The sequence below is a fragment of the Pieris napi genome, chromosome 19, assembly GCF_905475465.1.
Source record: "Pieris napi chromosome 19, ilPieNapi1.2, whole genome shotgun sequence".
Taxonomy (NCBI): domain Eukaryota; kingdom Metazoa; phylum Arthropoda; class Insecta; order Lepidoptera; family Pieridae; genus Pieris; species Pieris napi.
Window position 1 is genome coordinate 6339893 of NC_062252.1, and position 72089 is coordinate 6411981.

General features: G+C 39.0%; 1 protein-coding gene and 1 long non-coding RNA gene across 2 annotated transcripts; one reads left to right on the forward strand and one right to left on the reverse strand.

Annotated features, from left to right (window-relative positions):
• Positions 1-774: 774 nt before the first annotated feature.
• LOC125059040 (eukaryotic translation initiation factor 5B) lies at positions 775-28555 on the reverse strand. The gene is made up of 18 exons (XM_047663211.1): positions 28337-28555; positions 28193-28255; positions 27873-28045; positions 26667-27802; positions 26124-26279; positions 23500-23625; positions 22607-22825; positions 21891-22004; positions 21419-21646; positions 20097-20279; positions 19286-19447; positions 18314-18444; positions 16869-17001; positions 16094-16201; positions 15266-15430; positions 14330-14437; positions 13632-13793; positions 775-2171 (listed from the first exon to the last, which is right to left on the reverse strand). The coding sequence occupies exons 1-18, from the start codon at positions 28381-28383 to the stop codon at positions 2064-2066; spliced, it is 3522 nt and encodes a 1173-aa protein (XP_047519167.1). The 5' UTR covers positions 28384-28555; the 3' UTR covers positions 775-2063.
• A 1791-nt stretch (positions 28556-30346) lies between these two features.
• Positions 30347-31033, forward strand: LOC125059191. Its single transcript, XR_007118611.1, has 3 exons — positions 30347-30368; positions 30445-30679; positions 30781-31033. It is a non-coding gene; the product is annotated as an uncharacterized LOC125059191 (long non-coding RNA).
• The last annotated feature ends 41056 nt before the right edge of the window (positions 31034-72089 follow it).

Consider the following 72089-nt stretch of genomic DNA (forward strand, 5'->3'; position numbering starts at 1 on the left):
GAGAAAATCGCCTTGTCTCCATAAATAAAAGATAAAGAAATGATGGCTTCCTTCTACATCTGCCAACGTCTGAAGACACTTTCTATACAGGCAAAACGTCAGGGCAGTGTGAATTTCGTCAAAAAGAATATAATATACAATTGAAAATATTAGGGACACCTCAAAATCCCAGAAGCTCTTTTATCTCTGCCTTTTAATAAATTTAAGAAATGTATTAAAGAAAAGCTGTGTAAAAAGGCTTACTATAAAGTTAACGATTATCTAGTTGATAAAAGGGTCTGGGATTAGTACTAGACAGGCTACTTCTAATTAATTTGCGATATTTGTTTTAAAATAATTGTTGTTTGATGATTTGCTATTTTAAAAGAGTACCGAGAGTTTTTTCCGCCGGCTTTTTCTCTCGGCCTACACCCTATGTCTTCTTTGCCGATGAGTAGGGATGCCTACAAATTCAAATTTAATGAAGTGGAATAAGTTATACCTGTATCTTATGTTCCGTAATAAACATATTTTTTATTTTTTTATTTGATGACTTTCAATAATCACACTAATAGAAATTCAAGGCAATTAAAGAGAAAGAAGAAGAAAGAGATGATAACTTTAATTTTTTATAAGTAGATATTATTAATCATCCAACCAAACAGCTTATCCTCATTGAGAATCAAATTCCTTGTAAAAAGTTAAATACTACTAAAAATTTAAGAAAAATGTTTATATGATCTGGCCTCGGATTACTATATAGAAAAAGGATTAAATGAAATAAAAACCCCAGAGTAAGTTTCTTAATTTAATAAAATTTCATCAATATAAGAATATGTCCGATTCCATCTATATAATACAAAGCCTTTAAAATGGTGAAAGATAAACAATAACCTTTTGTATCTTCATCGGACTACGAAAGATTTCGACCATACAACATTTAAAGTTTATTTACATAAAAATCATCTCAAAGAAAAATAATCTACCAAATTATAATTTCACTCATTAAGACTCAACTTTCCAATGTTATTGTTAGAATGATTTTATTATTCCGGTTTCGAAGGACCATTTCCTTTCTATTTAACAAAAGTTTAAACTCGCAATACAACCGAAAGTATAGGAAGTCATAAAAGCATTTTAGATTTCTGTATATCTTTATTTACAAATTATAAAATTATATACATGGTGTTGCCGTGGGTCTTCGTACATTTAAGATACACAAGGTTACGCCACAATAAATACTAATGGAGTATTTACAATGATGTACACGGCCTAACTAGATTCGAACAATTAATTTCAAAAATATCATCCGTTCCGATAGTGACAAAAATTATTAAAATTTTACTAGAATCTTCTGAAGTTAAACAAATAACAGATGACTCATTAGGCCTATATTCGGCAGTGAAATCAGTGGGTAGGAAGGTGAAAAACTGGTTTACTATGAGATTCTATTTTAGGGGCTAAGATGGAACAGACAAGGCCTACAAGTGATTTATTACAATTTTCGCACCAATAACATTGCTTATATGAGAGCTAAGAAAGACGAATCATCAGTTACACTCTACCGGCATAGCAACCGTAAGTTTCTTCTTAAACAACAAAAAATTAAGGGTTTAAGTTTGACTTGTGGTTTGACTGTGGCTAAACAAATGGGCCGATAATGATGTTAGAAGTTGACGTGATCGAGATGGTTATTAGCTACAAATAAGAACGCAAGTTACAGCCTTATTAGCTTTTGGTTAGCCACGGAAGAATCATCACATTTGGTACACACCAAGAGCTACTCTGATGATAGACCACGAAATAGTCGAGGGCAAATTTTTAATTATTTAAAGTGTATTACTCTAGCAACGGAATCATACATTATAAAAATTAAGTAAGAGACCACTGAACGCCTATTAAAATTCTGAACATTGACTGACATACTATCCTGAATATTATGTAACACAACATGAATCACTACTATTTCGACGAGTTTCGGTTGTTTCATTTCGTAATCACTCTACGTGGTTAATATTATAATCAATTCTTTATGCATACTAAGCCGGTAGGCGAACTTATGAATTCTTAATCTCATAAAGGATTTATAGGATCGCGAACAGTTTTTTCAATTCTACCATCAGCTGCCAATCAGTTTTGATAAGGTCATCACGGAAATAGTCTTTACATGCGTCAATACTGGCTCGGGATATCTGAAACAAAAAAAATAATTAATTACTACTTTGTTCTTCAAGCGTCAACTTTATGTAACGACATAACCATCATTATTTCAAAGGGCCATTTTAGTTATTTTGTCGTATATTTTGTCTCAAAAGGCAAAATCTGAAATAATTTTTTTTTATAATACTGGTACACGGGAATGAATTACAAAGAACTGTACAAGCTTTATCCAAACAGCACTTCAATTTTATATAATAACAATGAAAACCAATCAAAAACCTAAAACTTAAGAAATCCCCCGTATCATAAAACCCCTGTGCCTTTAAGAAACTTCACTATGAATGCATTATAAGGGGATCTTCTAGTATTGCTAAATAGTCAAAGTCAAAAATCATTTATACATATAGCTAACACAATGTATACTTGTGAACTTCAAAAAAGAAATATACTTAATGCTTCTAATTTTACATTTACTGCCAGTTCTCAAATCAAGGGCTTAGAACGGAAGAGAAGAAATGGCAATAAACTCTAGTATATTTAAATAGAACAATATTATTTCAAACATTTTTATTTAATAAATTTATGTTCTATCGCGTGTTTCCCCTGTGTCTTTAAAAAACTTCACTATGAAAGCATTATAAGGGGATCTGTCAAGGTGATAATAATTTGATGGTGTAGCCATTCGTAGCATTATCAAAGTAATTCATCCTCTACCAAACAAGTCCTATCCAGAACTAAGTTTCTCGACCTAACAAAGTATTCTAGAATGTTACTTCAATAATAATAATAATCTTTATTTCTTCTCTCAATGAAACTGTCTCAGTATAAAAGTAACAATTCAGTACAAATCTTACATCCATTGTCATAATAGAAAAACCTTTACATCTAAAAATGGAAACGATGAATGTGCACTGTTTCATTCAGGTTGACCCAGTTTCGGCGCATTGATTCAACTTTCTGGGGCTGAATGGTATGACGTCATAGAGAAAATAGATCAGGTTGTGCAAGCAGAGAATTAGGTCATGACCCTCGCCTCACCCTCTGCAGCTTGGCAACGGGGAGTTGCCATTGAAGACCCAGCAACGCTAATACCGGTTGACGTCATTGACGGAAATGTATATTTGAACAATTACCAAAAATATAATTATAACAACGATATGCCAAAAGGACGCATCTTACAAAATAATTATTTTCATAATTAAATCAAAATGCGACATTGCTTGAAACAGATAGTCTTAATTATAATTGTAATATGAATTATCGCCTTAGAAACTATCAAACGTAAACAACTGCTGCTTTTAAGTAGCTTTTTTGAAAGAAAAGAAAGAAAAGCTCACTTAAACAGACTAGCCGTGTGAATGCTGAGGCAATCAATGCTTGTCACAACAGCAATAAGACGCCTAAAGATGACTAAACCGTTTGAGTTAATAAACCTGGTGTACCTAATTGAATAAAAGTGCAGTATCTCGGACACACGAACATAGTAACAAAACATTATAAAACACTAAGATGGTTAATGAAGATTATCTTAGTTTAAGGCTTAAGCTATTATTTAGTATTGTAGAAAATGAAGTCTCTGCGTTGATGAATCAATTAGTACTGACTACGGACGAAAATATATATTAAATTAAATTATTGTTTATATTAAAAAGCTTAAGAAGAGCCCAGACTACAGTATTGTACTTAATACCGATAAATAAGATAAGTAACGTGAGACTAACACACGAATACAAGCTTTATTGCAATAATATAAAAGCTAAAATGGCTAAGCTAAATGTTTTGACGTAGAATGACCTAATAAGTTCATCGTTAGCTGTTCACCTTTAACATGGACTTTTAGGGCGCAGGACGAAACCGTTGAACGAATCATTAAGGAGTGGTGAATAATGTTTTTGTTTATTTTTTTATTTATAGAGACACTAAAATCTACGCTATATGAATTTGGGTATATTTAAATAGAATAATATTATTTCAAACATTGTCATTTAATCAATTTATGTTCTATCGCGTGTTTCAATATCAAAATTACATTATGTAGTCGTGAAATCAATAATTTGTGTTCAAGTAATGTTGCTATTTCTAAAAATAAAGGGTGCGTGTACTTATGTACGCGCGTAAGAAGTTATACTTCTTTGGCATTATTAAAAATAGTTTTTGATTGCATGCAAATAATTAATTACAATTAAATAATCAAAGACTGGAAAATGAGTCATTATAGTCAATGTTCAGTTTACATTTGAAAAATTAAATAAATAAATATTTGTTATTATTCTTTTATATTAACATAAATTATATTATTATTCGAATGTTGTTTTTAAATTATGTCCAATGCCGTAGCATCTTCCGTGGGCAACTTCATTCTGTTAATTTTGTGTCACGGTGCGCGCGCATGGTAAAATTTCACTCGCATTAATTTTTCATAACGCGCCTAAAGAAGTATAACTTCAAAAAATGTAATTCGATACCAACATTTAAAGCTGTATTTCATTTATTCAGGAATATTCTAAAGTATAAAACAGCTTCATCATACATCTCTCTATAGGTTAGTAACATCCGTGCATCGGTCCCCTCGACCTAGTGACCTGTGAATCCTGCGATCAATGGAGCCGGGGGTCATTCAGACCGAGATACTGCTTATTCATTCATTCCTATATATTATCAACAGCAACAATATTTGAATATGCGTGTCTGAGTAAATGTTTTAATGCTAATGACTTGTCTCACTTCGCATTAGAAATATTATCTATAAATTAGTACTAGACTTGTATAAAGGCAATTAAGTGTTATAATATATATTGAATGATTTGCTATTTTAAAAGAGTACCGAGAGGAGAGTACACCCTCCGTCTTCTTTGCCAATGAGTAGGGACAAATTCAAATTTAATGACGTGGAATTTTTTTTTATTTTTTTTATATACATGTGTCTTTACTAAGACATCATGGCACATTACAATCTAGCCTAACTTAAGACTAATAAGTAATTTAAGTCTAACCTAATTTACTAATAAGGATTTTTTCATAAGAAAGTGTCCAATAACACTACTTACAGTCTCTATTAAAGGGAAGACACTCTGTTCTTGTGTTCTATTTTTTTTTCTTTCACTCACTGTGTATTTAGTACTGACGTGCACTAACACTAATTCACTAGTTCAAATGGTTTTGTCCTTTTAAGTCTTCTCACTAGGCCAGTGGTGTCAAGGAGTTGAAGAGCCTCGACATTCACGTGATGGTGGAGCCTTTTTTCGTGGGCTCCAGCAGTCTTTTTTATTATTGTGGCGACGTCCTCTATATTAAGGTCCCGATGGAGGTCGTTATTGCGAATATACCAGGGAGCATTGACTATTCCCCTGTGCACTTTGTTTTGGAATCTTTGGATTACTTGGATGTTACTATTACTGGTGCAGCCCCACAGCTGGCAACCATAAATAAGTCCATACAGGTGTCAGGACTTGTTTGTAAATCAATAATTTATTTTGAACTGATAACGCGGAATGCCTTCCGAGCAACCAGTACAATTTAGTGTAACGGAGATCCAGCTCTTCACGCTTCTTTTTAACATGGACCTAAGTGATACCTGTATCTTATGTTCCATAATAAACATATTTTATTTTATTTTTTGAAAACATCTCGCGATTGAACTGTTTTGACTTTGTAGTTGAATAAACAACATTTACTTTTACACGTTAGTCAAAATTACTATAGAAAAACAAAATGTTTAGTCAAAATATACGCTCATTGATATTTGCTCCACTACATTTCCGGTTATTTATGAAAATATCCTAGGTACCTGACAGTCAAAGCAAGATGTAAAATACACTAGAAAATATTGATTAAAACTTACGTAAATTTAAAAATGGACAGCGTATAAGCATAAAAACATATCATGGTACATCAAAAATAAAATAGTACACAAGATCAGTATCTTCCCCTTAATAGAGACTGGAAGTAGTGTTATTGGACACTTTCTTATTTTAAATATCCTTAATAGTATATAGGTTAGTTAGGCTAGATCGTAATGTTAAATTATGTCTTTGTGCAGAGACAATCTATATATATATATATATAAAATTCTCGTGTCACAATGTTCGTTCCCATACTCCTCCGAAACGACTCGGCCGATTCTTATGAATTTTTTTATGCATATTCAGTAAGTCTGGCAATCGGCTACTATCAAACTTTCAAACCCCTAAGTGATAAGGGGTGTCCACCCCAAATACATATACAACCCCTAATTTTCACCCCTCTACATACAACCCCTATTTTTTATTATTGTAGATAGTTATTTTTATTGAACTAAAAAAATGTTTCCTAGAAATAATATACATCGCAAAATAACGTTTGCCAGGTCAGCTAGTTTATATATAATATTAAATGCTACATTAAACTGGTAAATTAATTCCAAATTCAAATAATACTTAGTTCCGTTAATTTTTTAAGAGGAAAATGCCTAGCGGTATAATTAATTCTAAGAACGGCTGTCAGCCCTTTAGGATAACGTAATAGGATGCATCGACCTATCTTCCACGAACGATGTGACGGCAACTACGACGTCATACGTTAGACTACGTACGAAAATTTAACTTGATAACGCTTAATTTAGATTTGTAGACTAAATATACTAGCATTTATGAGCTTTTTAGATAAAAGCTTGTTTAACTGGACTTTATGCTATTTATATATGAATCTTTATTGTTGAATATAATTATAGTACCTAGTATAAAGCATCTGTTCATTTTTAGCCAAATAAATTTCGATATAATATCTTATCTTAATATATATAAATTACAAGTCACGTTGTTTGTCCGCTATAGACTCTTAAACTACCGAACCGATTTCAATCAAATTTGCACACCGTGTGCAGTTTGATCTAACTTAAAAGATAGGATAGCTTATATCTCAATTTAAACCCGCAATATTATTTTATTGCAAAATATTTGTTTATTATTTGATAGTCACAATTCTAACAGATGTGCTGTGTTGAAAGTACCAACGTTTCAAATAAGCTACAATTTAAGGCATTACCACTAAAAAAGCATGGTGGTCCCCATGACTGGTGTTCTCCTACCGTTTCCCTTGAATAGGTTACTACTATGTAATATAACTAAAACCTTAGCCACAGCAACGCTTGGCCGGTCTGCTAGTTAGTAATAAATTTCATGATTTTTGTATACGTTTTAGAAACATATATCCTATATAATAAAGTAAATCTTAAGCGTAAAAAGCCGTATTTTTATATAAAACGCTTCTTCGGTTACGGTCGACCGATTTTAATAAAAAAATTAGTTGCCCCCACGAACTTCGTTTCTCCTTAGCCTATTTAGTACCTACCAATATGGAACATTTTGCTATGCTACCCCGGAGACTGTTCGATTTTCCGAATTGAAAACTTTTAGGTTATTCTGTGAATTTTTTGTATATAAACCTCTGAGAAAGAAATAAAAATAAGGGTTGATCGTAGAGGGGTTAAAATTAGGGGTTGTATGTATTTTTACAACATAAAAAAAAACAGTTTTACAAATCATCAGCTTTCTATTAGAGATATATATATATAATACTAGCTGACCTGGCTAACTTCGTTCCGCCCTACAACCTTATAATATCGTTGTTACTTTAATTTAACTTATTTTAGGATTTCATTTATGTTAAGTATCACATTAATACAACTTTTTTGCAAATACAGAAATGTTTTATTGCTTGCCATTGCGAAAGAAGAATGGCAGTTTTACACATTAGGCATCTTCTCTCTAGCGTCAATATGGCGATACTGCATGTTAAGCACTTTCTGATATCCAACATCTTTTGATCAGGATCAAAGCATGGTTATGCATCTCCTCATTCACCTCAAGATCGGAATTTCTTGAACTGACACGAATTCGACGTAAAATGATGCGTAGTTTTGTCAACAGATGGCACCATATGGTTTTTGCATTCGTAAAACTAATTAATTAATTTATTGTTATTCGATAACTTATCCGATATTTTATTTTATTGCTTATTCTGCTATTCGGGACGGAAACAAATCCAACAAATCAAAAACCATGGCAATCGGTCCAGCCGTTCTCGAGTTATAAGTGTTGTAACAAACACGACTTTCTTTTATATATATAGATATTTTTGCTTACGGCCTAACCAAGAAACATATGATACCATTAAATGAAGTTACACGTTCCCATAATACGAATGTTTGAAACATCAAATACACAAGTCAAACAGTATACAATAACGACGCCCGTTTCCGTTCTATTCTCGTTCGCTAATATTTGCTAACACTAGTGATGGGGTCATGTAAATTGTGAACGCACGTGTAATGCCCATATACAGTCTAGATACATACTGTCTTCGTATGTATTAATGTTATCGTTATATTAGAAATAAAATAGTATCAGTACTTAAAGGAATTTTACATTACGAATATTTAATATGCGGCTGTCTAATTATGGCAGCTTTGGTGTCAATCATCATCGTTTGACATTATTATCTCGTAATAAACTTGATGAGGTGACTTTTTTTTTATAGAACAGGGTCAACGGGGGTCAAACGGGCCGCCCATGGACACTCTCAATGCCAGAGGGCTCGCGAGTGCGTTGCGGGCCTTTTAAGAATTGGTACGCTCTTTTCTTGAAGGACCCTAAGTCGAATTGGTTCGGAAATACTTCAGTGGGCAGCTGGTTCCACAAAGTGTTGGTGCGCGGCAAAAACTGCCTTGAAAAACGCTCAGTTGTGGAACGGCGGACGTCGAGGTGATAGGGGTGGAATTTCGTATTCTGCCTCGACGTCCGATGATGAGGACTATGTTTCTATACAAATTTATCTGGAGATAGTACGACACGGCAGGAGTAAAACTTTCTTATTTATGAACCAGCGCTTATAAGATATTGAGGATACTATAATTATAGATAATATTTTGTGTATGCGATCTGTTTTAGCTTTATATATTGTTTAAGTGTTTTCTTTTATTATACTTTAATATCAGCCTTGCTATTCTGTAACTCACTTTTCAAACTCACACAGCGGTTTCGAAAAGTGAGTTAAAGAATCGCAAGGCTGGGCGTTATTATTAGTCATTTGTTTTTATTCCTGTGCCTGACCCACGCGGCACGCAGTGTCTTTTTTAGGGTTTATGGCATGCCGGTTTCCTTACGATGTTTTCTTTCAATGTTTGAACGAGTTTAAATACTAGGGCTTAGCTAGGGTTCGAAGGTACGACCTCAGATACAAGAGTCTCACAATGAAGCCACTAGGCCAACACTGCTACTTAACTTAAATTTAATAAGATATATATAAAAATAGTTTCTCGTTTTCGTGAACTTTAAAAAATTCAAAAACATCAAAGGAGCATTAAATTTGCCGACACCAAATTGAAATTATCATAATTTACAAATATTGTGAGTCACAAACACACGCCAGTCACATTTCTTTCGTCGATCTTTGATGACGTCCATAGTTTTAATCAAGAGTTATTTATTTTATTGTAGCGAGCCCAAACCGCTTCAGTTGTTTTGATGAAAGATGTTACAACTGAAATCGATATGGTTACGTAAAATATACTTATGTATTTTAAACGGTGCGCAAGTTAGCGATTGGCGTAATGAGTAAATTAATTTTGTCTCGTGTATAAAAAATTTAATATTTTTTTTCATTAATCAGCACGTTTTTACTTTATTAAATTAAATATCTCTGAATTTGATAGAGTCTGAATTTGATTAAGGCATCCCATAATAGGTTGCAGTGGCTAGTGGCTTAAGCGTGCGACTCTCATACCTGAGGTCGTAGGTTCGATCCCCGGCTGTGCACAAATGGACTTTCTTTCCATGTGCGCATTTAACATTTGCTCGAACGGTGAAGGAAAACATCGTGAGGAAACCGACATGTCTAAGACCCAAAAGTCGACGGCGTGTGTCAGGCACTGGAGGCTGATCACCTACTTGCCTATTAGATTTAAAAGTGATCATGAAACAGATTCAGAAATCTGAGGCCAAGACCTAAAGAGGTTGTAGCGCCACTGATTTATTTTTTAAATTAAATATCTAAACAAAGGTGCAATACATGAATGTAATGCTTTACTAATCGACAATTTATATATTTGAGTAGCTACGGATTACATTTATTGTAAACTATTTAATGTTTACTAAATGTTTTAGACATTTAAATACGTCCAAAGCTTAAGCGAAAAATACGGGTTTTCATTATTAATATCGCCCAGTTGCATTTTCAATACATCACAGCGCAGCGTCTAAATTTAGAATATGGGCGTGATCGCTATTAAACTATCGATTCGAGTCTGGGAAACATTGATGATATAAGTGTAGAGAACAGGTGTGAGAAGTAACCTTTACAACGATATTTTATTTCAATAAAGTATGAAAAATAGATAGTAGCCGATTCTCAGACCTACTGAATATGCATATAAAAAGTAATGTATTATCAATAAATGTTATATGAACATTTTGCCTTATGCGAGAAATGCTATGTCAGCAGGGTCCTAAGTCTTAAATGGTGTTTAGAAGCTTTGAAACCTACATTGAAAAACAATAAGAGAGAAATCAAATAACATCAATTACGGAAATATCAACCATTTTAGACATTCCTTTGTATTGCACACATTTATGCTCAACATAAGTCATACTGGAAATAACAAGATTTTTCTTACAACAAATCCTCGGATAGAACCGACAAGGTTATATCCGCCAGGTTTTAAGGATAAAAACATTAGAGTCCTTTTTTATTATACATTATAGGCCTTTTCAATCACGCGTTAATCGTAGTGCCGTATACTTAAAAAATATTGTGTTTGAGATTCTAACGCCCAGTTGGTATAACATATTTATTTAACTAGCAGACTCGGCCAAGCTTTGCTGTGGCTAAAGTTTTTGTTATATTACATAGTAGTAAAACTATGCAAGGGAAACAAACGGTAGGAGAACACCAGTCATGGGGACCACCATGCTTTTTTGGTGGTTATGCCATTAAATTGTAGCTTATGTGAAACGTTGGTACTTTCAACACAGCGCCATCTGTTAGAATTTTGACTGTCAAATAATAAACAATTAATTTGCAATAAACTGCGGGTATAAATTAAGATGTAAGCTATCCTATCTTTTAAGTTAGATCAAACTGAATACGGTGTGCAAATTCGATGGAAACCGGTTTATAGTTTAAGAGTCCATAGTGGACAAACAACGTGACGCGTAATCTATATCTATATATATATATAATGAAAATGGTCTTCGTTTGAGGCTCAATCACGCCTAAACCACTGATCGTATCGACATGAAACTATTTTCCTAGATGGTTTATGGCTATTTATTTATTAAATTCCAACGTTCCTTCATTTTTTTATTGCTGTTTTACTTTTATGAAAATTTATCCATACGGACTTCACCGCGGAAACATTCGGGGAGGCTTCCTAGAACCTCTAAACGTCAACATCTGTTAAAAACTCGATTTTCGAAATATTTCAATTTTCTTAGCGTGAAGTTAAAAAGAAGAATAATAAAAATATGAAAAAAAATAAAATAATGAAACATAAAATTTATTTTAATTCGTCCAGCAAAGCGGGCGCGAAACGGCTAGTTTATATATATAAGACTAGATGGCGCTGGCTGTACTCGAAATCGCGCTATTAGAGTATTGGATTGAAGCCTACATTTGTAGCAAGGGTGCTGGCCCAGGTGCGATGCGAAGGTCTTTAACGTCCAAAAGACTGAACCACAATCGAGTTTGAATTTTTGACGACTCACCTCGGAGTACTTCAGTACTCCCGTGCAGTCATTCTATAAATAAATATACATGATGTACTCGTCTAACTTAAATTTTTATTAACTTGATGGCTTATTTATATAATTGACAAATATTTTGGATTCTACACGACTGTAATAGTGTTTTTATCATTGAACGTCATGTACACTGTGGTCAAATGTTGATGCAAAGTAAACAAAATAATGGTCACTGCATGTGGATATGTTTACTGCAGAAAGATATTTAATGACATGATGACTTGGCATGGGAAAATGTTTAGTATAGAAACGTAGTATATCTTTTAAGTTAATTCAAACTGCACACGGTATGCAAATTTGATTGAAATCGGTTCGGTAGTTTAGAGGTCTATAGCGGACAAACAACGTGACACGTAATATATATTAAGATTACTTTTTTAGACACGACGATTTATTGTCCCTGACATTGGTCGATATTTGTGTAACATGCTAGTTTTGCATATGTTAATTGCGCATAGAAAAAATATATCGTTACTCAGCCGGGATTGAACGCACGATATCTGTTTAGAGTCACACGCTTCGACCAGTAAGTAGTAGGATAAACACAAGGTGTTTATTAGAAACTAAATTTTTATTATATTCTATTGATGTAGAGTCTATTGACCCTTGAAAGAGCCTGCCTCTCTAGGAAAGATTGAAGGGGCCAAGCAGTAAGTTTCATTCGACGACTCATTGGTCTAGTGGTTAGTACCCCTGACTGCGAATCCATGGGTCCCGGGTTCGATCCCCGGCTGAGGCGAACATCGATGTGATGAGCATTTGGTGTTGTTCTTAGGTCTTGGGTGTTTAAATATGTATTTATATGTATATCTATCTATAATATGTATGTATATCCGTTGCCTAGTACCCATAACACAAGCTTCACCAGCTTAGCATGGGACAAGGTCAATTGGTGTGAATTGTCTTTTAAAAAAAAAAATATTGGTTGTTTGTAAAGTAGGTTTACGATCGAGATGTTTACGTGATAACGTCTTATTGGTGATATAAGTTTTTGGGAAGTAAGGAATTAATGAAGATAACAATTTTTCAAATTTTAAATGACATCTATCGTTTTATTCACACTTTTGATGATAAATTTCGGGTGTAAAATGACAAGTTTACTTATTCGACTATGATATACATTTTTCTTCATACATTCACGGAATGACTGGCAGCGCTCGAGATGAGACGGGAGATCGGTCCGTCTCTCTCTCGTTATACCTGCGATCGCGCTCGTGAGGTTTTGGTGTGACACAAGTTTCTGAACATGTCACCCGACTAAAACGATTTTAAAGACGTTATCACGTCAAAAAAAAAAAAAAAAAAGAGAGAACTTGATGTCACCAACAAAAGCTGAAACTTTAACGAGCTTCTAGTATATGAGTACTCCTTTATATGAACGTGACTTAAATTTGTCGTATTTATAATATTGTGTATAGACTGGAGTAATTACCGCCCTATTAGGGAGCTTCAAGTATTACGTAACGTATTTTTTGGTCCTTTTGTAAAACGTTACGCTGCGGGGCGCGCGTTAAATTACGCGTTATTGTTAAAAAAAAATCGACTTACACCACATAATAGTAACTAAAGAGTCACTAGGTGGTCACGCAAAATTTTACTATACTTGGGTACTGAAAAACGTTACGGCGAGTTACTTGGGGGGGGGGGGGGGGTGTTTCAATAATCTTTACGTAATACTTGAACGCTCCCTTATATAAAAATAAAAATTAATGTTACCTTGCTAACAAGCATGTCAGTTTCGTCAAAATGTCTGCCGAACATTTTGGGGGATTCCCCGGGTATCGGCTCAATCTTGATGCAAACTTCTTGGCCCTTTCGCGCCGTTTCCACTTGTTTATGATTCACTTCGATAGATGTCACAAATCCAAGTTCCACGAACTGTAAGAAAGTAGTAGTTTAATATTTAAAATTTTACTTATAAGTAGAACCGTAAAGGCTACTTAAACATTAAATTTTTTAGTATAGAAACACAGGAAATCATTAAACAAAACGAGTCTCAATATGTACGAAATATCAATGTATGGAGTCAAAAAATGAACTTTTAATCTTTTTTTTACGGAATTCAGAAGATATTTATTATTCATTTATAATTAATTTTATAATACAGTATTTACAATTTTCTTAATCTACAAAGTAATAGTAAAAATAATTATTAATCTTTTAGAATTATATCTGTGTTAATAGAAATGTATAAGCACAATTTTTATTACATTTATTACAATTTATCGAAGTTGCGTAAACTACTTCGCGTCAATAAAACCTCGGCAATTTGTTTTCCAGGAATCACAGTGTGACAATAAATTAATATATTTTTTTATCCTTTTATTATCCAATCAACTATGGCAACCCAATGCCATAATTCAGCAATTGTACTTAAAACTATCTATATAATTTCATAAATAATATTTTAATACCTCTTTACTGGGCACACAAATCGGTGTTCCCTCCTTCAAAATTCCAGCTTCCACCATTATTCCAGCAACGATCGGGTCACGGGAATTGAACACAAATTGTGGTAATACCTACGAAAATTAGAATTATCATAAATATTTATGTGACTTGTCAAACATTATTTTGCTATAGAAATTATTTCTAATTAAGATTACAGTAATATTTGATGTTAAAAATGGGGTTTAGTGGTAGATGGGAAAAAATTAAGGGTTATTTACATTTTAAATCCCAAAAAAAATTGGGCCATCCTTATCATTTAGGAATATAAAACGTAGTTCATTTTATTTTCAATGCTACCAATATGTACACACAATCGGTCTGTTTCCTTACAAACACTTTGATATGAGAATTTTATATACATATATCATTATAAATAAAAGTCTAAATGATTAAAAACATTACTAAAATAATACTTGTTTGTTTTATACATAAATTCAACATTCATGGTTATATTTTTTATTTTTAACCAATATATATTATGTGATTGTACTTTAAGATACAGACTTTTGATTAAGAACAAGGTTACCCCCGCGAACTTCGTTTCGCCTTAATATAATGTTTTTACTTAGCTAACACTTTGCTATGCTTACCAATACAGACTTTTAGTTTTTCCGGAATAAAAAGCTAAGTACTAAATAAAACTATTTTTTTTATTTTTTCAAATATTTTTAAAAATTTTCTCTGAAAATAAACTTTTCTCAGACTTAAAAAAATAAACAAAAAAAAAACTCGAATTGGTCCAGCCGTCTTTGAGTTTTGCGTTTCACAACACATTTTGAGATTAATTTTTATTTTACATGCAAATATTGTAAAGAAGTTTTAAATCAATCGCACCCAGGGCCAACTAGGACTTGAGACAAAACTCAACCATAAAAATGAAATATATATGTGGTTCTCACCTTCAGTTTGCACGGGAAGACAGCTATATGCTTAAATTCCTCCCGTTTCCTCTGCTTAAGTTCTTCTCTATATGCGGTGAATTTGTCAAACAAATGGTAAATAATATCAGCTGCGAATATCTTCACGCCGAGCTGATCTGCCAACTCTTGCGCATCCCTTTCGATCTGAGTAAAAAAATCGCTTATTAAATTACCGCATTAATGACTATAACCCTATCTCGAGATTTAAATCTCGAAATAGCGTTTTGTATAAATATTTTTTGTGTGTGAGTAGAAACACAGTTGCTACTCAGAATATTACTCTTTGAACCATAAATTTAACTGGTTAAATTAACCGTTACTTTAATCGTAAACCTACCTACTTAACCAATATCTATACAAAGGTGTGATTGTGTGTTTGGCGACCGACTCAAGTCGCAATATCTGCTGATTTAAAGGAATTTGTCATCGAAATCGGCGTTACATTCACAATCGCTATAGCCAAATAAATTTTCTATTAATGTAATTTAATTCAAGGAACTAATTTAAAATAAAATAAAATATGTTTATTATGGAACATAAGCTGTATCACTTATTCCACGTCATTAAATTTGAATTTGTAGGCATCCCTACTCATCGGCAAAGAAGACAGAGGGTGTAGGCCGAGAGAAAAAGCCGGCGTAAAAAACTCTCGGTACTCTTTTAACATTACCAAGGTCGTAAATGAAACCTGTAATCCATAGCAATATAAACATTCAAAAACATCACAGTCGATGCAGCAGTTTTAAAATTATTATTATATATATATTATTATTATAATAATAAATTTAATTGACATAATAAACACACCTTAACATCAAAAGCCAATATAGTAGCAAACTGCGAGTCGTGTTCCAACATGGCGGACGCTTTCATTACGTCTCGTTTCACCACCGGACCTATCCTAATAGCGGAGTACTGAAACAAATTAATATAATTATTACTTTTTATAAACAAAATGTAATGTACTATTGAAAATAATGAACGTTATCACGTTCAAAGGTTCGATCCCCGGCTTGCACCAATGGACTTTCTTTCTATGTGCGCATTTAACATTCGCTCGAACGGGGAATGAAAACATCGTGAGCAAACCGGCTTGCCTTAGACCCAAAAATTCTGGCGTGTCAGGCACAGGAGGCTGATTACTTGCCTATTAGATTGACATATGATCATGAAACATATACAGAAATCTGAGTTTACCACATCATACATAGTACTAAATCTACAGCATATGCTAGTAACTCTTTTATCTAAAATGTATAGCAATTTAAGTAAACGTAAATGTTAAAAAAAAATACTACAAAGTCCAATTAAAATATAAAGATAAAAAAAAATATAAGCGAAACAGGCTTAAAAAGGTTGTAGTGCCACTGGTTTATTTATTTATTTCATTTAAATTTAAAACCTTCATATTTTTCTAAGACAACTAGAAATAAATAAAAATCATCGCGCAATAACCTTCGGTCAGGTTTCGTGATATTTTTTTTTGTAATAGGCAAGTAGGCTTTCAGTCTTCTACGCAGTTACCTAACGATGTTTTCCTTCACCGTATGAGCAAATGTAAAAAAATATTAAAAATACTTACGGGAATCTTGCTAGTCCTAAGGAACTCTAGCAACGCTTCGAGGGATCCCAGAGTAGACGCTTGCACGTACACACCGCGCTCTGATAGTTTAATGGACGATAGAGCTGTCTTCAACTCCTTCGCCACTTCTTCCCTATTATCATTATAACATTAAGGATAGGAAACGAGACGTAGTCGCTAAGTCGACTCCTGATGTCATAAATGTATTGGATTTTGTCATTATATCGGCGGTTTATTCAGATTGATAAATTATTAAAACACCGCACAATCAGCCATATTACAATAGGCATAAAAATGTCATATTTAAAAGAACATTTATATTTTTTTTAGGGAAAATGCTAGTTTGTGTGTTACAGGTCATCAGGCCTCCACCACTTCGGATCGACAGAAGGTCTTAAAAAGTAGAGAAAAATTTAGTGAGAATAAACAATCATTATTACATAGGCATTATTACAACGTTAACAAAAATATAATATTTATAAGGATACACATATAAGGAAACCACATGGGGTATGTGTGTGCATGTGTGTGTGGGGGTATGTGTGTGTGTATGCGTGTTGGGGTGTGTGTGGGTGTTTGTCTGTGTGTTAATAAGTGTATGTGTGTGGGTGTGTGTGTGTGGGGGGGTATGTGTGTGTGGGTGTTTGTCTGTGTGTTAATAAGTGTATATGTGTGGGGTGTGTGTGTGTTAGTGTGTGTACGTGAGTGTGTGTCTGTGTATGTATTATTACTTAATTGTTAATCTAATAAACCTGAAACTATTACTATTATCCAAATTTAGGATTTTAAAAACTCTCCCACATAATAAAGGCACTTTGCCATTAAAAATCTAATCACCTTCTCCTTGAAAGCACTACACACTAGTGACTGTAATTTCTAGGTAATTAAATATTTCGCTTCTGAATCTGTCCAAAGCATCTACACACGGCCCTAACTAAAATCAGTGGCGATATCAGAACAATAGTGGTGGGGATGAAATTGACTCGTAGTTCGAATCGGCAGTAGCATACGAATTGCCTACACACGTGGAGAACTATGGTGCTGTCCACGATTTACCCGATATTGCCTCTGCTTTTAGCCGTGTGTAGACGTTTTAAGGCTACAAGCACTTTCGTATTTAGTACAAAAACTATCTAATACTCATTGTATAATAATAAGAATTCAATAGAAATTTTATATAGTAAATTCGACAAGGTGTTTCATTTAATTTATCAAGTGGAAACCCTGCTTATATCGAACAAGTAAAACAATATAAATACAAATTAAATCAAATTAAAATTGTAATTTTTATTATATGTTGGGTTAAATGTAAGGGTTGAGATTGAAACTTAAAAAATTTAACAGGAATTTTCCACAAAATTATTTCAATCCTTCAGGTATGTTAAGCTAATGCAAAAAGAAGCACTATTATACAAATGTAATGACAAAAGTAAAGTTTAACTTACTTTAAAATGTCTACTTCATCTGGTTTCTGAGCTACAAGTAGGTTCAAACCAGCAATTGCTTTTTCCAATTCTTTTGCTGCTATCTTCACTCCTTGGGCCCCCGTTACTTCTTTGTGCTCAATGTAAGCATTCTGTAATAATTCATAATGCGTTATAATAGGAGTTAGAAAAGTATTTTAGACTAAGACATAGATAGAAAGAATGGATAGCACATAGTAAGTATGTATGTAGTGTGGACTGTTTCCGCAGTTAGACGCCCATTTGGTCCGTTGTACCTAAAGTCGTGTTTAAGCTAGCCTAGCTCCTTCCGGAAGCTCAAAAGTTTCCTGGATAAATTTAGCGACCTCATTGGAGAGCAACTTTCGCTTGATTTTGATTAGGATCCTGTTGTGATGACAGACAAATCTACCCCTGACAAATTAGTCAAGTAACACTTTTGTTTCGTCTATTGTTATTGTACCATTTCGTCTATCGTTATTGTATCGTTATTGTATCGTTTCGTGTATCGTTATTGTATCGTTTCGTCTATCGTTATAGTATCGTTTCGATCATCGTTATTATATTGTTTCGTCTATCGTTATTGTATCGTTTCGTCTATCGTCATAGTATCGTTTCGTCTATCGTTATTGTATTGTTTTGTCTATGTTTATTGTATCGTTTCGTCTATCATTATTGTATCGATTCGTCTATCGTTATAGTATCGTTTCGTCTATCGTTTTAGTATTGTTTCGTCTATCGTTATTGTATCGTTTCGTCTATCGTTATTGTATCGTTTCGTCTATCGTTATTATATTGTTTCGTCTTTCGTTAATGTATCGCTTCGTCTACCAGTTTTTAACCTAACATTTCTAACAGAGAACGGAAGTATTGGTTGCGAAAAGTTTTACTATGTCTGATTTCAAAGAAACATTTTCTCCTGTTTTTTTAAAGTTTATACATTTATGTATTTTATAAAACCTGGATAAATCTTACCTTGACACGCAACTCCTTCATAGGCTGAGGCATCAAAAGCGACCTTATTTGCGTGACTATGGGTCCTTCTGTTCCCGCCAAAATCGCCGTATCTCCCTCACGAAGCGTTCCATTGATTAGAATTGTATCTATCGTAGTACCCAATCCGGGAATAGCTTTTACCTTGAATATAAAATACTCAAATTTAAAATACATTCAAAAACTTATTTAAGGGGAAAAAGGGAAAACTGAAAAATTTAATCACGTTTTTGTCAGCTATTTAAATATTTATTTATTTGTTAGATATTTAAATTTAAAATAAAAAGTCTTTAGTAAATTACTATTTAGTCCTAATGTAAGCCAGATAGAATATCAAACGATTCCTCCCACTATAGTCTAGTCGACAAGTTGAAAATGGTACAAAATAGAGATACTGCTCTTAAAATTATGTGCGATAGCTCATTGGATAAGGAATGACGTCTAGAAAAATGTGCCAAAATCGTGTATTAGCACATAAATTGCTAAAGTTTTAGTTTTAGTCTTAAAATTATAGCAGTATCTCTATTTTGTACCATTTTCAACTTGTCGACTAGACTACTAGACTATTTTACTTTAAAATATATTAGACTGTAATATAATAATTAGAGCCTTCCCACGTATATTTTATAATTAAATAAAAATATTAATTCAATATGATCGCAAAAATTCCACGTTCAATAAAACCATGAGCCAATTGCCTATCACTATATTTCTGGAACAATAGAACTTAGGGTCCTTTAAGAAAAGGTTGTACCTTCATAAAAGGCTGTTGTATAAACTATTAAGCACTCACCTCTAAGACAATAGCAAGCAACTGCTGAGAGAAGACCAGCCTCTTATGTAAGGGTCCCTCGCAGGCCTGAACTATCATCGCTAGAAGGTTACCCATGCCTTCACCAGTCACCGCTGATGTGGGCACCAAGGAGACGTAAGTACGAGGGTCTGGGTTCTCGTAAAATAATGCTGCGTTAAGACCCTGAAATATAATTATTTTATCATCGACAAAAATTTATTAGCTACTATTGAGTGTATATGAAGATGCCAATCAGTGGCTGATTTAATGTAAAAAAATATGGTCTAGATATATGTTATAATAATAAAATTCCAATGCTAGAAATATTTAATCTCTTAATCATTTTGACAAGTATTTAGACAAAGCGTTGGGTGGGTGAAACCTTGAACCTAATTCGCTGTTATGCTGATGGTTTTTTTTCTGCATTATCAAAAATTCTGGTAACTAACTTTATTGTATACTTTATCTTGTATATATTTTAATTGTATTTTTTTGTAACACTTTTGTATACTTCAATTGTCATACATTTTAGATGGAAGATTTTGTAAAATTTGCCGTAGAATTAGTACTATGATGTGGTAAACTAAAATAAATAAATAAAAGTATTTATTACAATTATTTAATTTTTGATTGGGGTTTAAGACTACGCATTAGCAAGTATTAGTACGGGTTAGTACTCACACATATATTGAAAAATCCTTTAATACATTTTTGTATCCGGGGTTTGAACGCACATATAGATCGTGCTAATCAATATTCCAACTCATCATCTTACTTATTTTAAACGTGTATCTTATGTATTAAATGTAATTTTTTTTTGGATTTCTATTATCGTATTGGTTTAGTACTGTAACATTCGCTCGAACAGTGAAGAAAAACATCGTGAGGAAACCGGCTTGCCAGATAGTCGAAGGTGTATCAGGCAGAGGTGGCTGATCACCTACTTGCCTATTAGATTGGTAAAAAAATGATCATGAAATAGATACAGGAATCTGAGGCCCAGACCTAAAAAAGTTGTAGCGCAACTGATTTTTTTGTACTGTAATGATAGTGTATGTATTTTTTGTGAATAAATAAATAAATAAAAACATAGTACTGTCTTTTATTGACATAACTTTTACACATTAAAAGAAAACACTTCTTTTAGTCATCAAAGCACGCGAAACGTCGGAAAAATTTAAAATTATGTAAAATAATTGTAGATTTATAATAATACATAACTTCAAACCGGTAAAAAAGTGTTTTCTTTAAATAAAAAAACATAAAAAAGGCAACGTAGGCACCGCACGAGTGCCGCAAGCGTAAAGCATTCTATAATTTACCTGTTCAGCAAACTGGAGTATAACATCTTTCGTTCGCTTCTCAAACTCTAGTTGGGTGTTCGGTTGCTGCATCTTCAGAATGTCACGAATATCTTTACGTTGAGAACTCTGCCAATCGTACAATCTATCTATCTTATTTAAGGCGACTAAAAATGGCGTCTTCTTCTGTTTTAGAAGATTTATCGATTCTATCGTCTGTGGTTCCAAGCCGTGCATAATGTCTACTACCTGTAAAGACAAATTAGTATATTGTATATTAAAAAATATGGCTGATCTACGTGAAACCTTTTTTACCGAATTCATAAAAGCACACTGTATGTGTGTGATATTGAGTCGTCGTCGAGTGATTTATCATATTTTATAAGATAAATTAAAAAAGGTTATTATAGTTAATTATTGAACGTTGGGACTTACACTAATTAAACAATATAGTGAATAAATACATTAAAAAATTTTATGTACTAAATCTTACCAGAATGGCGATATCACAGAGTGAGGAACCTCTGTTTCTTAAATTACTGAAGGATTCGTGACCAGGTGTGTCAATAATGAGGAGACCTGGCAACTTGAATGCTATATCATTCACCTGTAAAGAGAGGAATTTATTTAAGTAACAATAATATTGTTCTGTACAAACATGAAAAATATAAACTACTTATAGTCTTTGTTATTTATTTTTGATGTTGGAACCTAACTTGTACTTACCAACTTAAAAAACATCTAAATGGATCTGGGTTATCTTAATGAAATAAATAATTATGTTTAACTTTTTATTGCCTGTCTCTAACTAGCTCTTAGTATAGATCCGACTTTTCAAGTTTAGAATTACAGGTTGATAAAATTCCAGTTTCGAGATAAAATTTTTATTTTCTCAGGTATGAAACAGTATATGCCGAAGAATTTCAAAAATTTATTTCCTCTCCTAAAATTTATTATCAATTCATATTGATTTTTCCAAAAACATCTTAACGACCAATTTTTTACGGTTTTATTTAGCTTGACCCGTTTAGGTCAAACCTAGTAATTGAAATTTGACTCCCGTCCTCTTGTTGTCTAATCAATACCCTAGAGCAAGGAGAAGACTGGTATCTAGGACCTAACAAATAATTTTTAAGCTTTTAGTACACTCTATTAATTTTATTCTGTATTTTCAAACAATTACATGGCTATTGGGTATATTATACTCACCGCTTTCACATGCCTAGTCTGCTCTTTAATATTCTCGATGGGCACATTAGTAGCACCAATCTGCTGCGTAATTCCACCAGCTTCACCGTCTTGTACGTTAGTTCGCCGTAACTTGTCCAAAATTTTAGTTTTTCCCGTATCTACGTGTCCGAGGACGCAAACGACGGCAGCACGTAGGGGATTGTTAGCTTTGTTCTTTTCATTATCTTCGCGACGTTTCTGGAAAAAAAATATTTGCCATATTGTCTTATTTTTTTTTATTTTTTTTTTATATAATAGGGCGGCAAACGAGCTTGCGGGACGACCAAAAAGGGCAGTCCACGCAGCCCATTGACACCCATTTTTAGTGGGTGCGTTGCCGGCCTTTGAGGGAGGAGTAGGCTCGTTAAATGGTTTGTATAAAAAGTCTGTCGTTACTTTATTATCCTGTTTCAATTACTACAAAGGACAGTGCTGTGTAAAAACTTCAAATCAAATATATATTTATTATGTCAAAACTTAGCTATCGGGTTACCAGATTACTTAAAATATGTATATTAAATGTCAAATATCAAAGTCCCTGATGAAAAATTGTCTGCATAGAATACTTGAAGTTGTCTATATATATATACTATATGCCCAATTTGTATAATTACATTTTTTTTAATTTATATACATATATTTCTAAATATAAAATATTAATAATAAATGCTTTGCTTTTTTAGTAGTTTTGCTTTGTTCACTGTAGATTTGAAAGTTATGTTTATAATTTCTTTTAGATTTATTTAACTAAATATTATAATAAGAGGAACCAATTTTTAGCAGCAAACAATTACAAGTACAATTACATCTCATATTACAATTACAGATAATTTTTATTTTCAAAAATTAACAAAAATTAGTAATAAAATTACCTCCAATCTCTTCAAAACAATCTCTCTCTTTTTCTCGGCATCTGTCATTTGTTCATCTTCAGACTCCTCTTCAGAGCTGGAGTCATCGTCCGAACTGCCTTCCTCTTCAGAACTATCCTCTTCTTGCTAAACATTTTAGGACACATCTTTTAAGAATATTGCATTTGTTAGTATAAAAAAAATTGTGTTTTGTATTTCCTCATGATATAATTTCTTGTAATAGATAACAACAAACAAGGAACTTTGTTATAATATTTAGTCTGTTTCATAATTTGTTGCATGGTTTGGTATTGCAATGCACTGCAATGGCATTGACGTGAAATTTTACACGGAATAAGTGATACCTGTATCTTATATACCAAAATAAACATATACATATTTGAAGTGAAACTTCTTTATCAACGTATGGGAGAAATGTTGTAGCAAATCGTCACGTTTTTCGGTTACGTGCCATGTTGCTTTTTGAAGTCAAACTTCTTTATTTATTTATTATTCGACACTTAATATTTTAATGACAATTAAATTCCTAACATATCTTCCTTTTCCGTCCCTCTAAGTATCGGAAATCTAAACTTTTAGATTTGTATAAATATGAACAACACTTAGAGATTAGTTTGCCACAGAAGTTTCACTTCTGACATGTGTACTTTGTACACACACACTTTTTTTTATTGGTTGCACCACAATGCTTAATCTAAAATTCAATTAAATTATTTTTTGCACAATTCATATAATCCATTATCTCCTCAAAAAACTATATATATAATACTAACATAAACTTTTAACAACTATTCAATTATTTCTCCGTATCACTTTGAAACTAAATAGACCAGTGCCGATAATTTTTGAAACCAAAAAAAATTACAGTAGGATGAAACCCATTAGAAAAGCAGGGGAATATGATCAAAATGAAAGGAAAAATAAATTACGGTCGATCTGAGGTCGGGAAGGGGTAGGGGGGGGAGGTTTAAGGGTAAAAAACGGTTTATCTCGATTTCCGGCAAAACTAAAAGTCCTATCGAAGAAAGTTAAATGGCAAAGTTGTAGGTAATAAAAAGATCTAAAACTTTTGTATTCACACATTTTTCACATAACCTCAAAATTGGTGTGAAAAATTCAAAAAACCAAGTTTTTGGTTTTTTATTTTTATCTTTTACAAAAGTTTATTTTTTTAAACGAAATTTGGTGAAAACTTACCTTATTATGTCCCAAATATACTGTAATTTATTTGATTAAAAATATTTATTTTTTCACCTTATTTTGAATTAATATCGAAAAAACACCCTAATTTTCAATCGAAAATTCTGACGTCAAAATTTCAGCTTTTTTCAAAAAGTTGGTGTGCTTTCAGTTCGTTGAAATCTCTACTTTCCTATGGTAAAAAAATATATATATATTACCATAGTAAATCTTCTCAGAAAATGCAAAAAATCGTATGCAGTAACGCCCAGACCCGTCATACCCTTCCCTACTTCTCTATGAAATACGAAAATTTTAGCTCATCTAAAGGCTAAAAAATTTTTTTAGGTCACTCAGGTATATATAAGTTATCTTAAAATAGTAATAAATAGGCATCTAATTATAATTTAAAGAAGATTCATAGAGAAGTAGGGAAGGGTATGACGGGTCTGGGCGTTACTGCATACGATGTTTTGCATTTTCTGAGAAGATTTACTATGGTAATATATATATATTTTTTTACCATAGGAAAGTAGAGATTTCAACGAACTGAAAGCATACCAACTTTTTGAAAAAAGCTGAAATTTTGACGTCAGAATTTTCGATTGAAAATTAGGGTGTTTTTTCGATATTAATTCAAAATAAGGTGAAAAAATAAATATTTTTAATCAAATAAATTACAGTATATTTGGGACATAATAAGGTAAGTTTTCACCAAATTTCGTTAAAAAAAATAAACTTTTGTAAAAGATAAAAATAAAAAACCAAAAACTTGGTTTTTTGAATTTTTCACACCAATTTTGAGGTTATGTGAAAAATGTGTGAATACAAAAGTTTTAGATCTTTTTATTACCTACAACTTTGCCATTTAACTTTCTTCGATAGGACTTTTAGTTTTGCCGGAAATCGAGATAAACCGTTTTTTACCCTTAAACCTCCCCCCCCTACCCCTTCCCGACCTCAGATCGACCGTAATTTATTTTTCCTTTCATTTTGATCATATTCCCCTGCTTTTCTAATGAATTTCATCCTACTGTAATTTTTTTCGCTTTTTATTTATTTTGAAGGCTATCTGCACTGGTCTATAAAGGAATTTTATAAAATATAATTTAATTAATTGGGGCTCGATATTTATGAATCCTATTTGTTTAATAAGATACTGAAATATAAGTTATTACTAATTATTATCTACATATTAATGTAAGCACATTAATTTGTAATTATTTTAATGGATAGTAAAAGTCATTTGGTAAATACACAGAACAACACTCTAATGTCTGTATTCTAGAATGTCAAGCATACTTAAATTAATTTCTAAAAGCTTATGCTTTACCTTGTATAGTATGAAGCTATGTAATTGTATGAAGTTTGACAAGATACAAATACGAATATGGACTACAATCTGTTAAAATATATATATGTATATATAAATGTGCGATACATACCTCTTTAGGTTTTTCTTCAGATGGTGGCTTTTTGTTGTCAAGAACAGGTGCTGGCTCAGGCTTTGTAGACTCCTCATCTTCAGAAGACTCGGCATCCCAAGCATCTTTGACAGACTCAGTGTCCGACTCCTTTTTCTCCTCGGGCTTGGTGGGTTCCTATAAAACATTATATAAAATAAATTAAAACTCATCCTCCAGAGACTCGCTATTTTTCGGTGTTGAAAAATAATCTGTATTTGTTACTAAACTTTTCTAAAGAATATTTAACACACACATACATTACATGATTGATCTATACTTTAGGGTATTCTATTGTTTTAGTATTGAATTTTAATCTTTTATACAGACAAGAAAATTACTAAAAACAAGTGTACAATATAAAGCATAGCACATAGCAAACACACATTTTCATAAGAATTATTATTATTAAGGGGAATTAATCTCAATACCTAAAAATTACTTTATTAATACAACAGGAGGAGGACAATCATATATTACAAACTCTATACCATATAATTATCTATTAATAATATGTAATGTTACCTGCTTATCAGTAATTTCAATTTCCACTTTCTTTTCTTCTACAGGTGCTGATGCTGTTTCTTGTGACATTTGAGTTTTTAATTTATTTGGCTTTGCCCTAGTACCAGGTCTCAGTGGTTTTTTCTCAGTCCCAATTTCTATTCCTTGAGCTTTTAAAGATTCTAACATTGCTTGAGCTCTTGCCTTTTCAGCTTTTTGTTTAGGTGTTAATAATTTACCTTCAGCTTTAAGTCTTTCTTTTCTCTCCTTTTCTTTTTGCTTTTTCCTTTCTTTTTTTTCTTTTTCTAATCTAATAGCTTCAAGTCTCTGTTTCTCTCTCTCTTCCTCTTGCCTAATTCTTTCTTCCTCTTCTCGTTCTAATCTTTCTTCCTCCTCTTTAACCTTTTTCAAAGCTTCCTGCATGGCAGCAATAGTTTTCTTGGTAGGACCTTTTTTACCTTTGTCGTCTTTGTCCCCTTTGTCACCTTTTTTCTTCTTCTTTCCTTCAACAGGAACATCACCTTCAGCATCCTTTTCTTCCGATGGAGCTTTAGTATCCTTTTCATCTTGATCTTTAAGCTCAACATTTTCAGGTTTACTTTGTGGCTTTAATTCTGTTAGTTCCTTTTTACCTTCTTGTGGTTGTTCCTTCTTTTTAGCTTCCTGTTTTTTAAGTTTCTCTCTTTCTTTCTTCTCTTTTTTCTTTTGAGCTGCTGTTTTAATAGTTATATCATTTTCATTGTCACTTCCCTTTTCTTCAACATTGTTTTCTACTTCAGGTTCTACCTCTTTCTTGGTTTTTTTCTTTGCTTTTGGTTTTTCTTCTGGTTGTTCTTGAGGCTTTGTTGGTTCTGGCTCAGCAGCAGGTTCTTTTTTGACTCCCGCATATTCCATTTCAAGTTCCGCTAGAACCTTTTCTAAATCTTCATCACTGTCATCCTTTTTCCTTCTAGCTTTTTTGCCTTTCTTTCCTGCTGGTTCCTTTTTATCTTGTGTAGGTTTTTTGGCAGATTTTTGTGCAGGTTTTTCATCATCTGAGGAAGGTTGTGCCTCAGGTGCAGATTCTCCAGAATCTTCAATTTCTAATAAAGAGAAAGCACTCTTTTCCTGTTTTGTTTTATTTTTTTTCGTCTTGACATTCTCATCTTCAGATTCATCTGAAAGATGTAATACAAAGGTTATTATATTAATGGTTACCAAAAAAATAGGAAAGTTCATAATACTTACCATCACTACTGGCATCAACTTTTTTCTTTTGAGACTTATTTGATATTGATACATTTTTAATATTTTTTGTGACTTCCTTTACATCAGAATCAACTGACTTCTTTAGTTTAGTTTTTGATTTGGGTTTCTCATCTTCACTTTCATCTGATGCTACAGCTGTGATAGCAGGAACTCTAAAGAATTTTTTTATTATAAATAAGACATTAAAGCTGATAACTGATATATACAATAACTATATAATAAAAAGTCATTTAGTGATAGTGAAATGTATGAAAATAGACAAGTTATCTTTAGTTACAAATATAACCTCTAAGACTTACTTTTTGCCCTTGGTTTGTGCTGGTTTTGTGTTCTCAATCGTAGTGGTTTCTATGTCGCTATCTCTGTAAACAAAAGTTTTTTCAGTAAAATGAGCAGAATTTGTCAACTTTCTACAACAACATATGTGATAGACCGAATATTACCCATCCTCGGCTGTCTGACTCTTCTTGCCTTTTTTAGCTTTACCCATCGTAGCAGAAGGAACTTTTAAGTAATGATCACTGGTAAATAATATTTAATTTCAGGATAATTAGCAATTTTTATCATGTGAATTGAAATCACTTTGCAAATTGGGCTAAGCCGAAATAGTTCGTCGACGTCGTAGTCGTGTCTTGTCCTTACTTAATACTTATGCTGATGTCAAAACTCAAATCTGAAGCCTGAACGTTATTGCCAGTCAGAATATTCGACAGTTGAAATATCAATGTAACTGTCAAATTTGAAATCTCGGAAAAAGTATGTAATAAACCACAGTATAGTGTCACATACAATATCAAGTTATTAGAATAGAATTCTATATGGCAGACCTCAAGCTAGGGATGTGACATTCTGCATAAAAAATCGATTTTTTATTAATCGATTATTTTTTTAGCATGAATAATCGATTAATAAATAATCGATTTTTCATAAAAAAAATAATCGTTTTTTTTTATTAATCGATTTTTTCCTAATTTTTGTATTAATTTCAAAATAAACACCCTAAATATTTTATTTTTCATGGTTTTTTAAATTAAAAATAAACAATAGAAATTATAAACACAAATTAACGTTTAAGAATAATCAAAATCGAAATTAACTTAATCTCGTTTTGATAGATTTTTGATAAATGCTAAGTATATTCCTTTTCAGTAGTACATTGCAGTATTTTTGTTGTCTTTTTAATTGTATGTAGTCTTGTGCTGCTGAATAAATTTAATTTACTTTTAAATTATGGTGTTCCATTCAAACTTGAGTTTATGTAAAATTAACTGCTTTTATCGTCCTTTTGATGTTTTGCAAAAAAACATCAATGTATCGAGTATATCAATACATGTTCAAATAATCGGATTCAATGTATCGCATAGTAAACATCGTTGTGTATCGAATATCCCTAATAGTTCAAGGTCCGGGTTATAAAAGACCAGACATAATGTCGGGAGGTGGCAGATAAAAAATCGATTATGATTGATTTTCAATTATAAAAATAATCGATTATTAATCGATTATTTTAAATATAAAAATCGCGTAAAAAAATCGATTTTTACTTTTAAAAAAATCGATTAAAATCGATTTTTTTAATAGTAAAAATCGATTAAAATCGATTTTTTTAATATTCGATTATTTTTCACATCCCTACCTCAAGCTATTGATGTATAAAAAATGTTGGTTTTTCGTATATTCACTATTGGTAAATTTAACTTTTTGTGGCAGAACCTAAATAAAGATTTGCTTCCAGTTTAAGATGATATTTTGATAGTTTTTCTTTAATGCAATTCATGATTATGATTCATAATAATAATTATATTTGAACTAACGAGTGCAAATATAATTATTAATTTATCGTAAAATAATAATTTTCAATTAACTCCTTATTTGTATTATACAAAATAATAATAATAATTTAGTGATAATAATTCAATTCAAGTAGCAATTTTTTATGCGAAAGGAAAAAGGAATATAAGAGTTGAAGAAAGGGAACGAAAGTTTGTATCGAAGTTACGTCAAAGCTAGAATCGTCAATGTTATTTTGTTATACTCTGATTTTTAATTCCGTAGGATTCTGACAGCTATCACTTATGATTTTTTGAAGTTGTACTTCTTTAGGCGCGTTATGAAAAATTGATGAGAGTGAAATTTTATGATGCGCGCGCACCTGTGACACAAAATTGGGAGTGTGATTATAGCGTGCGCGAGCGAGATAGGAATAAGACAATCTACAAGTAAAAAGAAATAGAATATGCGTGAAGTTTTGAATGACAATAATGATTAATGACATTTGTCATTTACCTTTTTAACCAATAAAGGAGTTTTAATTACTTTTTCAAAGAAATTTAGCAATGCTTTTTAATTATATTCAGAAGTGATTTGTGAAATTGAATATTTTAATCAATACTAATGAATATTAGAAAATATTTGTGAAAAACTGACATTAACCCTCCTAAGTGCTTCAATACAATTGAGGTTAACTATCCGTAGGTATGTATTATTATTATCGAGTAATGTTTTGATTAAAAAATTAACCACATTGTTTAATCAAAACGTAATTTTTCAGATTTAATCTAGCAAATATAAGGACAAGAGACAAAAACAATTGATGAATCAGTGAAAGTGCACTAAATTGAATATAAAAAAAAAGATGTCTTCTCTGAGATCTTATCGCTGTGAAACATCAAAAACTGGAAGTGGAACAAAGTCACCATCACCTTCTCCAGACACAATGGACGTGGCAGAGATGTACGCAACAGTTTGAAGTCGATTTCAATGAATTTGATTGTGAAGGTGCCGAGGTAGGAATGTTAATTATAAATATGATGTATGGTGATGTTCAAGGTTCAACCTCTCAAGCATAAGCATAATATGCTCACAACAGTACTTTATTCTCCTACAGGGTAGTCAGAGATATTCTAATACTTCAAAACATCCATGTTGCACTTGTAGTACCAAAACTCTGTCCAGCCAGAAGTGAGCCCATTCCCACTTATAATGGATAGTGGGTATAATACACCTTAACACCTGAATGCGAACCACTCAACATGATGAACTTAAATTAATAGATGTTATTTATATATTTTGGGATATTACAAATAAAATCATTTTGGAAACAATTGATATCCCAAAAGCAAATAAAGCGAACAATGATAAGGTAATAAATCAGTTTTGACATAACTTGAATACTAGAAAAGCCAGACAAAGGTGTGCACAACAGTGACAACATAACTTAACAATTTCATTATTTTGTAGGATTATAATCGAAAGGGTAAAGAAAATCATGTCAATCTGAATAACAAGAATCCCCAAACAACTCCAAAGAAACCTACAAGGAAGACACCGGTATTATTTTTAAATTATCTCTATCTCTAAATAGATAAAAGAAAGATGCTATCCAGGTCTGTAGCATGTGCAATTAGTTGTTTTCTAAACTACACAACGGGTTTTGATCTGACTAACATATAGACTGTTCTTCCAGGAAGGATTTTTATAATATGAATTATAAATTTTTTAAGTTTTGCATGGACAGAACTTATATTAATATTCTCTTGTTTGTTGCAGAAAGCAAGTAGTAGTTTTAGTTTTGGAGAAGCCTCGTATCAAGATATGCATAGCTTTCGGGCTCTGGAAAATGAGCGGCTTCAAATAGAACATAAACATAGAGTTAAGAATATGGCAGAGATGCACAACCAAGTAATGATTAATTTAAAATTACAAACCGAAATTCTGATGCAGACATTAGAGTCACTTAAAAATAAATAGTATAATGAAATAAAAATGTTTTAAAGATAAATAGTGTTTTATTTGTTTAAATAACTTAATTGTTAAAACAACCTAAATTAAGAACTACAGTCAAAACCGGTTATAACGACATTGAAGGGACCGTATAGTTGCCGACGTTATATCCGATAGTCGTTATAAGCAATGTCATATATTATATATACACAAGTATAGTTCATATGTATGTACAATACATACAAGTTATATTATCATAGTTATCTATCTAGAATAGGTAGGTATGGGTTATAATATGGTATGTTAATATTATAATATGTAAACGAGTCAAAAAGAAACAAAAATATTTATTACGAAATAATTAGGTACAAAAGTAATCAGTCATTTTGGTCTGTTTTTTTTAGCCCAGTCTCAAATATTTTTTGCATTTTACGTTTCATACGCCTCAAGGTATTTGGCCGTGTTGTGCCGGCTTATAGAATAGCACCTCCCCATCTCTACCCGTGGGTGTCGTAAAAGGCGACTAAGGGATTTTTAAGGCGTAGGGCAGTGACGACCCCATCGCCCGCTGGTGGGATATTTGAACAATAACTATTTCCACCAGCGCAGTCAGTTAGTCCAAGTAGTGGGAGTGTCATGCTGCGTAAGCAGCCGAATGAGCCGACACGACCGGGGTAATACCACTCTCCCATTGAAAAAAAGCGTGAAGTGGCCCACGCAGGACGTGTGTCGCGTTTCGTTTTATATTGTGGGATTCCCGGAAGCTCATTTCCTTCCTCTCCGAATCATCATGGCAGCGTTATTAAATAGAACTTTTTTACCCCAGGAGGGTACCTGCACTTCTAGTACAGGAGAATCCGTCCCTGGGTGTACTCACTCAGGCTGTCCCGCGTATTCTGGGGGGGACAAAATACCGCTCAACTGCAGAGGCAAATCTAGAAATAAACTCACGGTAACACAATTTAACACAGACTTTACTAACATTAGGGGGCTTCAATCTAATTTAAATCCCGTCCACTTTCACCTCGAGACGGCTAAGCCGGCCTTATTGTTTCTAACGGAGACCAAGATAGTTCCCTCGTCTGTTGAACATTTGCACTATCCAGGCTATTGTCTTGAGCATAATTTTAGGCCACAAGCCGGTGTATGCGTTTACATTCGTGAGGATATAAATTTCCGTCGCCTCTTACATTTGGAAGAATCCGATCTTTCTACCTTGTGGGTACGCGTAGAATGTGCTGACCATCCCCGCATATACTGCTGCCTTTACAGGTCACACAGCGGCAACACCGAGGTCGATCGACTTATAGAACATGTCCAAACTGCACTCGATTCCCTTCTGTCTCTATCGCCTGCTGAAGTCGTTATACTGGGTGATTTCAATGCCCATCATTCTGAGTGGTTAAATTCTCGTACGACCGACTATTCGGGAAGAGGCTTCCATGATTTCGCTCTTGCATATGCTTTAACTCAACTGGTCACAACGCCTACGCGAATACCAGACCGAGCTGACCATCAGCCTTCGTTATTAGATCTTATGCTGACTTCTCACCCAGACTTCTATGAGGTTACTGTGGATGCCCCACTTGGGTCCTCCGACCACTGCTTGGTGCGAACCGTTGTGCCAATTAGGCGTCGAACCCGCCCGCAGTTTTCGGAATGCCGTCGTGTCTGGCATTACAAATCGGCCAATTGGGATGACATGCGTCATTTCTTTGCAGCATACCCATGGTTGCAAGTCTGCTTCAAGGGTAGTGATCCTGACGCCAGCGCTGAATCTGTCGCCGATGTGGTGCTACAAGCAATGGAACTCTATATCCCTTACTCTATGGTCCCCATTCGTGGTAAATCTCGGCCATGGTTTGGCCACTCTTGCAAAGAGGCTTCCCGTCTTAAGCTAGAGTACTATAAAATCTGGGCTCACGCAATGGCCATAAAGGATCCCGATGTAGCTCTCCATAAAAAGAAATTTAACGCAGCTACCCGAACCCTTAAACGAGAAATTTTTAAAGCAAAATCGGAACATATTGGCAGAATTGGTGAAAAGCTCGCGAAATTGCCCTCTGGAACTCGAGCCTTTTGGTCATTGGCGAAGGCAACTCAGGGAAACTTTTGTCAGCCCTCTTTACCATCCTTGCGAAAGGAGGATGACTCGATGGCTCACTCGGCGAAAGAGAAAGCAGAGCTCCTTTGCTCTCTCTTTGCTTCTAACTCCACGCTCAATGACTCAGGGACCTTACCGCCCACTATTCCGCATTGCGGGTTTTCTATGCCTGAAGTTCGATTCGAACAGATTGGTGTGCGGAGGGCCTTAATCTCCCTTGATACCCACAAGTCAAGTGGTCCTGACGGCCTTCCCTCGATCGTTCTTAAGACCTGTGCTTCTGAGCTGACTCCGGTGCTTACACGGCTCTTTCGACTCTCGTACTCCTCGGGCGTAGTTCCAAGCTCATGGAAGACTGCGCATGTTCATCCCATTCCCAAAAAAGGTGACCGCTCTGAACCATCCAGCTACAGACCTATCGCAATCACTTCTTTATTTTCAAAGGTAATGGAGTCTATCATCAATAGGCAGCTCTTGCGATATCTGGAGGAGCACCAGCTAATTAGTGATCGTCAGTATGGCTTTCGCCGTGGCCGCTCGGTTGGTGATCTTCTTGCCTATCTAACTCATAGATGGGCCGAAGTTGTGGAAAGTAAGGGAGAGGCATTGGCCGCTAGCTTGGATATAGCTAAGGCCTTTGATAGGGTTTGGCATAGGGCGCTTCTTTCGAAACTACCGTCATACGGTTTGCCCGATGGCTGGCAAATTTTCTTGTAGGACGTAGCATTAAAGTCCTAGTTGACGGAGCGTGTTCCAATCCTAGACCCATCAATGCAGGCGTTCCGCAAGGTTGTGTCCTTTCGCCGACCCTGTTCGTTCTGCATATCAATGACCTGTTGAATATCGACAACATCCATTGCTATGCAGACGACAGTACCATCGACACATTATATTCCGGCCATCCGAACATGTCTCGATCTGAAGTCGATGAGAGTCGCAACATACTTGTTCTCGAAATTGAGTCGATTCTGGAGAAGGTTTCTGTGTGGGGTAGTAACAACCTTGTTAAGTTTAATCCTACAAAGACTCAGGTTTGTTCGTTTTCTGCCAAGAAAGATCCTTTTGTCGTATCTCCCCAATTTGAAGGCGCTCTCCTTAGTTCGTCACACAGCCTCAGTATCCTTGGGGTTGGCATTTCGAAAGAAGTCCAATTTCGCAGTCATCTGGAAGAAAAAGCCAAACTGGCTTCCAAAAAGCTGGGTGTTTTGGGTAGGGCTAAGCAGTATTTCACTGAGGTGCAACGTATGCAGCTCTACAAAGCTCAAGTACGACCTCATATGGAATACTGCTCGCATCTCTGGGCCGGTGCTCCCAAATACCAGCTTCTTCCTTTTGACCAAATTCAGCGAAGGGCTTGTCGAATTGTCAATCTCCAATGTCTTACTGATCGGCTTGATTCTCTATCGCTACGCAGAGACATTGCGTCTCTTTGCGTTTTTTACAAAATTTATTACGGAGAGTGTTCTGAAGAATTGTTTGGGTTGATCCCTCCTGCCTCTTTTCAACACCGTACGAGCCGAACGACCTCTAAATTTCACCAGCATCATCTTGATGGTTGGAGGTCTTCCACGGTCCGCTTCACTAGGCATTTTCTTTTGCGAACTAGCGAACTGTGGAATCGGCTCCCGGGGGGGGTCTTCCCTCAGAGATACGACTCCAAATTTTTAAAAAACGAGCCTACTCCTCCCTCAAAGGCCGGCAACGCACCCACTAAAATGGGTGTCTATGGGCTGCGTGGACTACCCTTTTTGGTCGTCCCGCAAGCTCGTTTGCCCCCCTATTATATAAAAAAAAAAAAAAAAATAAGGTATGAGTATCACCAGTATCAAACTGTTCGTTAAAGGCAACAAATTTTTTTAAGAGCCTCGGAAATCGTTGTTGGCTGAAAGTGTTCGTTGGGATAAAGTGCGTAGGTTATAATATGCCTAAATATTCATTCAACGCCTCTAAATAAGATTTAAAATCGTTTGGATTGTTTTGTTTTGCTGAGACAAGAAGCGGTTGGTCGTTATAGCCGATTAATATCGATAAAATTTCGTCGTTGTAAGCGATATGTCGCTGTATCCGATGTTGTTATAAGCGGTTTGTTTACTGAATAGTTTACTAGGGATTCGGACGGGACCGTACAATCTGGTTGTAATAACCGATAGGTCGTTGTAAACGATGTCGTTATAAACGGTTTTGACTGTATCAACCTATCAATTTTGATTTTGAAATATGGCTATATTGTGCAATACTGCCAAAGCTACAATATACATCTTAGTGTTTGGTGGAGATGTTCTAAATATATAATACTATATACTTTTAACTTAATAGAATTTATGTTACACTTAATGTAAGAGAATAATAATAAATATTTATTTATTAAATTTTTCAAATGTAAACTGAACTTTATTGACTATAATGACTCCTTTTCCAGTCTTTATTTAATTGTAATTAATTATTTGCATGCAATCAAAAACTATTTTTAATAATGCCAAAGAAGTATAACTTCTTACGCGCGTACATAAGTACACGCACCCTTTTTTTAAAATTAATTTATTAGCCGGATACAAAGTCCATTGGCATTTGGCACTATCACTTACGGTGCGTTTTCCAATTACAGCACTAGAGCGCATTTTGCGGCATAATGCTCAACGTTGAGTGTTCCAACTACAGCAACGCTTCGCACAATAATTGAGCACTCTCAAAACGAATGCTCTCGCCTGCTTCTCGCAAACAATACCAACACAGTGACAGAAAATTGATCAGTATTTTTCTTTAAGTTGGCATTTATCGAAATTTTCGTTAGTAAATACTATAATTATTGTTGAAAAATTTGTAAGGCTTTCGTTTCGTCGTAGATTTTGAAAATAATTAAAGTTATTTCAAACTGCTAAAAAAAATAAATATTAGTATGGATGAAGGTATAAACAGTTACTTTTTTTATATTCCACATTTAAAATATGAATACAATTTTATTTTAAAATTCGGATTCGGTAAACAAATTTACTTTACTATTTATTATTAAAATAAGCGTAAAAAGTTTTCAACCAATTATTATTGTTAACCACATTATTTATACATTAATGAGGTTGCTAACTCTATTCAGAACATTTTTTTCTCAACACTGACTTAGCGCACTCTGCTGATGCATTTGAAAACTAATTCACGTTCCAATTAAGCTTCAGCATTATGCGGCATTGTCGCATTATGCTCTGTAATTGGAAAACGCACTGTGTGATACATGCAAATATATAAATTTATCCAATAATCAAGGATAATTTTTGAAAATTTTACTGTGGCGAATTTGGGGTTTGAAATTTAGATGAAAACTTTAATTATTCTGTTCATGAGTTTATTAATTAATTATAGGCTATTAGAACTTGAAAATGGTTCCAAATACTGCATATCCATAAAAAAGTATTTATATGAAGAGGAAGACGCAGTATTCAATATAAACCTATCCTCCTGCATCTCAATTAACTGATCTTGTTCTATGAACTGATTTTCAATTTTTATTAGTCGTTCACAAGATTTTCGCCATTCATCGATCCCTACTTGAGAGTAAGCTTCTTAAATCTCTTCCCTGTTAAAAATGTTATGTTACTTGCAGGTATATTAACGTTTTTACCCGCATGTTTTTGTTCCATTATTCCCCAGATTAATTCTATGGGGTTTAACGTACAATGATATGGTAGGAGCCTCAAGACTTCGTGGCCGTGTGATTTAAAAATCTCATCTATCTGATATTTAGGTTTTTTTTCAATTCTAAATCAAAACCACCTTTCCTCTTTTTACCGGGCGTACTAAATACGCCTCTGTTAGATCTACCCTCGGCAACAATTCGTCTTATGGTAGTATTAGAAACCCCTGAAATAAACCAAAGTTTATATAATTACATAATATAATACACACGAAAATCCAATAAACCAAAGTATCAAGACGTATCATTCCTACTAACCAGTCAACACTTGCACATGGCTCAATATCGATGATTGTGCATGTTCTGCACCTTGTTGATCAAGTATTCTTTGATAAACATTGAAAACAATACTTCTTGCTTGCGATCGAAGAGGTTTCTTCGACATTTTCACCACTTTTTAAAGGAAATTTGAAGCCAAAACAAAAACAATTCCGCGAATGTTGACAACTGAAATTTTTTTTTTGTTGCCATATGAAAATCGCTGATTTTTAATTTTTTTTTGCCATCAGATTCTGGTAGGGAGTTTGTAAATTGTAAGGCAAATTAAATTACCAAAGAAATTTTTAAATTTTTACTTAAAACTGGCATAAAGTTATTGCCATAATATTAAAAAAAAATATATATAATATTAATTTCTCATTGTACCTTTTAACTTTAATTTAAAATAAGAGTTAAGTTTAATAGTTCAATTGTAATAATATTCTTCCTATCAAAAGATGTATTATTCGGTTCTTAAATAAACTATAATATGTATATATCAAAAAGTTGTTTTGATATCACATTAACGTGTACTGAAGTGAAACTTCTTAAGGCGCATGAGGGTAAATTTTTTACTTATTAATTACAATAATAAAAATATTAGCGCCACGAAGATGTTTTTGTGGAAGAATTGAGAGATTGAGAGAGAGTGAGAAAAGGCGAACGTAGTATGAAGCAAATAGCCATGGAGTGAGAGGTGGGAGAGAGCTATAGTGAGAAAGATTGAGAGAGAGTAAGGGAGATCAAGAAAAATTACACGTTATGGTTGATGTATTCGTCTAGTAGTTACATATTAGAACTTTAGATGACAATTCTGTCGCATAACGTCATGTGCATTAAACGCAGAATATTTTATTTATTTATATTATTATCATAAACAAAAAAAAAAGATAAATTTAAGTATGTTGTCCTAAAGACGAAGTTGTTCAGAGTAAGTAATATATCTGTTATCTTTTGTTAATTTACAATTTTTATGCTAATTCGTTTGTAGGTTAGGAAGCTTTAATATAAATTACAATATTGGCCAAGATAGTCGGAAAGTACGTTGTGAAGTCAAGCAGTATAAAACAAATTTTAAAAATCATAACAGTATTTTTTTCAAGCTTTAAAGCGAAATGCGGATAATATTCAAAGACAAGTTTTATGCGAACTCCTCTATCTTTTTTGACTTGGGAAATAATGGAAGAATTATTTATAACAAGCGGACCCGACAGACGTTGTCCTGTCCTAACTATGAATATTGATTACAAATTGGTATAATTAATTAAAAAATATTGCAGAAACAAAGTGTTTATTATTCTAATGCTTTATGTTATACAACATTCTTTGTTTGTTTTTCTGGCTCGCATATTATTATATTATTTATTTTAAGCGATATTCATTTTTCTTACATCCTCTTTGACGATATTTGCAGCACGCATTCTGTCAATGTTATGTCAAACGCCATAAGGTTATATCAAAAAGTTCGAATTGTATGGTGGTTAAGTATTCTTAAATTTTCTAATTTTCCGCGCAATTTTTTTTATTTTTTTCTTTTTTAAGAACCTTCTCCTGACAATTACAAACACAACAAAAAAAAAATCAGACAAATCGGTCAAGCCGTTTTCATGTTATGTCGTGACAACGGAAAACGGGTTTCATTTTTATATATATAGATTATTATAAATAAGGCTTTTATTGATCATATGAATATAAATCTTATCTGCCCTGTCCTGTGAGATATGGTTTTAAGTCATTCCTTTTCTAAAATTAATAAAACGTGGTTTATGGTTTTGACAGATAAGGGACCCTTAACTTGACTATGGATGCTTGGGTTTAATCCATGTTTTTTTATATGAATATCCTATACTACACTGGTAGTGTTGTGCGTCATTATTAAAAATAATATCACAATAAATGGTATTGAAATTTATATAAAGTGTAAAAAAACGATGATATTCAAAGTAAAAGCATATAAATGTAAATAAACGCAATAAATGAAAATACTGGTATTACTGCATTGCAAAACACCATAGCATTAAAACCAGTTTAAGAACTAGATACTAACTCTCATTTTTATTTCTTTACCCCTATTATCCAAACCACTGTTATCCACCATTACCAAAACTTTGACATGCCCACACAGCCATCGAAACAATTTATATTAAAAAAATCCCAAAACAAGCAATTATAGTACCATGATTTAATTGTCAAAGCCAAATCCTCTACTATTTACTGATCCACTGTAATACCGTCGTTGAATCCGTCCATAGCACGATCTTGTTTGGTTCAATTCTGTGACCTTCTGTAATGGCCACAGCTAATCTCGCTCCGATAAGGGCTGCCTGTAGTTCTAGCCGCGGTATACTCTGTGACTTAATAGGTGCCACCCGTGCTTTTGCTGTGATGAGTCTGACATCAATTACATCGGTTCCAATTCGCCAATATGCCACGCTCGCATGTGCTTGTTCAGATGCGTCACAGAATACATGCAATTGTAGCTCAGCTCCCCTCGTGTAATTATACCATCTAGGTATCTTCAGTGTTTTTACATTTTCTAACTGACACAACCACTGTTTAAACTCCGAAGCTTGGTCAGTAGGAATTTCTTCATCCCATCCTGTCTTCAATCTCCATAAGTGTTGTAGAATTATTTTCGCCGTTACGGTATAATAACTTATTAACCCTAATGGATCAAAAACTGACATAACGGCTCCTAAAGCTTCTCTTTTAGTCGGCTGCCTAATTCCCTGCTTCACTTCTTGAGGAACTCTGTGGAGGCTTGTGTTAAAGGAAAGTACGTCTTCTGCGGCCTCCCAAATTATTCCTAATGTCTTCTCATAATACAAGGGTGTGGTTCCCAACTCTTTGGGGCTTGTAGAGCGAAGCTCAGGAGGCGTAGCTTCCACTATCCTTTGTGAGTTTGAATTCCATCCAGCCAATGTAAACCCAGCATAGCTATGAACTTCAATCACTTCTTGCATTGTTTTTATGGCTTCGTCTTCGGTATCAAAGCTATCTACGTAGTCATCCATATAATGATTTTTTGTTATAGCATTATAAGCGTTCGGATGTGTAGTACGGTAGCACGAAGCGTTGTAATCCCTTACGCTGTGTGCTAGGAATGGCGAGCTCTTAGCGCCAAATATCAATGAAGTCATTACGTATTCTTTTGGGGGCTTATCTCGATTTTCACCCCGCCATAGAAACTTTTGAGCAACTTGATCGTCTTCGTTCACTTTAATCTGCAGGAACATTTCTCTAATGTCGGCTGTTGTCGCGTATTTTCTCTCGCGAAACATAAATAATATACCAGGCAATGATTGCAATAAGTCTGGCCCATCTAGTAGCTCATCGTTCAAGCATACTTCATTTGATCTTGCCGCTGCATCAAATACTAGACGAACTTTTCCCGGTTTATTAGGGTTGGTTACAGCAAAATGAGGTAAGTACCACTCTTTTGATGTCAATATTCTGATTCTTTCAACAGGGTGGGCGTAATTCTTCTCCAACAGGTTATTTATTTGTTTTGTATATGACTGTTTAAACTCGTCCGACTGATCCATTTTCCGTTCAATGCTTTTAAGCCGCTTAAATGCCATATTATAGCTTTCTGGGAATTTCGTGTTATCAGTCTTCCACGGCAATCCCAGGTAGTAACGCCTTTCCCGTTTCTCTATTGTTGTATTGAACAATTGAACTGCACGTGCGTCGGCACTTGTTAACCTTTTTTTATTATTTATACCCAAGGCATCTATTGCAAAACTTTGTTTTAATATCGCCTCTAGACGCTCATCTATTGTTTCTTTGTAAACGTCTATTTCTGCCGCCTTTTTTATGCAGTGTAAAACACGTTCGTTGTCTTCCATTAAACTTCGTATAGGTGCTGTACCATGTAAAATCCAGCCTAATCGTGTTAAAGAAGCAGCCGGTTCATTTTTCTTCCCACTGTACACTTTTCGGGAAACGATGAGATGCCAATTGTCTGTTCCAATTAACAATTGTGGTTTAGCTTCGCCAATCATTTGTTGGAGTGGTAACTTAACCAAATGTTTGTAGCGCAAATTATCCGAGCTAATTCTTTGGCTACCAATATCGAAATCACGCATCGTTCGGGCTTTCAAAGTGTAATTAGCCCCTCCATCGTAGCGACTAATGTCAATTTTGACGTGTTGGCTCTCAAAATCTTTCGTTTGAGAACTAACTCCTTGAATTTTCAGCGGCTTGCTTGGCCCGCTCACACCTAATTCGTGGGCTAACTTTTCCGCGATAATTGTAATAGTCGAACCTTCGTCCAGTAGGGCATGAGTTTTTACGATCTTTCCATTTCGGCCTCTCACAGTTACGGGACATACTTTCAGTAAGACGGCTTGACATTCATCCTTTGCAGTCACAGAGGTCGACATAACAACTTCAGCCTCTGAGTTAGATGTTGATGGTTGCACCAACAATGGTTGTTGTTGTGGCTTGTGTACTACCCAATGCAACAACCTATGGTGCGCTTTTTCACACCCATCAATACCACATCGCTTTTTCCTGCACTGTGATCGTCGGTGATATTCTTCTAGGCACAAAAAACATGCCTTCGTTTCTCTCAATCTATCCCATCGTTGATTAAGATTCATTTTCAAAAACTCTTCACAATGAGTTGCATGATGGTTGCCGTTACAGCATAGGCATCTGAGTTTCTTCTGTGTTGAGTAAACGCGCTCATTCGTTTTTGATCTAGGTTTACTTGTACCTAGCGATGTCGCTGTTTCTATCTTACGGCTATAGTTGAAAGTGAGTTGTAAGTTCGCTTCTTCTAAGAGGTATTTTGAGAGCGTAATGAGAATTGGTTCTTTCTCATTACTATTAGCCTTACCATAGTCCGTCCATCTAGCCTGATAGTGTAGGTTAAGTTTAGACACTATTTCTCGGACTAAGGCACCGTTACTCGTGTAGCTACGATCGTTTACACTTTTCAATAGCCACGCGATGTTTTGCACTTTTATTGCAAACTGGTTAAATTCAACCGCTGTATATCCCGGTCTGGGTAATCGCTTTATTTCTTCCAGCGCTTTATCAATTATGATCTCCGGTCGGCCATAACACTGATCTAGTGCATTCATAATAAGCTCGGGATCGCAAGCAGTACTCAATAATACGGCGACTGTTTCTTTAGCGGCTCCCATAAGACATGTGCGTAATCTTGCCATGTTTTCCGCTTTAGAGTATTTGTAGAGCTTCGTGGAGTCTTCATAAGCAACTTTAAAGTAAAGCCAGTCGCAGACATTCCCGTTAAACTGCGGCAGATCTTGAGCATGTCGTACAGGGGGTCTGTTTGTAGCTATTTTTTCAAAGGCTCCGATGAGCCGTTCCATCCCTTGATCATGGGATCGCGTTCTCGGCACGGAGGCCACTTCGATAGGTGATATGGGCCGTTCTTTTTCCCACGACACATTGTGTTTCAATGGCTCCTCGCGTTCTGGGAGCGCTTTGTCTTCTTCCCTATCACCTTGAGATAGATTATTCACGCCGCTATGACTTCTTAGCCATCTTTCTACCATAGCAGCGGAGTTGTTTCCGTTCCGCTGTTCTGGCAAGCATTCGACGATACTCTCTTCGTCGTCTGCTCTGGGTAAGTCAACAGCGATTTGCTTCTTTAACAATTTCATTTCAAGCTCCATCTCTTGTTCCATTTCCTGCTTCTTTAATTCGAACTTTTTTCTTAAATGTTCTTTTTCTAATGCGACCAAGCGTTTTTGGACTTCGTATTCAACTTGCCTTACACGGGATGCTTTCGACCTCATTGTATTTCTTGAGGTCTGTGATGCTGAACCCACAGGTAACAACCTTGAATCAACGGCTTCATTCTTCCGTATTGATTCAACTGACTCCCTGTCGTGTGTAATATCGGCTGGTCCACGTTCTAGGACTTTCGATGGTGATTCTAACGGCACGCGTTCTGTCCGTATATCTTCATCGATTTCTACTGCCCTCATAGCTTGTCGGCTTCTTGTGTTCATTTTGAAGTCGATTGTATTCTTCGCTTCGATGAACTGGTGGACAATGCTTTCCGTCGGCGACCCACAGCAGCAATACGTCGATGCTGCGAGTCACTTTGTACAGGCGATGAAGTCAACCCTCTGCACGTACTCCTGGGATCGCAGGTAGTACTGCCGATGAAAATCTTCCTGGGATCGCAGGTAAATTCTTCCTTCTTCTCGGCGTCGATGCGTAGAGTATTATTCTTCTGGTTATCCGGCTCGAAGGACCAAACTATAAGCGTACGGTGTCGATCTGGCCACCGCCGCTATTCTTGAAATGAAACTCGGAGTGGAGTTTCATTACACACGATTTACTCACACTTTAATATTATTATTAATATTTTTCTACTTGGTATTATTATTATTTATTTTATTTTATTAGAGGCGCAAACTAGGTGCAGGTAATTCTAGGTGGCAGAATGACCAGCGCTGTGGAACTTTTTGCTCCTCAGCATGGGAACCTTAAGTTGGCGGGGGGAAATTAATTTTTTGCACTTTTTTTTGGCTCTATCAACTGTTCGTTATTTGTTCTTCATTGTTCTATCAAAAAAGATTAATGTGTGTGCAGTTTCTTTTAATTATTATTTTAATTATTATATAATATTGTTTATATTTTTTATTATTTTTATTATTTTTATAGATATTAGTTAGTGAACTACATTCATTGGTGGGATATTTATTAGCGATGTAAAAGCGATTTAAAATAATATTAAATAAATAAATGAAATGAAATGAAATTATAAATAATAATATATACTTAGTTACGTACGTACACACATAGCAACGGTCGGGTTTCTAGTACAGCGTGCGCGCGGGCGCACCGGAGGCCGTCGTCGGTCGTTAGAGTCCAGTTGAGCGCATTAATGTTTATCGTAGAGCGTTGAGAGTCAGTTTTCATTTTAAGATTGATGTGTTCATTAATATGTAATGTAAATAAGCACTAAGGCTGTCAGGACTATGCCTGATATGTGTTAAAAAAACACATCTTTCGGGACAGCGCCCGTTGTACTCATAAAAGAGCACCAGAACTAAGGCTGTCAATACTATGCCTGATATGTGTTCAAAGAACACATCATTCGGGACAGCACCCGTTATACTCATAAAAGAGCACCAGCACTAAGGCTGTCAGGACTATGCCTGATATGTGTTCAAAGAACACATCATTCGGGACAGCGCCCGTTGTACTCATAAAAGAGCACCAGCACTAAGGCTGTCAGGAATATGCCTGATATCTGTTAAAAAAACACATCTTTCGGGACAGCGCCCGTTATACTCATAAAAGAGCACCAGCACTAAGGCTGTCAGGACTATGCCTGAAATGTGTTCAAAGAACACATCATTCGGGACAGCGCCCGATATACTCATAAAAGAGCACCAGCACTAAGGCTGTCAGGACTATGCCTGATATGTGTTAAAAAAACACATCTTTCGGGACAACACCCGTTATACTCATAAAAGAGCACCAGAACTAAGGCTGTCAGGACTAAGCCTGATATGCGTTCAAAGAACACATCATTCGGGACAGCGCCCGTTTTACTCATAAAAGAGCACCAGCACTAAGGCTGTCAGGACTGCGCCTGATATGTGTTAAAAAAACACATCTTTCGGGACAGCGCCCGTTATACTCATAAAAGAGCACCAGCACTAAGGCTGTCAGGACTGCGCCTGATATGTGTTATAAAAACACATCATTCGGGACAGCGCCCGTTTCACTCACAAAAGAGCACCAGCACTAAGGCTGTCAGGACAAAGCCTGATATGCGTTCAAAAAACACATCTTTCGGGACAGCGCCCGTTGTACTCTCAAAAGAGCTCCAGCACTAAGGCTATGTCAGGGACTGCGCCTGATTTGTGTTCTTTCAGGTGAGCACCGGTAACACTCTCAAAAGAGCTCCAGCACTAAGGCTGTGTCAGGGACTGCGCCTGAAATGTGTTCTTTCAGGGCAGCACCCGTAACACTCTCAAAAGAGCTCCAGCACTAAGGCTGTGTCAGGGACTGCGCCTGATTTGTGTTCTTTCAGGTCAGCACCCATAACACTCTCAAAAGAGCTCCAGCACTAAGGCTGTGTCAGGGACTGCGCCTGATTTGTGTTCTTTAAGGTCAGCACCCATAACACTCTCAAAAGAGCTCCAGCACTAAGGCTGTGTCAGGGACTGCGCCTGATTTGTGTTCTTTCAGGTCAGCACCCGAAACACACTCAAAAGAGCTCCAGCACTAAGGCTGTGTCAGGACTGCGCCTGATTTGTGTTCTTTCAGGTCAGCACCCGTAACACTCTCAAAAGAGCGCCAGCACTAAGGCTGTGTCAGGGACTGCGCCTGATTTGTGTTCTTTCAGGTCAGCACCCGTAACACTCTCAAAAGAGCTCCAGCACTAAGGCTGTGTCAGGGACTGCGCCTGATTTGTGTTCTTTCAACACATCTTTCAGGTCAGCACCCGTAATACTCATAAAAGAGCACCAGCACTAAGGCTGTCAGGACTAAGCCTGATATGCGTTCAAAGAACACATCATTCGGGACAGCGCCCGTAATACTCATAAAAGAGCACCAGCACTAAGGCTGTCAGGACTGCGCCTGAAATGTGTTCTTTCAGGGCAGCACCCGTAACACTCTCAAAAGAGCTCCAGCACTAAGGCTGTGTCAGGGACTGCGCCTGATTTGTGTTCTTTCAGGTCAGCACCCATAACACTCTCAAAAGAGCTCTAGCGCTAAGGCTGTGTCAGGGACTGCGCCTGAAATGTGTTCTTTCACATCAGCACCCGTAACACTCTCAAAAGAGCTCCAGCACTAAGGCTGTGTCAGGGACTGCGCCTGATTTGTGTTCTTTCAGGTCAGCACCGGTAACACTCTCAAAAGAGCTCCAGCACTAAGGCTGTCAGGACTGCGCCTGATATGTGTTAAAAAAACACATCATTCGGGACAGCGCCCGTTATACTCATAAAAGAGCACCAGCACTAAGGCTGTCAGGACTATGCCTGATATGTGTTAAAAAAACACATAATTCGGGACAGCGCCCGCTGTACTCATAAAAGAGCACCAGCACTAAGTCTGACAGGACTGCGCCTCATATGTGTTAAAAAAACACATCATTCGGGACAGCGCCCGATATACTCATAAAAGAGCACCAGCACTAAGGGTCCCCGCACATGGGCCACCGGCCACAACCACAAAACGCCGCCACTGGCATATTTCCTGTAATTTTCATACATTTTATGGACTCGCCGCACACGGTTGGCGCCGGTGGCGGCCACAAGCTACAAATCGTCGCAGCTTGCTTCTTGTGGCTCGCACCGGCCACTAAACGCCGACACAAAAAGCCGCCACACGCCACTCGCGCGATTCCGAGCCCCTCTCTCCCTTACCTCAGTTAACCTGGAGTCGACGGTAACGCACGCACGTAGTCTGTGTTTCATATAGGTATGCGTCCTCCGATTTGGGATTCAAAAAGTGATAGTTTTAGTAATAGAGGAGAAAAAGTGAAGGCCTGGGAAGAAATCTCGTGTTACTGGCCAGCCTGTATTTTGTATATTTTCGAGTCCCACTATTTTCAAAGTGTGACGGAAATTGAAACCATCCCTTTTGCGAATAAAGTTGTGCAAAATGCAACAAGATTTCACAATGTCTTCTGAGAAATGAACAGAAGTGTTTAATAGGCGATGTAATATTCTCCATTTGTTTGCTAGTACGCCGAAGGTACACTCAATGCAACGTCTGGCACGGCTTAACCTATAATTGAAAACTTTTTTGTCTAAGTCCAAATATTTTCCAGAATATGGCCTCATCATATTTTCACAGAGGCCAAATGCTTCATCATGTATAGTTCAATGGTTGTCGATTACCGACCTGTCGTGGTGAGGGGATATTTAATGTCTTTCTGTGTATCCAATAACTACGGTTTCGTCTTCTACGACGACGTCTTTTTATCAAAAGTAGCGCCTTCTTCGTCAGAGTCCATTATGATACTGCAGGCAAGGGTTAAAAAAAGTAGCAGCCACCGACCGCAAGTGTCGACCACCGGCCACAAGTGGCTGTCGCGCGCTTCAGCTACCTTTGTAGCCGCTTCTAGCTTCTCGTGGCGGCGTTTGTGGCTGTGGCGTGTGGCCCGTGTGCGGCGACAGTAAGGCTGTCAGGACTATGCCTGATATGTGTTAAAAAAACACATCATTCGGGACAGCGCCCGTTACACTCATAAAAGAGCACCAGCACTAAGTCTGACAGGACTGCGCCTGATATGTGTTAAAAAAACACATCTTTCGGGACAGCGCCCGTTGTACTAATAAAAGAGCAACAGCACTAAGGCTGTGTCAGGGACTGCGCCTGAAATGTGTTCTTTCACATCAGCACCCATAACACTCTCAAAAGAGCTCCAGCACTAAAGCTGTGTCAGGGTCTGCGCCTGATTTGTGTTCTTTGACATCAGCACCCATATCACTCTCAAAAGAGCTCCAGCACTAAGGCTGTGTCAGGGACTGCGCCTGATTTGTGTTCTTTTAGTTCAGCACCGGTAACACTCTCAAAAGAGCTCCAGCACTAAGGCTGTGTCAGGGACTGCGCCTGAAATGTGTTCTTTCACATCAGCACCCATAACGCTCTCAAAAGAGCTCCAGCACTAAGGCTGTGTCAGGGTCTGCGCCTGATTTGTGTTCTTTCAGGTCAGCACCCATTACACTCTCAAAAGAGCTCCAGCACTAAGGCTGTGTCAGGGACTGCGCCTGATTTGTGTACTTTCAGGTCAGCACCCATAACACTCTCAAAAGAGCTCCAGCGCTAAGGCTGTGTCAGGGACTGCGCCTGAAATGTGTTCTTTCACATCAGCACCCATAACACTCTCAAAAGAGCTCTAGCACTAAGCCTATGTCAGGGACTGCGCCTGATTTGTGTTCTCTCAGGTCAGCACCCGTAACACTCTCAAAAGAGCTCCAGCACTAAGGCTGTCAGGACTATGCCTGATATGTGTTAAAAAAACACATCTTTTAGGACAGCGCCCGTTGTACTCATAATAGAGCACCAGCACTAAGGCTGTCAGGACTGCGCCTGATATGTGTTAAAAAAACACATCATTCGGGACAGCGCCCGTTACACTCATAAAAGAGCACCAGCACTAAGGCTGTCAGGACTATGCCTGATATGTGTTAAAAAAACACATTATTCGGGACAGCGCCCGTTGTACTCATAAAAGAGCACCAGCACTAAGGCTGTCAGGACTATGCCTGATATGTGTTTAAAAAAACACATCTTTCGGGACAGCGCCCGTTATACTCATAAAAGAGCACCAGCACTAAGGCTGTCAGGACTATGCCTGATATGTGTAAAAAAACACATCTTTCGGGACAGCGCCCGTTATACTCATAAAAGAGCATCAGCACTAAGGCTGTCAGGACTATGCCTGATATGTGTTAAAAAACACATCTTTCGGGACAGCGCCCGTTATACTCATAAAAGAGCATCAGCACTAAGGCTGTCAGGACTATGCCTGATATGTGTTTAAAAAAACACATCTTTCGGGACAGCGCCCGTTATACTCATAAAAGAGCACCAGCACTAAGGCTGTCAGGACTATGCCTGATATGTGTAAAAAAACACATCTTTCGGGACAGCGCCCGTTATACTCATAAAAGAGCATCAGCACTAAGGCTGTCAGGACTATGCCTGATATGTGTTTAAAAAAACACATCTTTCGGGTCAGCGCCCGTTATACTCATAAAAGAGCACCAGCACTAAGGCTGTCAGGACTATGCCTGATATGTGTTTAAAAAAACACATCTTTCGGGACAGCGCCCGTTATACTCATAAAAGAGCACCAGCACTAAGGCTGTCATCAACGTGAACCGGCCGGCGCAGTGCGCTCGACGGTTTCGCTCCACAAATATACCGAGAGCAATAGTCTACGTCGGCATTGGAACTGGCGCGGCGCGCGACCGCCGAATGTTTCTCGTAGAGCGTTGAGAGTCGGTTTTAATTTTATGATTGATGTGTACATATTATGTAATGTAAAGAGCACTAAGGCTGTCAGGACTATGCCTGATATGTGTTTAAAAAAACACATCTTTCGGGACAGCGCCCGTTATACATAAAAGAGCACCAGCACTAAGGCTGTCAGGACTATGCCTGATATGTGTTAAAAAACACATCTTTCGGGACAGCGCCCGTTGTACTCATAAAAGAGCACCAGCACTAAGGCTGTCAGGACTATGCCTGATATGTGTTTAAAAAAACACATCTTTCGGGACAGCGCCCGTTATACTCATAAAAGAGCACCAGCACTAAGGCTGTCAGGACTATGCCTGATATGTGTTAAAAAACACATCTTTCGGGACAGCGCCCGTTATACTCATAAAAGAGCATCAGCACTAAGGCTGTCAGGACTATGCCTGATATGTGTTTAAAAAAACACATCTTTCGGGACAGCGCCCGTTATACTCATAAAAGAGCACCAGCACTAAGGCTGTCAGGACTATGCCTGATATGTGTAAAAAAACACATCTTTCGGGACAGCGCCCGTTATACTCATAAAAGAGCATCAGCACTAAGGCTGTCAGGACTATGCCTGATATGTGTTTAAAAAAACACATCTTTCGGGACAGCGCCCGTTATACTCTCAAAAGAGCTCCAGCACTAAGGCTGTGTCAGGGACTGCGCCTGATTTGTGTTCTTTTAGGTCAGCACCGGTAACACTCTCAAAAGAGCTCCAGCACTAAGGCTGTGTCAGGGACTGCGCCTGAAATGTGTTCTTTCACATCAGCACCCATAACGCTCTCAAAAGAGCTCCAGCACTAAGGCTGTGTCAGGGTCTGCGCCTGATTTGTGTTCTTTCATGTCAGCACCCATTACACTCTCAAAAGAGCTCCAGCACTAAGGCTGTGTCAGGGACTGCGCCTGATTTGTGTTCTTTCAGGTCAGCACCCATAACACTCTCAAAAGAGCTCCAGCGCTAAGGCTGTGTCAGGGACTGCGCCTGAAATGTGTTCTTTCACATCAGCACCCATAACACTCTCAAAAGAGCTCTAGCACTAAGCCTATGTCAGGGACTGCGCCTGATTTGTGTTCTCTCAGGTCAGCACCCGTAACACTCTCAAAAGAGCTCCAGCACTAAGGCTGTCAGGACTATGCCTGATATGTGTTAAAAAAACACATCTTTTAGGACAGCGCCCGTTGTACTCATAATAGAGCACCAGCACTAAGGCTGTCAGGACTGCGCCTGATATGTGTTAAAAAAACACATCATTCAGGACAGCGCCCGTTACACTCATAAAAGAGCACCAGCACTAAGGCTGTCAGGACTATGCCTGATATGTGTTAAAAAAACACATTATTCGGGACAGCGCCCGTTGTACTCATAAAAGAGCACCAGCACTAAGGCTGTCAGGACTATGCCTGATATGTGTTTAAAAAAACACATCTTTCGGGACAGCGCCCGTTATACTCATAAAAGAGCACCAGCACTAAGGCTGTCAGGACTATGCCTGATATGTGTAAAAAAACACATCTTTCGGGACAGCGCCCGTTATACTCATAAAAGAGCATCAGCACTAAGGCTGTCAGGACTATGCCTGATATGTGTTAAAAAACACATCTTTCGGGACAGCGCCCGTTATACTCATAAAAGAGCATCAGCACTAAGGCTGTCAGGACTATGCCTGATATGTGTTTAAAAAAACACATCTTTCGGGACAGCGCCCGTTATACTCATAAAAGAGCACCAGCACTAAGGCTGTCAGGACTATGCCTGATATGTGTAAAAAAACACATCTTTCGGGACAGCGCCCGTTATACTCATAAAAGAGCATCAGCACTAAGGCTGTCAGGACTATGCCTGATATGTGTTTAAAAAAACACATCTTTCGGGTCAGCGCCCGTTATACTCATAAAAGAGCACCAGCACTAAGGCTGTCAGGACTATGCCTGATATGTGTTTAAAAAAACACATCTTTCGGGACAGCGCCCGTTATACTCATAAAAGAGCCCCAGCACTAAGGCTGTCATCAACGTGAACCGGCCGGCGCAGTGCGCTCGACGGTTTCGCTCCACAAATATACCGAGAGCAATAGTCTACGTCGGCATTGGAACTGGCGCGGCGCGCGACCGCCGAATGTTTCTCGTAGAGCGTTGAGAGTCGGTTTTAATTTTATGATTGATGTGTACATATTATGTAATGTAAAGAGCACTAAGGCTGTCAGGACTATGCCTGATATGTGTTTAAAAAAACACATCTTTCAGGACAGCGCCCGTTATACTCATAAAAGAGCACCAGCACTAAGGCTGTCAGGACTATGCCTGATATGTGTTAAAAAACACATCTTTCGGGACAGCGCCCGTTGTACTCATAAAAGAGCACCAGCACTAAGGCTGTCAGGACTATGCCTGATATGTGTTTAAAAAAACACATCTTTCGGGACAGCGCCCGTTATACTCATAAAAGAGCACCAGCACTAAGGCTGTCAGGACTATGCCTGATATGTGTTTAAAAAAACACATCTTTCGGGACAGCGCCCGTTATACTCATAAAAGAGCACCAGCACTAAGGCTGTCAGGACTATGCCTGATATGTGTAAAAAAACACATCTTTCGGGACAGCGCCCGTTATACTCATAAAAGAGCATCAGCACTAAGGCTGTGTCAGGGTCTGCGCCTGATTTGTGTTCTTTCAGGTCAGCACCCATTACACTCTCAAAAGAGCTCCAGCACTAAGGCTGTGTCAGGGACTGCGCCTGATTTGTGTACTTTCAGGTCAGCACCCATAACACTCTCAAAAGAGCTCCAGCGCTAAGGCTGTGTCAGGGACTGCGCCTGAAATGTGTTCTTTCACATCAGCACCCATAACACTCTCAAAAGAGCTCTAGCACTAAGCCTATGTCAGGGACTGCGCCTGATTTGTGTTCTCTCAGGTCAGCACCCGTAACACTCTCAAAAGAGCTCCAGCACTAAGGCTGTCAGGACTATGCCTGATATGTGTTAAAAAAACACATCTTTTAGGACAGCGCCCGTTGTACTCATAATAGAGCACCAGCACTAAGGCTGTCAGGACTGCGCCTGATATGTGTTAAAAAAACACATCATTCGGGACAGCGCCCGTTACACTCATAAAAGAGCACCAGCACTAAGGCTGTCAGGACTGTGCCTGATATGTGTTAAAAAAACACATTATTCGGGACAGCGCCCGTTGTACTCATAAAAGAGCACCAGCACTAAGGCTGTCAGGACTATGCCTGATATGTGTTTAAAAAAACACATCTTTCGGGACAGCGCCCGTTATACTCATAAAAGAGCACCAGCACTAAGGCTGTCAGGACTATGCCTGATATGTGTAAAAAAACACATCTTTCGGGACAGCGCCCGTTATACTCATAAAAGAGCATCAGCACTAAGGCTGTCAGGACTATGCCTGATATGTGTAAAAAAACACATCTTTCGGGACAGCGCCCGTTATACTCATAAAAGAGCATCAGCACTAAGGCTGTCAGGACTATGCCTGATATGTGTTTAAAAAAACACATCTTTCGGGACAGCGCCCGTTATACTCATAAAAGAGCACCAGCACTAAGGCTGTCAGGACTATGCCTGATATGTGTAAAAAAACACATCTTTCGGGACAGCGCCCGTTATACTCATAAAAGAGCATCAGCACTAAGGCTGTCAGGACTATGCCTGATATGTGTTTAAAAAAACACATCTTTCGGGTCAGCGCCCGTTATACTCATAAAAGAGCACCAGCACTAAGGCTGTCAGGACTATGCCTGATATGTGTTTAAAAAAACACATCTTTCGGGACAGCGCCCGTTATACTCATAAAAGAGCACCAGCACTAAGGCTGTCATCAACGTGAACCGGCCGGCGCAGTGCGCTCGACGGTTTCGCTCCACAAATATACCGAGAGCAATAGTCTACGTCGGCATTGGAACTGGCGCGGCGCGCGACCGCCGAATGTTTCTCGTAGAGCGTTGAGAGTCGGTTTTAATTTTATGATTGATGTGTACATATTATGTAATGTAAAGAGCACTAAGGCTGTCAGGACTATGCCTGATATGTGTTTAAAAAAACACATCTTTCGGGACAGCGCCCGTTATACTCATAAAAGAGCACCAGCACTAAGGCTGTCAGGACTATGCCTGATATGTGTTAAAAAACACATCTTTCGGGACAGCGCCCGTTGTACTCATAAAAGAGCACCAGCACTAAGGCTGTCAGGACTATGCCTGATATGTGTTTAAAAAAACACATCTTTCGGGACAGCGCCCGTTATACTCATAAAAGAGCACCAGCACTAAGGCTGTCAGGACTATGCCTGATATGTGTTTAAAAAAACACATCTTTCGGGTCAGCGCCCGTTATACTCATAAAAGAGCACCAGCACTAAGGCTGTCAGGACTATGCCTGATATGTGTTTAAAAAAACACATCTTTCGGGACAGCGCCCGTTATACTCATAAAAGAGCCCCAGCACTAAGGCTGTCATCAACGTGAACCGGCCGGCGCAGTGCGCTCGACGGTTTCGCTCCACAAATATACCGAGAGCAATAGTCTACGTCGGCATTGGAACTGGCGCGGCGCGCGACCGCCGAATGTTTCTCGTAGAGCGTTGAGAGTCGGTTTTAATTTTATGATTGATGTGTACATATTATGTAATGTAAAGAGCACTAAGGCTGTCAGGACTATGCCTGATATGTGTTTAAAAAAACACATCTTTCAGGACAGCGCCCGTTATACTCATAAAAGAGCACCAGCACTAAGGCTGTCAGGACTATGCCTGATATGTGTTAAAAAACACATCTTTCGGGACAGCGCCCGTTGTACTCATAAAAGAGCACCAGCACTAAGGCTGTCAGGACTATGCCTGATATGTGTTTAAAAAAACACATCTTTCGGGACAGCGCCCGTTATACTCATAAAAGAGCACCAGCACTAAGGCTGTCAGGACTATGCCTGATATGTGTTTAAAAAAACACATCTTTCGGGACAGCGCCCGTTATACTCATAAAAGAGCACCAGCACTAAGGCTGTCAGGACTATGCCTGATATGTGTAAAAAAACACATCTTTCGGGACAGCGCCCGTTATACTCATAAAAGAGCATCAGCACTAAGGCTGTGTCAGGGTCTGCGCCTGATTTGTGTTCTTTCAGGTCAGCACCCATTACACTCTCAAAAGAGCTCCAGCACTAAGGCTGTGTCAGGGACTGCGCCTGATTTGTGTACTTTCAGGTCAGCACCCATAACACTCTCAAAAGAGCTCCAGCGCTAAGGCTGTGTCAGGGACTGCGCCTGAAATGTGTTCTTTCACATCAGCACCCATAACACTCTCAAAAGAGCTCTAGCACTAAGCCTATGTCAGGGACTGCGCCTGATTTGTGTTCTCTCAGGTCAGCACCCGTAACACTCTCAAAAGAGCTCCAGCACTAAGGCTGTCAGGACTATGCCTGATATGTGTTAAAAAAACACATCTTTTAGGACAGCGCCCGTTGTACTCATAATAGAGCACCAGCACTAAGGCTGTCAGGACTGCGCCTGATATGTGTTAAAAAAACACATCATTCGGGACAGCGCCCGTTACACTCATAAAAGAGCACCAGCACTAAGGCTGTCAGGACTGTGCCTGATATGTGTTAAAAAAACACATTATTCGGGACAGCGCCCGTTGTACTCATAAAAGAGCACCAGCACTAAGGCTGTCAGGACTATGCCTGATATGTGTTTAAAAAAACACATCTTTCGGGACAGCGCCCGTTATACTCATAAAAGAGCACCAGCACTAAGGCTGTCAGGACTATGCCTGATATGTGTAAAAAAACACATCTTTCGGGACAGCGCCCGTTATACTCATAAAAGAGCATCAGCACTAAGGCTGTCAGGACTATGCCTGATATGTGTTAAAAAACACATCTTTCGGGACAGCGCCCGTTATACTCATAAAAGAGCATCAGCACTAAGGCTGTCAGGACTATGCCTGATATGTGTTTAAAAAAACACATCTTTCGGGACAGCGCCCGTTATACTCATAAAAGAGCACCAGCACTAAGGCTGTCAGGACTATGCCTGATATGTGTAAAAAAACACATCTTTCGGGACAGCGCCCGTTATACTCATAAAAGAGCATCAGCACTAAGGCTGTCAGGACTATGCCTGATATGTGTTTAAAAAAACACATCTTTCGGGTCAGCGCCCGTTATACTCATAAAAGAGCACCAGCACTAAGGCTGTCAGGACTATGCCTGATATTTGTTTAAAAAAACACATCTTTCGGGACAGCGCCCGTTATACTCATAAAAGAGCACCAGCACTAAGGCTGTCATCAACGTGAACCGGCCGGCGCAGTGCGCTCGACGGTTTCGCTCCACAAATATACCGAGAGCAATAGTCTACGTCGGCATTGGAACTGGCGCGGCGCGCGACCGCCGAATGTTTCTCGTAGAGCGTTGAGAGTCGGTTTTAATTTTATGATTGATGTGTACATATTATGTAATGTAAAGAGCACTAAGGCTGTCAGGACTATGCCTGATATGTGTTTAAAAAAACACATCTTTCGGGACAGCGCCCGTTATACTCATAAAAGAGCACCAGCACTAAGGCTGTCAGGACTATGCCTGATATGTGTTAAAAAACACATCTTTCGGGACAGCGCCCGTTGTACTCATAAAAGAGCACCAGCACTAAGGCTGTCAGGACTATGCCTGATATGTGTTTAAAAAAACACATCTTTCGGGACAGCGCCCGTTATACTCATAAAAGAGCACCAGCACTAAGGCTGTCAGGACTATGCCTGATATGTGTTTAAAAAAACACATCTTTCGGGACAGCGCCCGTTATACTCATAAAAGAGCACCAGCACTAAGGCTGTCAGGACTATGCCTGATATGTGTAAAAAAACACATCTTTCGGGACAGCGCCCGTTATACTCATAAAAGAGCATCAGCACTAAGGCTGTCAGGACTATGCCTGATATGTGTTAAAAAACACATCTTTCGGGACAGCGCCCGTTATACTCATAAAAGAGCATCAGCACTAAGGCTGTCAGGACTATGCCTGATATGTGTTTAAAAAAACACATCTTTCGGGACAGCGCCCGTTATACTCATAAAAGAGCACCAGCACTAAGGCTGTCAGGACTATGCCTGATATGTGTAAAAAAACACATCTTTCGGGACAGCGCCCGTTATACTCATAAAAGAGCATCAGCACTAAGGCTGTCAGGACTATGCCTGATATGTGTTTAAAAAAACACATCTTTCGGGACAGCGCCCGTTATACTCTCAAAAGAGCTCCAGCACTAAGGCTGTGTCAGGGACTGCGCCTGATTTGTGTTCTTTTAGGTCAGCACCGGTAACACTCTCAAAAGAGCTCCAGCACTAAGGCTGTGTCAGGGACTGCGCCTGAAATGTGTTCTTTCACATCAGCACCCATAACGCTCTCAAAAGAGCTCCAGCACTAAGGCTGTGTCAGGGTCTGCGCCTGATTTGTGTTCTTTCATGTCAGCACCCATTACACTCTCAAAAGAGCTCCAGCACTAAGGCTGTGTCAGGGACTGCGCCTGATTTGTGTTCTTTCAGGTCAGCACCCATAACACTCTCAAAAGAGCTCCAGCGCTAAGGCTGTGTCAGGGACTGCGCCTGAAATGTGTTCTTTCACATCAGCACCCATAACACTCTCAAAAGAGCTCTAGCACTAAGCCTATGTCAGGGACTGCGCCTGATTTGTGTTCTCTCAGGTCAGCACCCGTAACACTCTCAAAAGAGCTCCAGCACTAAGGCTGTCAGGACTATGCCTGATATGTGTTAAAAAAACACATCTTTTAGGACAGCGCCCGTTGTACTCATAATAGAGCACCAGCACTAAGGCTGTCAGGACTGCGCCTGATATGTGTTAAAAAAACACATCATTCGGGACAGCGCCCGTTACACTCATAAAAGAGCACCAGCACTAAGGCTGTCAGGACTATGCCTGATATGTGTTAAAAAAACACATTATTCGGGACAGCGCCCGTTGTACTCATAAAAGAGCACCAGCACTAAGGCTGTCAGGACTATGCCTGATATGTGTTTAAAAAAACACATCTTTCGGGACAGCGCCCGTTATACTCATAAAAGAGCACCAGCACTAAGGCTGTCAGGACTATGCCTGATATGTGTAAAAAAACACATCTTTCGGGACAGCGCCCGTTATACTCATAAAAGAGCATCAGCACTAAGGCTGTCAGGACTATGCCTGATATGTGTTAAAAAACACATCTTTCGGGACAGCGCCCGTTATACTCATAAAAGAGCACCAGCACTAAGGCTGTCAGGACTATGCCTGATATGTGTAAAAAAACACATCTTTCGGGACAGCGCCCGTTATACTCATAAAAGAGCATCAGCACTAAGGCTGTGTCAGGGTCTGCGCCTGATTTGTGTTCTTTCAGGTCAGCACCCATTACACTCTCAAAAGAGCTCCAGCACTAAGGCTGTGTCAGGGACTGCGCCTGATTTGTGTACTTTCAGGTCAGCACCCATAACACTCTCAAAAGAGCTCCAGCGCTAAGGCTGTGTCAGGGACTGCGCCTGAAATGTGTTCTTTCACATCAGCACCCATAACACTCTCAAAAGAGCTCTAGCACTAAGCCTATGTCAGGGACTGCGCCTGATTTGTGTTCTCTCAGGTCAGCACCCGTAACACTCTCAAAAGAGCTCCAGCACTAAGGCTGTCAGGACTATGCCTGATATGTGTTAAAAAAACACATCTTTTAGGACAGCGCCCGTTGTACTCATAATAGAGCACCAGCACTAAGGCTGTCAGGACTATGCCTGATATGTGTTTAAAAAAACACATCTTTCGGGACAGCGCCCGTTATACTCATAAAAGAGCACCAGCACTAAGGCTGTCAGGACTATGCCTGATATGTGTTTAAAAAAACACATCTTTCGGGACAGCGCCCGTTATACTCATAAAAGAGCACCAGCACTAAGGCTGTCAGGACTATGCCTGATATGTGTAAAAAAACACATCTTTCGGGACAGCGCCCGTTATACTCATAAAAGAGCATCAGCACTAAGGCTGTGTCAGGGTCTGCGCCTGATTTGTGTTCTTTCAGGTCAGCACCCATTACACTCTCAAAAGAGCTCCAGCACTAAGGCTGTGTCAGGGACTGCGCCTGATTTGTGTACTTTCAGGTCAGCACCCATAACACTCTCAAAAGAGCTCCAGCGCTAAGGCTGTGTCAGGGACTGCGCCTGAAATGTGTTCTTTCACATCAGCACCCATAACACTCTCAAAAGAGCTCTAGCACTAAGCCTATGTCAGGGACTGCGCCTGATTTGTGTTCTCTCAGGTCAGCACCCGTAACACTCTCAAAAGAGCTCCAGCACTAAGGCTGTCAGGACTATGCCTGATATGTGTTAAAAAAACACATCTTTTAGGACAGCGCCCGTTGTACTCATAATAGAGCACCAGCACTAAGGCTGTCAGGACTGCGCCTGATATGTGTTAAAAAAACACATCATTCGGGACAGCGCCCGTTACACTCATAAAAGAGCACCAGCACTAAGGCTGTCAGGACTGTGCCTGATATGTGTTAAAAAAACACATTATTCGGGACAGCGCCCGTTGTACTCATAAAAGAGCACCAGCACTAAGGCTGTCAGGACTATGCCTGATATGTGTTTAAAAAAACACATCTTTCGGGACAGCGCCCGTTATACTCATAAAAGAGCACCAGCACTAAGGCTGTCAGGACTATGCCTGATATGTGTAAAAAAACACATCTTTCGGGACAGCGCCCGTTATACTCATAAAAGAGCATCAGCACTAAGGCTGTCAGGACTATGCCTGATATGTGTTAAAAAACACATCTTTCGGGACAGCGCCCGTTATACTCATAAAAGAGCATCAGCACTAAGGCTGTCAGGACTATGCCTGATATGTGTTTAAAAAAACACATCTTTCGGGACAGCGCCCGTTATACTCATAAAAGAGCACCAGCACTAAGGCTGTCAGGACTATGCCTGATAGGTGTAAAAAAACACATCTTTCGGGACAGCGCCCGTTATACTCATAAAAGAGCATCAGCACTAAGGCTGTCAGGACTATGCCTGATATGTGTTTAAAAAAACACATCTTTCGGGTCAGCGCCCGTTATACTCATAAAAGAGCACCAGCACTAAGGCTGTCAGGACTATGCCTGATATGTGTTTAAAAAAACACATCTTTCGGGACAGCGCCCGTTATACTCATAAAAGAGCACCAGCACTAAGGCTGTCATCAACGTGAACCGGCCGGCGCAGTGCGCTCGACGGTTTCGCTCCACAAATATACCGAGAGCAATAGTCTACGTCGGCATTGGAACTGGCGCGGCGCGCGACCGCCGAATGTTTCTCGTAGAGCGTTGAGAGTCGGTTTTAATTTTATGATTGATGTGTACATATTATGTAATGTAAAGAGCACTAAGGCTGTCAGGACTATGCCTGATATGTGTTTAAAAAAACACATCTTTCGGGACAGCGCCCGTTATACTCATAAAAGAGCACCAGCACTAAGGCTGTCAGGACTATGCCTGATATGTGTTAAAAAACACATCTTTCGGGACAGCGCCCGTTGTACTCATAAAAGAGCACCAGCACTAAGGCTGTCAGGACTATGCCTGATATGTGTTTAAAAAAACACATCTTTCGGGACAGCGCCCGTTATACTCATAAAAGAGCACCAGCACTAAGGCTGTCAGGACTATGCCTGATATGTGTTTAAAAAAACACATCTTTCGGGACAGCGCCCGTTATACTCATAAAAGAGCACCAGCACTAAGGCTGTCAGGACTATGCCTGATATGTGTAAAAAAACACATCTTTCGGGACAGCGCCCGTTATACTCATAAAAGAGCATCAGCACTAAGGCTGTCAGGACTATGCCTGATATGTGTTAAAAAACACATCTTTCGGGACAGCGCCCGTTATACTCATAAAAGAGCATCAGCACTAAGGCTGTCAGGACTATGCCTGATATGTGTTTAAAAAAACACATCTTTCGGGACAGCGCCCGTTATACTCATAAAAGAGCACCAGCACTAAGGCTGTCAGGACTATGCCTGATATGTGTAAAAAAACACATCTTTCGGGACAGCGCCCGTTATACTCATAAAAGAGCATCAGCACTAAGGCTGTCAGGACTATGCCTGATATGTGTTTAAAAAAACACATCTTTCGGGACAGCGCCCGTTATACTCTCAAAAGAGCTCCAGCACTAAGGCTGTGTCAGGGACTGCGCCTGATTTGTGTTCTTTTAGGTCAGCACCGGTAACACTCTCAAAAGAGCTCCAGCACTAAGGCTGTGTCAGGGACTGCGCCTGAAATGTGTTCTTTCACATCAGCACCCAAAACGCTCTCAAAAGAGCTCCAGCACTAAGGCTGTGTCAGGGTCTGCGCCTGATTTGTGTTCTTTCATGTCAGCACCCATTACACTCTCAAAAGAGCTCCAGCACTAAGGCTGTGTCAGGGACTGCGCCTGATTTGTGTTCTTTCAGGTCAGCACCCATAACACTCTCAAAAGAGCTCCAGCGCTAAGGCTGTGTCAGGGACTGCGCCTGAAATGTGTTCTTTCACATCAGCACCCATAACACTCTCAAAAGAGCTCTAGCACTAAGCCTATGTCAGGGACTGCGCCTGATTTGTGTTCTCTCAGGTCAGCACCCGTAACACTCTCAAAAGAGCTCCAGCACTAAGGCTGTCAGGACTATGCCTGATATGTGTTAAAAAAACACATCTTTTAGGACAGCGCCCGTTGTACTCATAATAGAGCACCAGCACTAAGGCTGTCAGGACTGCGCCTGATATGTGTTAAAAAAACACATCATTCGGGACAGCGCCCGTTACACTCATAAAAGAGCACCAGCACTAAGGCTGTCAGGACTATGCCTGATATGTGTTAAAAAAACACATTATTCGGGACAGCGCCCGTTGTACTCATAAAAGAGCACCAGCACTAAGGCTGTCAGGACTATGCCTGATATGTGTTTAAAAAAACACATCTTTCGGGACAGCGCCCGTTATACTCATAAAAGAGCACCAGCACTAAGGCTGTCAGGACTATGCCTGATATGTGTAAAAAAACACATCTTTCGGGACAGCGCCCGTTATACTCATAAAAGAGCATCAGCACTAAGGCTGTCAGGACTATGCCTGATATGTGTTAAAAAACACATCTTTCGGGACAGCGCCCGTTATACTCATAAAAGAGCATCAGCACTAAGGCTGTCAGGACTATGCCTGATATGTGTTTAAAAAAACACATCTTTCGGGACAGCGCCCGTTATACTCATAAAAGAGCACCAGCACTAAGGCTGTCAGGACTATGCCTGATATGTGTAAAAAAACACATCTTTCGGGACAGCGCCCGTTATACTCATAAAAGAGCATCAGCACTAAGGCTGTCAGGACTATGCCTGATATGTGTTTAAAAAAACACATCTTTCGGGACAGCGCCCGTTATACTCATAAAAGAGCACCAGCACTAAGGCTGTCAGGACTATGCCTGATATGTGTTAAAAAACACATCTTTCGGGACAGCGCCCGTTGTACTCATAAAAGAGCACCAGCACTAAGGCTGTCAGGACTATGCCTGATATGTGTTTAAAAAAACACATCTTTCGGGACAGCGCCCGTTATACTCATAAAAGAGCACCAGCACTAAGGCTGTCAGGACTATGCCTGATATGTGTTTAAAAAAACACATCTTTCGGGACAGCGCCCGTTATACTCATAAAAGAGCACCAGCACTAAGGCTGTCAGGACTATGCCTGATATGTGTAAAAAAACACATCTTTCGGGACAGCGCCCGTTATACTCATAAAAGAGCATCAGCACTAAGGCTGTGTCAGGGTCTGCGCCTGATTTGTGTTCTTTCAGGTCAGCACCCATTACACTCTCAAAAGAGCTCCAGCACTAAGGCTGTGTCAGGGACTGCGCCTGATTTGTGTACTTTCAGGTCAGCACCCATAACACTCTCAAAAGAGCTCCAGCGCTAAGGCTGTGTCAGGGACTGCGCCTGAAATGTGTTCTTTCACATCAGCACCCATAACACTCTCAAAAGAGCTCTAGCACTAAGCCTATGTCAGGGACTGCGCCTGATTTGTGTTCTCTCAGGTCAGCACCCGTAACACTCTCAAAAGAGCTCCAGCACTAAGGCTGTGTCAGGGACTGCGCCTGAAATGTGTTCTTTCACATCAGCACCCATAACACTCTCAAAAGAGCTCTAGCACTAAGCCTATGTCAGGGACTGCGCCTGATTTGTGTTCTCTCAGGTCAGCACCCGTAACACTCTCAAAAGAGCTCCAGCACTAAGGCTGTCAGGACTATGCCTGATATGTGTTAAAAAAACACATCTTTTAGGACAGCGCCCGTTGTACTCATAATAGAGCACCAGCACTAAGGCTGTCAGGACTGCGCCTGATATGTGTTAAAAAAACACATCATTCGGGACAGCGCCCGTTACACTCATAAAAGAGCACCAGCACTAAGGCTGTCAGGACTGTGCCTGATATGTGTTAAAAAAACACATTATTCGGGACAGCGCCCGTTGTACTCATAAAAGAGCACCAGCACTAAGGCTGTCAGGACTATGCCTGATATGTGTTTAAAAAAACACATCTTTCGGGACAGCGCCCGTTATACTCATAAAAGAGCACCAGCACTAAGGCTGTCAGGACTATGCCTGATATGTGTAAAAAAACACATCTTTCGGGACAGCGCCCGTTATACTCATAAAAGAGCATCAGCACTAAGGCTGTCAGGACTATGCCTGATATGTGTTAAAAAACACATCTTTCGGGACAGCGCCCGTTATACTCATAAAAGAGCATCAGCACTAAGGCTGTCAGGACTATGCCTGATATGTGTTTAAAAAAACACATCTTTCGGGACAGCGCCCGTTATACTCATAAAAGAGCACCAGCACTAAGGCTGTCAGGACTATGCCTGATATGTGTAAAAAAACACATCTTTCGGGACAGCGCCCGTTATACTCATAAAAGAGCATCAGCACTAAGGCTGTCAGGACTATGCCTGATATGTGTTTAAAAAAACACATCTTTCGGGTCAGCGCCCGTTATACTCATAAAAGAGCACCAGCACTAAGGCTGTCAGGACTATGCCTGATATGTGTTTAAAAAAACACATCTTTCGGGACAGCGCCCGTTATACTCATAAAAGAGCACCAGCACTAAGGCTGTCATCAACGTGAACCGGCCGGCGCAGTGCGCTCGACGGTTTCGCTCCACAAATATACCGAGAGCAATAGTCTACGTCGGCATTGGAACTGGCGCGGCGCGCGACCGCCGAATGTTTCTCGTAGAGCGTTGAGAGTCGGTTTTAATTTTATGATTGATGTGTACATATTATGTAATGTAAAGAGCACTAAGGCTGTCAGGACTATGCCTGATATGTGTTTAAAAAAACACATCTTTCGGGACAGCGCCCGTTATACTCATAAAAGAGCACCAGCACTAAGGCTGTCAGGACTATGCCTGATATGTGTAAAAAAACACATCTTTCGGGACAGCGCCCGTTATACTCATAAAAGAGCATCAGCACTAAGGCTGTCAGGACTATGCCTGATATGTGTTTAAAAAAACACATCTTTCGGGACAGCGCCCGTTATACTCTCAAAAGAGCTCCAGCACTAAGGCTGTGTCAGGGACTGCGCCTGATTTGTGTTCTTTTAGGTCAGCACCGGTAACACTCTCAAAAGAGCTCCAGCACTAAGGCTGTGTCAGGGACTGCGCCTGAAATGTGTTCTTTCACATCAGCACCCATAACGCTCTCAAAAGAGCTCCAGCACTAAGGCTGTGTCAGGGTCTGCGCCTGATTTGTGTTCTTTCATGTCAGCACCCATTACACTCTCAAAAGAGCTCCAGCACTAAGGCTGTGTCAGGGACTGCGCCTGATTTGTGTTCTTTCAGGTCAGCACCCATAACACTCTCAAAAGAGCTCCAGCGCTAAGGCTGTGTCAGGGACTGCGCCTGAAATGTGTTCTTTCACATCAGCACCCATAACACTCTCAAAAGAGCTCTAGCACTAAGCCTATGTCAGGGACTGCGCCTGATTTGTGTTCTCTCAGGTCAGCACCCGTAACACTCTCAAAAGAGCTCCAGCACTAAGGCTGTCAGGACTATGCCTGATATGTGTTAAAAAAACACATCTTTTAGGACAGCGCCCGTTGTACTCATAATAGAGCACCAGCACTAAGGCTGTCAGGACTGCGCCTGATATGTGTTAAAAAAACACATCATTCGGGACAGCGCCCGTTACACTCATAAAAGAGCACCAGCACTAAGGCTGTCAGGACTATGCCTGATATGTGTTAAAAAAACACATTATTCGGGACAGCGCCCGTTGTACTCATAAAAGAGCACCAGCACTAAGGCTGTCAGGACTATGCCTGATATGTGTTTAAAAAAACACATCTTTCGGGACAGCGCCCGTTATACTCATAAAAGAGCACCAGCACTAAGGCTGTCAGGACTATGCCTGATATGTGTAAAAAAACACATCTTTCGGGACAGCGCCCGTTATACTCATAAAAGAGCATCAGCACTAAGGCTGTCAGGACTATGCCTGATATGTGTTAAAAAACACATCTTTCGGGACAGCGCCCGTTATACTCATAAAAGAGCATCAGCACTAAGGCTGTCAGGACTATGCCTGATATGTGTTTAAAAAAACACATCTTTCGGGACAGCGCCCGTTATACTCATAAAAGAGCACCAGCACTAAGGCTGTCAGGACTATGCCTGATATGTGTAAAAAAACACATCTTTCGGGACAGCGCCCGTTATACTCATAAAAGAGCATCAGCACTAAGGCTGTCAGGACTATGCCTGATATGTGTTTAAAAAAACACATCTTTCGGGTCAGCGCCCGTTATACTCATAAAAGAGCACCAGCACTAAGGCTGTCAGGACTATGCCTGATATGTGTTTAAAAAAACACATCTTTCGGGACAGCGCCCGTTATACTCATAAAAGAGCCCCAGCACTAAGGCTGTCAGGACTATGCCTGATATGTGTTTAAAAAAACACATCTTTCGGGACAGCGCCCGTTATACTCATAAAAGAGCCCCAGCACTAAGGCTGTCAGGACTATGCCTGATATGTGTTAAAAAACACATCTTTCGGGACAGCGCCCGTTGTACTCATAAAAGAGCACCAGCACTAAGGCTGTCAGGACTATGCCTGATATGTGTTTAAAAAAACACATCTTTCGGGACAGCGCCCGTTATACTCATAAAAGAGCCCCAGCACTAAGGCTGTCAGGACTATGCCTGATATGTGTTAAAAAACACATCTTTCGGGACAGCGCCCGTTGTACTCATAAAAGAGCACCAGCACTAAGGCTGTCAGGACTATGCCTGATATGTGTTTAAAAAAACACATCTTTCGGGACAGCGCCCGTTATACTCATAAAAGAGCACCAGCACTAAGGCTGTCAGGACTATGCCTGATATGTGTTTAAAAAAACACATCTTTCGGGACAGCGCCCGTTATACTCATAAAAGAGCACCAGCACTAAGGCTGTCAGGACTATGCCTGATATGTGTAAAAAAACACATCTTTCGGGACAGCGCCCGTTATACTCATAAAAGAGCATCAGCACTAAGGCTGTCAGGACTATGCCTGATATGTGTTAAAAAACACATCTTTCGGGACAGCGCCCGTTATACTCATAAAAGAGCTCCAGCACTAAGGCTGTGTCAGGGACTGCGCCTGATTTGTGTTCTTTTAGGTCAGCACCGGTAACACTCTCAAAAGAGCTCCAGCACTAAGGCTGTGTCAGGGACTGCGCCTGAAATGTGTTCTTTCACATCAGCACCCATAACGCTCTCAAAAGAGCTCCAGCACTAAGGCTGTGTCAGGGTCTGCGCCTGATTTGTGTTCTTTCAGGTCAGCACCCATTACACTCTCAAAAGAGCTCCAGCACTAAGGCTGTGTCAGGGACTGCGCCTGATTTGTGTTCTTTCAGGTCAGCACCCATAACACTCTCAAAAGAGCTCCAGCGCTAAGGCTGTGTCAGGGACTGCGCCTGAAATGTGTTCTTTCACATCAGCACCCATAACACTCTCAAAAGAGCTCTAGCACTAAGCCTATGTCAGGGACTGCGCCTGATTTGTGTTCTCTCAGGTCAGCACCCGTAACACTCTCAAAAGAGCTCCAGCACTAAGGCTGTCAGGACTATGCCTGATATGTGTTAAAAAAACACATCTTTTAGGACAGCGCCCGTTGTACTCATAATAGAGCACCAGCACTAAGGCTGTCAGGACTGCGCCTGATATGTGTTAAAAAAACACATCATTCGGGACAGCGCCCGTTACACTCATAAAAGAGCACCAGCACTAAGGCTGTCAGGACTATGCCTGATATGTGTTAAAAAAACACATTATTCGGGACAGCGCCCGTTGTACTCATAAAAGAGCACCAGCACTAAGGCTGTCAGGACTATGCCTGATATGTGTTTAAAAAAACACATCTTTCGGGACAGCGCCCGTTATACTCATAAAAGAGCACCAGCACTAAGGCTGTCAGGACTATGCCTGATATGTGTAAAAAAACACATCTTTCGGGACAGCGCCCGTTATACTCATAAAAGAGCATCAGCACTAAGGCTGTCAGGACTATGCCTGATATGTGTTAAAAAACACATCTTTCGGGACAGCGCCCGTTATACTCATAAAAGAGCATCAGCACTAAGGCTGTCAGGACTATGCCTGATATGTGTTTAAAAAAACACATCTTTCGGGACAGCGCCCGTTATACTCATAAAAGAGCACCAGCACTAAGGCTGTCAGGACTATGCCTGATATGTGTAAAAAAACACATCTTTCGGGACAGCGCCCGTTATACTCATAAAAGAGCATCAGCACTAAGGCTGTCAGGACTATGCCTGATATGTGTTTAAAAAAACACATCTTTCGGGTCAGCGCCCGTTATACTCATAAAAGAGCACCAGCACTAAGGCTGTCAGGACTATGCCTGATATGTGTTTAAAAAAACACATCTTTCGGGACAGCGCCCGTTATACTCATAAAAGAGCCCCAGCACTAAGGCTGTCATCAACGTGAACCGGCCAGCGCAGTGCGCTCGACGGTTTCGCTCCACAAATATACCGAGAGCAATAGTCTACGTCGGCATTGGAACTGGCGCGGCGCGCGACCGCCGAATGTTTCTCGTAGAGCGTTGAGAGTCGGTTTTAATTTTATGATTGATGTGTACATATTATGTAATGTAAAGAGCACTAAGGCTGTCAGGACTATGCCTGATATGTGTTTAAAAAAACACATCTTTCGGGACAGCGCCCGTTATACTCATAAAAGAGCACCAGCACTAAGGCTGTCAGGACTATGCCTGATATGTGTTAAAAAACACATCTTTCGGGACAGCGCCCGTTGTACTCATAAAAGAGCACCAGCACTAAGGCTGTCAGGACTATGCCTGATATGTGTTTAAAAAAACACATCTTTCGGGACAGCGCCCGTTATACTCATAAAAGAGCACCAGCACTAAGGCTGTCAGGACTATGCCTGATATGTGTTTAAAAAAACACATCTTTCGGGACAGCGCCCGTTATACTCATAAAAGAGCACCAGCACTAAGGCTGTCAGGACTATGCCTGATATGTGTTTAAAAAAACACATCTTTCGGGACAGCGCCCGTTTTACTCATAAAAGAGCACCAGCACTAAGGCTGTCATCAACGTGAACCGGCCGGCGCAGTGCGCTCGACGGTTTCGCTCCACAAATATACCGAGAGCAATAGTCTACGTCGGCATTGGAACGGGCGCGGCGTGCGACCGCCGAATGTTTCTCGTAGAGCGTTGAGAGTCGGTTTTAATTTTATGATTGATGTGTACATATTATGTAATGTAAAAGAGCTCTAAGGCTGTCAGGACTATGCCTGATATGTTTAAAAAAACACATCTTTCGGGACAGCGCCCGTTATACTCATAAAAGAGCACCAGCACTAAGGCTGTCAGGACTGCGCCTGATATGTGTTGAAAAAAACACATCTTTCGGGACAGCGCCCGTTATACTCATAAAAGAGCACCAGCACTAAGGCTGTCATCAACGTGAACCGGCCGGCGCAGTGCGCTCGACGGTTTCGCTCCACAAATATACCGAGAGCAATAGTCTACGTCGGCATTGGAACGGGCGCGGCGCGCGACCGCCGAATGTTTCTCGTAGAGCGATGAGAGTCGGTTTCAATTTTATGATTGATGTGTACATATTATGTAATGTAAAAGAGCTCTAAGGCTGTCAGGACTATGCCTGATATGTGTTGAAAAAAACACATCTTTCGGGACAGCGCCCGTTATACTCATAAAAGAGCACCAGCACTAAGGCTGTCATCAACGTGAACCGGCCGGGGCAGTGCGCTCGACAGTTTCGCTCAACAAATATACCGAGAGCAATAGTCTACGTCGGCATTGGAACGGGCGTGGCGCGCGACCGCCGAATGTTTCTCGTAGAGCGTTGAGAGTCGGTTTCAATTTTATGATTGATGTGTACATATTATGTAATGTAAAAGAGCTCTAAGGCTGTCAGGACTGCGCCTGATATGTGTTGAAAAAAACACATCTTTCGGGACAGCACCCGTTATACTCATAAAAGAGCACCAGCACTAAGGCTATGTCAGGGACTGCGCCTGATTTGTGTTCTTTCAGGTCAGCACCCATAACACTCTCAAAAGAGCTCCAGCACTAAGGCTGTGTCAGGGACTGCGCCTGATTTGTGTTCTTTCAGGTCAGCACCCATAACACTCTCAAAAGAGCTCCAGCACTAAGGCTGTGTCAGGGACTGCGCCTGATTTGTGTTCTTTCAGGTCAGCACCCGTAACACTCTCAAAAGAGCTCCAGCACTAAGGCTATGTCAGGGACTGCACCTGATTTGTGTTCTTTCAGGTCAGCTTCCATAACACTCTCAAAAGAGCTCCAGCACTAAGGCTATGTCAGGGACTGCGCCTGATTTGTGTTCTTTCAGGTCAGCACCCATAACACTCTCAAAAGAGCTCCAGCACTAAGGCTGTGTCAGGGACTGCGCCTGATTTGTGTTCTTTCAGGTCAGCACCCATAACACTCTCAAAAGAGCTCCAGCACTAAGGCTGTGTCAGGGACTGCGCCTGATTTGTGTTCTTTCAGGTCAGCACCCATAACACTCTCAAAAGAGCTCCAGCACTAAGGCTATGTCAGGGACTGCACCTGATTTGTGTTCTTTCAGGTCAGCTTCCATAACACTCTCAAAAGAGCTCCAGCACTAAGGCTGTGTCAGGGACTGCGCCTGAAATGTGTTCTTTCACATCAGCACCCATAAAACTCTAAAAAGAGCTCCAGCACTAAGGCTGTGTCAGGGACTGCGCCTGATTTATGTTCTTTCAGGTCAGCACCCATGACACTCTCAAAAGAGCTCCAGCACTAAGGCTGTGTCAGGGACTGCGCCTGATTTGTGTTCTTTCAGGTCAGCACCCATAACACTCTCAAAAGAGCTCCAGCACTAAGGATGTGTCAGGGACTGCGCCTGAAATGTGTTCTTTCACATCAGCACCCATAACACTCTCAAAAGAGCTACAGCACTAAGGCTGTGTCAGGGACTGCGCCTGATTTGTGTTCTTTCAGGTTAGCACCCGTAACACTCTCAAAAGAGCTCCAGCACTAAGGCTATGTCAGGGACTGCGCCTGATTTGTGTTCTTTCAGGTCAGCACCCATAACACTCTCAAAAGAGCTCCAGCACTAAGGCTGTGTCAGGGACTGCGCCTGATTTGTGTTCTTTCAGGTCAGCACCCGTAACACTCTCAAAAGAGCTCCAGCACTAAGGCTGTGTCAGGGACTGCGCCTGATTTGTGTTCTTTCAGGTCAGCACCCATAACACTCTCAAAAGAGCTCCAGCACTAAGGCTATGTCAGGGACTGCACCTGATTTGTGTTCTTTCAGGTCAGCTTCCATAACACTCTCAAAAGAGCTCCAGCACTAAGGCTGTGTCAGGGACTGCGCCTGAAATGTGTTCTTTCACATCAGCACCCATAACACTCTCAAAAGAGCTCCAGCACTAAGGCTGTGTCAGGGACTGCGCCTGATTTATGTTCTTTCAGGTCAGCACCCATAACACTCTCAAAAGAGCTCCAGCACTAAGGCTGTGTCAGGGACTGCGCCTGATTTGTGTTCTTTCAGGTCAGCTTCCATAACACTCTCAAAAGAGCTCCAGCACTAAGGCTGTGTCAGGGACTGCGCCTGAAATGTGTTCTTTCACATCAGCACCCATAACACTCTCAAAAGAGCTCCAGCACTAAGGCTGTGTCAGGGACTGCGCCTGATTTATGTTCTTTCAGGTCAGCACCCATAACACTCTCAAAAGAGCTCCAGCACTAAGGCTGTGTCAGGGACTGCGCCTGATTTGTGTTCTTTCAGGTCAGCACCCATAACACTCTCAAAAGAGCTCCAGCACTAAGGCTGTGTCAGGGACTGCGCCTGATTTGTGTTCTTTCAGGTCAGCACCCATAACACTCTCAAAAGAGCTACAGCACTAAGGCTGTGTCAGGGACTGCGCCTGATTTGTGTTCTTTCAGGTTAGCACCCGTAACACTCTCAAAAGAGCTCCAGCACTAAGGCTATGTCAGGGACTGCGCCTGATTTGTGTTCTTTCAGGTTAGCACCCGTAACACTCTCAAAAGAGCTCCAGCACTAAGGCTATGTCAGGGACTGCGCCTGATTTGTGTTCTTTCAGGTCAGCACCCATAACACTCTCAAAAGAGCTCCAGCACTAAGGCTGTGTCAGGGACTGCGCCTGATTTGTGTTCTTTCAGGTCAGCACCCATAACACTCTCAAAAGAGCTCCAGCACTAAGGCTGTGTCAGGGACTGCGCCTGATTTGTGTTCTTTCAGGTCAGCACCCATAACACTCTCAAAAGAGCTCCAGCACTAAGGCTATGTCAGGGACTGCAGCTGATTTGTGTTCTTTCAGGTCAGCTTCCATAACACTCTCAAAAGAGCTCCAGCACTAAGGCTATGTCAGGGACTGCGCCTGATTTGTGTTCTTTCAGGTCAGCACCCATAACACTCTCAAAAGAGCTCCAGCACTAAGGCTATGTCAGGGACTGCACCTGATTTGTGGTCTTTCAGGTCAGCTTCCATAACACTCTCAAAAGAGCTCCAGCACTAAGGCTGTGTCAGGGACTGCGCCTGATTTGTGTTCTTTCAGGTCAGCACCCATAACACTCTCAAAAGAGCTCCAGCACTAAGGATGTGTCAGGGACTGCGCCTGAAATGTGTTCTTTCACATCAGCACCCATAACACTCTCAAAAGAGCTACAGCACTAAGGCTGTGTCAGGGACTGCGCCTGATTTGTGTTCTTTCAGGTTAGCACCCGTAACACTCTCAAAAGAGCTCCAGCACTAAGGCTATGTTAGGGACTGCGCCTGATTTGTG

Excerpts from the sequence above, each read along its gene's own strand:
- LOC125059040 (XM_047663211.1), bottom strand. The coding sequence starts at position 28,383 with ATGGGTAAAGCTAAAAAAGGCAAGAAGAGTCAGACAGCCGAGGATGG. Across the intron at positions 22,826-23,499 it reads TTGTTTTGAAGAGATTGGAG|AAACGTCGCGAAGATAATGA; the intron begins GTAATTTTATTA and ends TTTTTTTTCCAG. Across the intron at positions 15,431-16,093 it reads TATTGGCTTTTGATGTTAAG|ATCGAAAGGGATGCGCAAGA; the intron begins GTGTGTTTATTA and ends TTTTTTACTCAG.